The sequence below is a fragment of a genome, unplaced genomic scaffold (assembly GCF_019419815.1).
Source record: "Pyrus x bretschneideri cultivar Hongxiangsu unplaced genomic scaffold, Pyrus_bretschneideri_v1 Contig4, whole genome shotgun sequence".
Classification (NCBI taxonomy): Eukaryota; Viridiplantae; Streptophyta; class Magnoliopsida; order Rosales; family Rosaceae; genus Pyrus; species Pyrus x bretschneideri.
In genome coordinates, this window is record NW_025999723.1 from 11091879 (window position 1) to 11155840 (window position 63962).

The 63962-nt window shown below is 36.4% G+C and overlaps 4 protein-coding genes, 1 long non-coding RNA gene and 1 pseudogene across 5 annotated transcripts; 2 read left to right on the top strand and 4 right to left on the bottom strand.

The window, feature by feature from the left end:
* The window catches only part of LOC125468858, a 14543-nt pseudogene extending 14440 nt beyond the window's left edge, over positions 1 to 103 (bottom strand).
* Positions 104 to 8963: 8860 nt separating this feature from the next.
* Positions 8964 to 11545, top strand: LOC125468812. The gene is made up of 5 exons (XM_048565267.1): positions 8964 to 9037; positions 9500 to 9651; positions 10105 to 10436; positions 10581 to 10730; positions 11075 to 11545. Exons 1-5 carry the CDS (start codon positions 8964 to 8966, stop codon positions 11543 to 11545), a joined length of 1179 nt encoding a protein of 392 aa, XP_048421224.1.
* Positions 11546 to 14754: 3209 nt separating this feature from the next.
* LOC103941996 (hydroquinone glucosyltransferase-like) lies at positions 14755 to 16421 on the bottom strand. The gene has a single exon (XM_009352192.3). The coding sequence runs from the start codon at positions 16333 to 16335 to the stop codon at positions 14914 to 14916; it is 1422 nt and encodes a 473-aa protein (XP_009350467.2). The 5' UTR covers positions 16336 to 16421; the 3' UTR covers positions 14755 to 14913.
* A 26023-nt stretch (positions 16422 to 42444) lies between these two features.
* Positions 42445 to 43551, top strand: LOC125468675. Its single transcript, XR_007251063.1, has 2 exons — positions 42445 to 42725; positions 43240 to 43551. It is a non-coding gene; the product is annotated as an uncharacterized LOC125468675 (long non-coding RNA).
* Positions 43552 to 43881: 330 nt separating this feature from the next.
* Positions 43882 to 47306, bottom strand: LOC125468674 (protein trichome birefringence-like 25). The gene is given in 5 exon segments (XM_048564867.1): positions 43882 to 44145; positions 44148 to 44865; positions 45942 to 46219; positions 46852 to 46948; positions 46951 to 47306. Coding segments are annotated over 5 exon segments (1371 nt in total). The 5' UTR covers positions 47164 to 47306; the 3' UTR covers positions 43882 to 44080.
* Positions 47307 to 53867: 6561 nt separating this feature from the next.
* LOC103965907 (protein ENHANCED DISEASE RESISTANCE 4-like) lies at positions 53868 to 58974 on the bottom strand. The gene is made up of 5 exons (XM_048565268.1): positions 58295 to 58974; positions 55416 to 57711; positions 55100 to 55160; positions 54790 to 55013; positions 53868 to 54319 (listed from the first exon to the last, which is right to left on the bottom strand). The coding sequence occupies exons 1-5, from the start codon at positions 58410 to 58412 to the stop codon at positions 54265 to 54267; spliced, it is 2754 nt and encodes a 917-aa protein (XP_048421225.1). The 5' UTR covers positions 58413 to 58974; the 3' UTR covers positions 53868 to 54264.
* Positions 58975 to 63962: the final 4988 nt, after the last annotated feature.

Here is a 63962-nt window from a genome sequence, read left to right on the forward strand (position 1 = left end):
AAGATTGGCTTTTAAATTGGTGAATCTGGCACTCATAATATAATGCCAAAAGAGTCCTGCTGGATGCACGATTTTTGGAATAAGACTTTAGGCCAATCAGTGAACTGAACTGATGAATATTGTCTTAAGAAAATAGAGCGATATTTTAAATCTCGCGTAAGAATGCAGTAGAGGATTAGGTGAGAAATTGAGCGCCTTTTGTATCAGTTTTACATAAACTAATCACAATGAAGCCACAATGCATCTAGCAAGCGAAAATTTCTGATTGCGGCTGATCTATGCGGAAGCAGAGTCACAAAGAGGCCGGTCCAAACGCTCTAGAGTGTGTTGTCGGATTGAGTATCCGCACACAGGACGAAGTCATGCCATCAAGAAGTTGATGTACCAAGTGGAAATCATGCATTGAATACAAGAGGGATAACATGTTTTTATGTTGCGCAGAAATTAGAGTCTGGTCTCACTGAGTAATGTGTAAGATACTATCTCTATGTGTGTCATTACCTTCTTTTTCTGACTTCTAGTCTCATTGATTTGTAAATTTTTTGATCCAAGTGGACTAATGCTAGCTGGTTTTAAGAAATAACATTGCAGTCTTGATGAAATTTGACTAAATAAGAGTTTTGAACTGCCACAATCGACTGATCATAGGAAAATAATTTATTTGGCATGTTCATTATTTGGGTACAATAATTTCTTGGCTGAAAGAAAATGAGTAATTCTTTGAATTTGTCATATGAATTAAAAAATTTAAAGTGATTTGTCACATCAATTTTTTTAAATCATTAATTTGGCATCTCACTATAACCCCATTAATTTTTCCGTTGAAAGTAAGTCACATATCTTACATATGATTTGTAAGCAAACGTGTTTCCATATCTCTCTTTCAGTTGTGCTCCAATTTTTTTTTTTTTTTTTTCAATAGATGAACTCTAAATGGTGACTTTATGTTCGAGATTATGCAATTAGTAAGAGTAAAATGCTAATTTCAATTAAGTTTAAATATTGATTGTTGAGCTTTAATGTAAGTATATATTGTCCAATTTTGTTTTTTTTTTTTTTAATGAGGGCCTTTTTATTAAATTTGCACAGGGCCTCCAAAATATCAGAGACGACTTTTTAAATAAAAAAATTTACAATGATTTATGACTTCACGATATACAATGAACATATGTGATTTGAGGATCTCCGGGATCCTCACAAAGAGAATCCGGTGAGGATCCTCACTCCTAGTGAAGAACTGATGAGAAAAGGAATGAATGAATGAGCAATTTAGTACTGAAAGAACTTTAGGGGGGTGTTTGTTTGGCCTCCTTAAGTTTCACTGGATTGGCTAGGATTAATAGTAAGTGAAATACCATGTTTGTTAGCAGTCGGGATTATCTTTAATGAGATTAAAGGGGACTCGCCTAGACTAAATGCCTCACTAGGCGGTCTTAGCGAGACCCCCCGAAATTGGACGGATTGCTAAGACCAGCTTTCCTTCGCCCCTTTCCGCTTCACTCTTCGTCAGTTCTCTACCTTTCCCCTCCCGACTGCTATTTTTTTCCCGTAAGACTCCTCTTCCAGCGAAGCCACCATGGATCTATGGTCAGAAACTCTTCTTTGAGAAACCCATTTCATGGAGTTTTTGTAAATTCATTTCGTGGATCTGCAGCCCTTCCCTTTTCAATACCAAATCCAACTCCCAAAATTTCAACCCAGAAAACCAAAAAATCCAAAAACCCAAAAAACTGAGAAACCGAAAGCAGATTCAACCCCATCTCCCCACCTTCGAGCCACTCACGCATGCATCCCGCCTCCAACTCCCAAATTTTCATTTTCGTTCTTGCTCTTTGGTTTGATTTTAAGATTTGCAAGGAATTTTGTGAGAGGAATAGAAGAGGCAGACAGAGATTTGCAGTGAAGAGGAAGAGAGAGATTTGTAAAATCTTCGAATAAAAGAGGCAGAGAAAGATTTGAAGTGCCACAGATAAAATGGCAGAGAAATGGGAAAGGGGAGGGATGCAGTGGGCGGACAAAAAAAATGAGAGAGGAATATGAATCAGAGCTTGATCAAAATAAAAAGAAGGAAGATAGTTCTAGAAAGGAAAATGATAATTTAATAATAAAATATTAGTATATATAGATTAAATTAATAATAAAATATTGTAAATATAAATTTAATAATATAATATATGAGTCCTGTTTTTAGTCCGATACAACATCAAACGCTTTACTAAATTAGTCCACCTTAGTCTATTCTAAGCTAATCCAGCTTAGTCCCTAAAGCTAGTCCAGTCCGAGATAGTCCGGTGCAACAAACGCACCCTAGGGGTTCAAAGCACTTTTTCTTCAAATTTAGGAACATTTGCTATGTATAACCAATTTTTCTGTAGAAGAATATTTGTGATTTTATTGCGACGTCGTAGCCCATGATTGGGGACTCGAAGGGCTTTTGCTTGCCGGCAAAGGTGAGGACTTTGGGGAAAAATGGAAGCAACTCTCAGATGAAGTGATCGAAGAAACAAAAGTGGAATTTTCGGTTTTTATTCCCAGCTGTGTACACTGCTATGTATAAACAATTGGTTCAAAGTTGATTCATACTGATGCGAGGATGATATGTTTGTAACGAGTTCACACAAAGTTGTGATATTATTGCTTGTTATAATAGAATTAATTAATCCAGAGAATCCTCTCCATAATTAACAGAATGTAATATAAATTGTAACTTAAACTACGGTCTAGTGGTATTTCTCTTGATTTGTAAGTAAGAGGTCTTAGGTTCGATTCTCGCCAAAGGCGAATTGGAACCATATTATTGCTAGTCCATTATGAGGCTAAGCCCACCCCTTTCCCCTAGTGTAAAAAATATTGTTTGTTAAAAAAAAAAAAATGTACTATAAATTGTAAACAATTTAGGATTTCTACAACATATGGTTAATTTTCTCAAATCTTATTGTCAATGTTCTAAAAGATGCTAGGCACTAATTGGGCGGTTGGCTGAGGCCTAGTGCCTAGACGGATTTAAGTCAATCTCTGTTATATTTTGTGTAAATAAATGTTTGTTTATACTTAAATATATATATATAATTACATCATAAATTACAAAATAGAATGACATATATATTATGGAGTATTGAAACATAATGAAAACATAGAGAACAAGCATATGATGTGTGTTCATTTAAGTATTCAACAAGTCTCTTGTAATTTATTAAAAAATAATAATAATGTAAAATGAAAGTTATCTATTTTGACACATCCCGGCCCGGGCCCCCATCACATCCCAGGTTCAACTCCACCGTAGCACGATATTATCCCTTTTGGGCCCCTACCACACCCTCACGGTTTTGTTTCTAAGAACTCACACGAGAACTTCCCAGTGGGTCACCCATCATGGGATTGCTCTTGTCCGAACTCGCTTAACTTCGGAGTTCTGATGAACTCCGAAGCCAATGAGCTTCCAAAAAGCCTCGTGCTAGGTAGAGATGGGAATATACATATAAGGCTTACAGGATCCACTCCCCTAAGCGATGTGGGATGTTACATATTATTTATCTAAGTGAGTCTCAACCTAGGCAGATGTCTAGGTAGGTATGGGCGGGCTAGGCGGGTGCCTAGTCGGTCTAGGCCAACGCCTTAGCAAGTATAGGCGTCATGTTCTAAATTTTCAAAAGCCCAGGCATTAATTGGGATGGCGTCAAACCACCTCGCGCTTAGGTGGGGATTTTTAGAACAATGCTTATTATAAACATTGTACATGATTAATTCAAGGAGTTTAAATTGTATATGGTATCATTTGTCGAGGTTCTAAATTCGACATTGTTTATTATAGGTGAGTTTAACAACCAATTGTAAAAGTATTTTTATAAATATTTTATCACTTTTCAAAGAAATAAAAGAGAGTGACGAAAAATTATTTTTATAATATTTATTACAATATTTATAATATTTTTTATTATAAGCGATAAAACTATTCTAATCTATACTAATAAAAATAATTTAAACCTGAAACCCATTAAGTTGAAGGTTAATGTCCTATCCACTATGGCAATCTGCCACTTGCAATACATTTACGACTTTAATTTTAAGTACAAGTAGATTTCATAACAAAATAGAGTTTTAAATTTCAAAAAAGAACAAAATAGATAGGAAACAATAGTTTTAAACTATATAATCAATTCGCTTTCTTCAATACAGTATGTTTATGTGCAAGAGTATACTTTGTTTGAAACAACACCATTGAATTTTAATTTCATAATTTCAAGAGAGAGTGTTTTCCGTCACACTCAATATCAAGGTTGGTTGGATCTTCCTTTCCAATCATGGAGACAATATTATCATAGCTAGGTTTATACTTAAATATATTTTGTGTAAATATAAATATATATATATATATATCATTACATCATAAATTATAAAATAAAATGACATATATATTATGGAGTATTGAAACATAATGAAAACATGGGGAACAAACATATAATGTGTGTTCATTTAAGTATTCAACAAGTCTCTTGTAATTTATTAAAAAAATAATGTAAAATGAAAGTTATCTATTTTGACACATCCTGGCCCAGGCCCCCACCACTTCCCGGGTTCGACTCTACCGTAGCACGATATTGTCCGTTTTGGACCCCTACCACACCCTCACGGTTTTGTTTCTAGGAACTCACACGAGAACTTCTCAGTGGGTCACCCATCCTAGGATTGCTCTCGCCGGAACTCGCTTAACTTTGGAGTTCTGATGAACTCCGAAGCCAGTGAGCTTCCAAAAAGCCTCGTGCTAGGTAGAGATGGGAATATACATATAAGGCTTACAGGATCCACTCCCCTGGGCGATGTGGGATGTTATATATTTTTTTATCTAAGTGAGTCGCAACCTAGGCAGATGTCTAGATGGGTCTGGGCAGGCTAAGCGGGTGCCTAGTCGGTCTAGACGGGCGCCTTAGCAGGTCTAGGCGTCATGTTCTAAATTTTCAAAAGCCCAAGTATTAATTGGGATGGCGGCCAACCGCCTAGCGCTTAGGTGTGGATTTTTAGAACAATGCTTACTGTAAACATTGTACATGATTAATTCAAAGAGTTTAAATTGTACATGGTATCATTTGTCTAGGTTCTAAATTTGACATCGTTTATTATAGGTGAGTTTAACAACCAATTGTAAAAGTATTTTTATAAATATTTTATCACTTTTCAAAGAAATAAAAGAGAGTGACGAAAAATTATATTTATAATATTTATTACAATATTTATAATATTTTTTATTATAAGTGATAAAACTATTCTAATCTATACTAATAAAAATAATTTAAACCTGAAACCCATTAAATTGAAGGTTAATGTCCTATCCACTATAGCAATCTGCCACTTGCAATACATTTACGACTTTAATTTTAAGTACAAGTAGATTTCATAACAAAATAGAGTTTTAAATTTCAAAAAAGAACAAAATGGATAGGAAACAATAGTTTTAATAATCAGTTCGCTTTCTTCAATACAGTATGTTTATGTGCAAGAGTATACTTTGTTTGAAACAACACCATTGGATTTTAATTTCATAATTTCAAGAGAGAGTGTTTTCCATCACACTCAATATCATGGTTGGTTGGATCTTCCTTTCCAATCTCTCCCTCAAACCACAAAACCTAACTTTGCAAATATTCCGCCGCCGGTCCCTTACTTAGGCTTGGGCCTACTGCAGTCCCTCCCACCCTCTACTTCCTCCCCACCGTCTTCTCATCCGTGACCCGCACACTTTCTCTTTCTCTCCGCGCCCTTTCACCCCCCGGTCGTTTTCTGTTTTTTCTCTGTTCCTTTGTGTTGCCCCAACACCTTCTCCCCCCCCCCCCCCCGAAAACTCTTTTGTGGGCAACCAGTTTTCCCAGCTCTGTTGTGGCCACTGGCCTATTTCCCGAATTTTGTTGCCATACAGGGCTTCCTCCCTTATTTGGGGTTTAGATCTATGAGTTTGGATTGGTCTTTAGGTTGTTTTGTGTGTCGGATCCTCCTTGTTTGGCTTGCTTTTTCTGGGTCTTTTTTTTTTTTTTTTTTTTTGGATCTTTTGCCTATTTGGTGTGGCCTACCAAAGGTTTCGTTTTTTCATATTCGTGTAGCTTCTGTTTCCTGGGTGGGGTTGCACATGGAGTGTTCCCAGCGGTGGAGTCCTGGGTGCCTACAATGATTGGTGTGCAAATTTGCCGTCAAAATTTTCTCTCCGTTGTTTAGACTTTCCGGGGGCTCTGCCCTTGGAACTATTGTTCTGTCCCCTCTGGGTTCGTGGTGGTGGTGGGGATGGCAGTGCAACGACGTGTGTGGTCTTGGATTGGCCTCTCTACCATCCATGTTGTTGCCGCTATTTCTTACCATAATTGCGACCCACATCCGTCTGGCATCCTTGTAAGTGGTTGTTTATGGTAATAAAATTCTATCATTTTTGTAAAAATAAAAAATAAAAAAAATTTTAACTACTCTTAACTTCAGGAAAAAAAAAGAAAGAAAAAAGATGGAACTCGGATCGAAGTTTGGCTAATTGGCCAGAATGGAATGTAAGTTAGCCAGCATATACCATCAAATGAATTGAATATTGCAGTCGACTTGGAGGTCTGGAGAAGAAAGATGATATATTACCCAATTAAAGAACTGCACGGGCAGAAGAGCATTTTAAAGTTCAGAAAAGGCATACTCCAATCAAAATAGCCAAAGGGCAAACATTATTTTCAACTTTTAAACCTAAAAAATTCTTCATCATGATGCCTATCTTTAATTCAATCTAAAGTGATGCGTAGATATCTTCTAGATAAAAACATGATATGAGTCTTGGCTTGAATCATGATTTCTCTCTTTTGCGGCTTCTCAACTCAATCTATTTGCTAGACTCTACTTTGATGGGCATCTTTAAAGATTAAGAAACCTATAAGTCTTTATCCTAACTTTGCTACTTTACATGTTTTCAATTATTCCCATCTTTCACAAACAAACAACAAATTATCATAAGTTCCTCTTATAACAACCAATCATCTACATGTGTTTACAATTATGTGATCGACAATCACTCATGGAATAGGCTTCATATTTTAGAACGTACTAGATCAATGTATCGATTACGATCACGTACGTGAACGATTGGATTTAATAAAGCTATTACTAAAAGCGAATGCAAATAGGTACTAGCCTCTTATTCACTTTAGAATTTGAGTGTAAATCTACTAAGCATTTACCACTTTGAGCCCGTGTTTTATCGCTCTCCGTATCGCTTTCACCAAAGATAAATTAATAATGTTATATTAGGCTGAAGAAAGTGAGTATGATATTAATATATTGAGCTCATATAAGAATCACATTTTGATGGTAAGCTGAAAAATTTGAGTGTGGTACTAATATATTGAACTCATGAGTATATATTAAACTCATGAGTGTGATGCTTATAAACTAGTAGGTTTTAAATTATGACTCTCATAGTTATTCTATTCACACTAGTGTAGCAGTATTGTTATAAGTATCAAACTCGGATTACCTGATTCCTATATAATATGACACTCACTCAAACTACTGTGCAACACACAAAATTGATAACACTGTTGACAGTTTCTAATAGAAATAAGTCATTTTATTGTATGCAAGATCACCTTATATTAAGGTGTGTATATTAACCATATGAACAATATTAAAATTGTGTTAGAAAATTTAAATTATTATTATAATATTAAATTTATTAATTGAATGGAAATTAGAAGTGGAGCTTTGATAGAAAGATGTGTCTATTCAAATGAAGAGTTGCAACTTTTAACTCTTCATGAATATTCACATGTTTTCCAAAGAGGTATTTCAACTTCTATAAATAGGGAAGCCCCCCCTATAATCACTTAACAACTTTTCATTTTTTACATAATCATACATAGAGCGTACTAAGTATTAGAGAGTCTCATTGAGTCCATATCATGAGAGAGTTTTCAACAAAATCGTGGTTCATGGAGCCTTGTGATTTGGAGAACTACTATTACAAGGACTTGGTTGTTGTATCTTGGGAGATAAGCGTTGATCAACCATGAGCACCATAGTTGGGTGTAAACTTGTCTTAAGGACAAAGTATCCAACATTTTCCTTGACCGTATTTCCAGATTTTTTTAATCAACATATCATGTTCATTTAATATTGGTTACTCATGTGCATGTATTATTTCCATTGTCTTAAATATGTGTTTTGATTAGAAATTGTGTTTATAATGTTCATTTGTATTGCATGACAGAAGATAGAAACTCCAAAAACTTTTAGTCCATCCATATTTACGCAACGGTCGAAGTTTGAAGCATACCCTTCCGGAAACTGTACTGAAGATAGAAACTCCAAAAACTTTTTCCTCTTATCCAACTTCACCAAAAATGATGCAAGCTTCTTTCTGGCTATATCTTCATCCCTTGTCATCCATAAACCTAGCCTAATGCCTATTTTTTCCAAATCGATCCTAGCTTTTATTGTGTCCTTTATTTTTCCCCCGATGTCTAGTATAGTTCCTACAAATGTATCACATTTTACTCAACATGCATTACATCGATGTTGTGTCTTAATTTTAATTTGGACTAGTACAGAAGCTTGAACAACGTCATCTTGTCTATCTAGTTCAGATGTGCCTCTGGACCATTCTCTGGGTCTTGGTCGAAGCTCTATGCGTTGAAGAATGTTGTCTCATTCTGACGCCACTTGTGGTCCCACGGCAACCATCTACGATGCCTTAGGTAACAAACTTTTACTAAGTGTTCTCTTTGCAAACTGGGCATTCGTAATAACCCTTAGTGCTCTACCTAGACATCATAACGTATGCAAGAAAATCATTTATGATCCACATCACTGCTGCTCTCAAAGTGAACATCTTCTTGGTAGATTTATTGTACGTGGGAACACGATTTGCCATAATTCTTTTAGTTCATCGACCAACAATTGTAAATAAATATCAATAGACGTGCCCGGAACTTCCGTTATCAACAATGTCATCATCATATATTCTTTTTTCATGCATTTCCAAGGTGACAAATTATACAGAATTGCAAAGATTGGCCAGGTGCTATGATTTTGGTTTAGAACCCCGAACAGATTAAACGCGTCTGTTGCAAGTCCTAATCTAACATTCCGGGGCTTACGTGCAAAATTAGGGTATAGTCAATCAAACTCTTTCCAGGCATCTCCATCTACAGGATATCTCATAACATCATCATCCACTCGTATGTCCTTATGCCACCTCATGTCACTTGCAATGTGCATCGACATATACAATCACTGCAACCTGAGCTTTAATGGGAGATAACACATTACTTTTTGTGGAATCTTCGTTGTTTTATTTTGAGATGTCATTTTAAACCGCGACTCATTACATACAGGGTATTTATCCAACACTTTATTTTCTTTGTAGAATAAAATGCAATTATTTTTACACTGCAACCTGGGCTTTAATGGGAAATAACACATTACTTTTTGTGGAATCTTCGTTGTTTTATTCTGAGAGGTCATTTTAAACTACATACAGGGTATTTGTTGAGATCTTCTATGTGGGTCATGATGCAAGCAAGGAGTTTGGCAGTCAATTCTTTTTGGAGTGGCCTACTTTGGATGATGATGAGTTTAACTTGGATGGTTTTGGCGAGATTGGTATTAATCAAGCAACTGACACTGACAAAGGTGAGCAAAATGAAGAAAATGATGACAACTTTGTTGTTAGTGAGTACGAGTAGAGTGAAGATGATGATAAATTGTATGAGATAAATGTTGAAGAAGGGCTAGAGAATTTTGAGGCAGAGCCACCTTTTGAACATACTAGAAATATATCATCGGATGAAGCAAACTTTGAGGATTTTGATAGCCTTGATAAGGGTAAAGAGAATATTGAAGACATTGAGTCAAATAAGAAGAGGAAGAAATGAAAGCTGAAGTTTAAAACATGGAAGAGGCAAACGGACCTTAAAAATCCTCAATTTAGAATTGGCATAATGTTTCGAACAAGAAAGAAGCTAAGGAGGCTATGAAGCATCATTCTATAAGGACTAGTAGAGCTATTAGATTAAAAAAAAAATTACAAGACGAGATTGAGGGCTGTATGTGAAGGGTTAGAAACTTGCCCATTTGTGATTTTAGCCGCGAAGAAGAATCCAAGGTCGGATACCTTTGTTATAAAAACCCTGCAATTAGAGCACCAATGTGGGAGGGTTGACAAACTTTTATGTGCAAATTCAAGATGGCTTTCAGAGCACTATATAGACATACTTAGAACAAATCCAAATTGGGATGTCGATGACATCATGGCCGAGGTTAGAAGAGAGTTCAACTTAGTGGTTACTAGAAACCAAGTTTTCAGAGCTAAAAGGCTTACCAGAGAAGTGATTGAAGGTAGTTATGTGAAGCAATATGCACGATTATGGGACTATGTGGAAAAGCTTAAGAAGGCCAACGTAGGTGGCAAAATCAAGGTGAAGACTCAAATGGACGGTGATGATATTCTTTTTCAAAGGATTTATGTGTGTTTGGCAAGGTGTAAACAAGGATTTTTGGAAAGCTATAGGCCTGTCATAGGAGTTGACGGTTATTTTATTAAAGGCCCTTATTCTGGACAGATTTTGACAGCTATTGGGATTAACTTAAATAATGGTTTATTCCCAATAGCTTATGCAATTGTTGAAATAGAAAACAAAAGCACTTGGGTTTGGTTTTTGGAGCTTTTGATTGCTAATTTGAAAATTAAGACTGACCTAGCATGGGCTTTTGTAAGTAACAAGCAAAAGGGTTTGGAATCAGCAATAAAAAATTACTCCCAACTGCTGAGCATGAGATGTGTGTTAGGCACTTACATCAAAACTTCAAAGCTTCTGGCTTTCAAGGATTGGAAATGAAAAATATTTTATGGGTAGCAGCAAAGGCAACAACAGTACTATGGTGGAAGGAAAACATGGCAAAAGATGAAAAATCTATATGAAAAAGCATGGGAATGGCTTAATGATAGGCTTGCTAATAATTGGAGTAGATCTCACTTTAATACTCACTATAAGTGTGATGTTCTACTTAACAACTTATGTGAGAGTTTTAATTCTGTTATTCTTGTGGCAAGAAGAGGCCTATCTTGGGACTTCTAGATAACATCAACAAGTATATCATGCTTAGGATGGCCAATAGAAGAGCTGCTAGGAGGAATTGGAAGCATCCAGATGGTCCAAGGATTTTCAAGATAATTGAGAAAAGTAAAGTGGAAAGTACTTATTGTATTCGTAAGATGGTTGGTGAGAATGAGCACCTAGTACAGCACTTAAGTGGTAGACAGTTTGTAGTGAACTTGAAGGAGTCTACTTGCTCATGCAAGAGATGGGATTTATGTGGGATCCCATGCTCACATGCAATTGCTTGTATATTCGCCAAAGATGAGAGTGTTTACGCCTATGTCTATGACTGCTACAAGAAGGAAGCTTACTTGAACTCTTATGATCCTATAATCTACCCCATTCCTGGAATGGATTTGTGGGATAGGACGGATTTAACTCCATTGAAACCTCCAATATGCAAGAAGCAACTTGGCAGGCCAAACTGAAAGAGAATTGCATTTGTAGGTGAAGTTGAGCCACAAGCACACTATCCCCCACCACTAACTAATCTATTAGGTGAGCATAATGACACACCACAACCGTAGAGACTTAGAAAATGGTTTGTAGAGATAGCCTGTGATAAATGCGGAAAGTTAGGGCACAATAAAGTAGGATGTGGAAAATCACAACATACGAATGCAACAAATAAAAGTCAGGTACATATTTCTGCTTTCGTAAATCCTAAAAAACCAAACTAGCAAGTGTTGTAAGTTGAATTGTAGTTTAATTCATTCTTGGGTTAATGCAGGAGACTCAACAAGTAAACACTCAAGCAACAACTCAAAATGCCAAGCAAACTCTCAAACTTCAGGGACACAAATTTCTCAAGTGAACACTGAAACACGAGTTCCAATTAACTCCTAAGGAAAGAAAAAGCAACATGTCTGTTCTCAAGCAAGGCAACAAGGAAAGGGAAAACAACCTGTAAGTTTATCTTTGATTATTTTCTCATACATTATATGCCAATTTGATTTGATTCACTGAATCAATTCTTTGATTTAGGTGAGAAGGGGTAGATACAATGGGATGGGGAACCAAGCAAGATCAGATTTACATTGATTTGTGGGTCAAAGTTCTGGGGCACAAGCTTCAGGAAAGATGGGAAGACCATGGAGGCTTTGAAATATATAATATTGCTGCTTGTTTTTTTTATGTTCATGGACCAAAGAGACCTTGATTGGTTGATGTAACCAGTTGTTTTCTGATGGAAGATGTGAAGACCATGGTGGTTTTGAAATAGATGATGTTGATGCTTGTTTTTTGATGTGGATAGACCATGGAGAACTGGATTAGATGATGTAATCTTTTTTTGAGCAGTACATAGTCGTAGACCATTGAGGCCTTATGAATTGTATTTTGATGACTTAAATTCATGACTGGAATGGTTTGTTTAATGTATTTGATGACAAGACGTGTTTGATTAGAATGTTATTTTCATGATCATGATTAAGAATTTGAATGGATGGTGAATGTACATGGTGGGAATTTGAGAATTGGGCGTGGAGGAAAGCTTGGGTATCGACTTCAACCTGGGAAATAATATGTTTCCTTAATTGCCCCTACAGTCAGTGTCATGTGCTAGGCACATGATTGAATTTAACGGAGTTATTGACGGTGTTAAGGAAAATGACCATAGCTGCATATTTTGAAAAGTTGAGAGAGCAATGGTAATTGCTACAATTTCCTCTACTTAATAAGCATGAAAAAAAAGTAATTTGCTTCTTAAAGGAGATAATAAAAATATAGTTGATTAGTTCAACTTGACGATTTTAAATAATTTTTGTAAAGAGTAAATTTAAGGTATTGAAAGGTTAGAGACATTCCTACAAATACATTAATTTTGGGGGAAGGTAGGGGGGGGAATGTACTTCACTAGAGAGTTAGTTGTATCATCGAGGGGAATGGATTAAAAGCCCGCAATTAGAGAAGTCATAGTGGAAACCTAACCTAGTTGACAGAAGATCCCAAGATCTAGGTTCAAAAGGGACAAGTAAATTACGACAACTCCAAGATGCACTATAGAGATATATTCTCCTTCTATCCATGTTCGATGATGATAACAGTGCTGGTTGCCACTGAGACTAGGTTAAGCTTTACGCTTTCAATGATTCCTATAGCTTGGAAGACTTGGAAATCCAAGTGGGGTTCACTGATTATCTAAGTAAATCTAATAGTAAGCCAAAAGTTACCTATCCCAATGCGGTACTTTTCCAACTGAGTTCTCTCTAGTGTCTGCATAGTCATTTGCTTAGTGTTGAGTTAATTTCCATTCATGCGGGGGATTGTTAGAAAAGTTTTATTATTATTATTATTATTATTATTATTATTATTATTATTATTATTATTATACTATTAAATTTATTAATTAAATGGAAATTAGAAGTGGAGCTTTGGTAGAAAGATGTGTCTATTCAAATGAAGAGTTGCAACTTTTGACTCTTCATGAATAATCACAAGTTTTCCAAAGAGTTATTATTATTATTATTATTATTATACTATTAAATTTATTAATTAAATGGAAATTAGAAGTGGAGCTTTGGTAGAAAGATGTGTCTATTCAAATGAAGAGTTGCAACTTTTGACTCTTCATGAATAGTCACAAGTTTTCCAAAGAGGTATCTCAACTTCTATAATTAGGGAAGCCCTTTATAATCACTTAACAACTTTTCATTATTTACACTATCATAAATAGAGTGCACTAAATATTAGAGAGACTCATTGAGTCCATATGAGAGAGTTTTCAACACAATCATGGTTCATGGAGCCTTGTGATTTGGAGTGCTATACTATTACAAGGACATGGTCATTGTATCTTGGGAGATAAGTGCCAATTAACTATAAGCACCGTAGTGAGGCGTAGCTAACGCAATGACTTGCTAATAATAATGTGTCGTTTATTGTAAAAAAAAATGTGTGCAATCTCTTTGCAAGAATCTTCCACAGATGTACATGTATATCGTTTGTAATTTTGTGTTCGTGATACCTAGAATATTAAATAAAAAATTAATTCAAATTATGCAATACAATAGGCATCTTTGTGCAGATTAGACAACGAAACCTTATTTGACTCGATAAAATTATTTCTTTTGGAAAGGGTTTTTTTTTTTTTTTTTTTGGTAGTGAATGTTCGGACGTGTTCTATGTATTTACACGACGTCAAGTGAAAGAGTTAAAACTTGACGTATGAGAGCTAAGTTTGAGACATCGATATCTTGATGCCTTCGTTTCATGTATGTCGTCCTTTTTTTCTTGTTGCATTTGCCGTTTTGTGTGATATTTAAGAGAATAGCATTATAGATATAATCCTACTTCAAATAACAATATTAGAATGAATTAAGTACTAATCACACGTATTTGATCTGCTTTTCTGGCCAATCAAAGTGTTGAGCCTAAAAGGCGGTTTCATGCTCAAGTCATACACCATGACAGCCAGATGTGATGTGGGGGTACATACTTTTCCTCTTAAATGTCACTTTCTCTAGTATTAATTGCCATACTTGCCCCGGGTCCAATGGCAGCCACCTCCAATCCTCCATCCATCTCTCATCTCAACTGAGTGCCCACGACTCTGTCGTGATGTAAGAAATTTCTTCCCAGTTGGGTCCCCACCCATTACATATGGTGCCTCTGCCTATGAGGCCTACCAATGCAAGAATAAACACCTAAAAAAGTGGCTGTTATACATGCACCATAATATCTTACAGTCAACCAAGAACAATTATATTATCATTTCACCCCTTTGGACAACATAACTGGGAGGGTAAAAATACGAAAGTGAAGTGGGTGAGACGCATGAAGATACTAAAACAACATTTTAATTTGAAATTTGGGTTTTCAACTTTGTGACCACATCAGATAGTGCCTTTGTAGAAGCCCCATCATCACTAAGAGCTGTAGCACCAGCATCCTTCAGGTCCTTCATTCGGCTTCTGAGTCGCTTACCTTCCTCGCCTTCCATGAGAGCTTGAACCACCATCGCAGTCTCCTCCCTTCCTACCAAACCATATTCATCCGGCTTGGGTCTCAGTGCCACCCTTACGTCTTTTGTAAACAAATAAGCATTCATTTTTTGTTCAGCATATAGTGGCCAAGCAACAAGAGGTACACCATTTACAATACTCTCCAAGGAGGAATTCCAACCGCAATGGGTTAAGAACCCTCCTGTTGACTCGTGACTTAGAATCTGAGCCTGCGGTGCCCAATTGGGCACAACCAGACCCCGCCCCTGGGTCCTATCCGTAAACCCTTCGGGAAGAAACTTCAAAGGGTCATTTTGGCTGTGAGCAGTAAAATAAGTGGCATTGGCAGCTTTGTCACTGGGACTCCTCACCACCCATAGAAACCTTTGCTTGCTCATTTCCAACCCTAGAGCCAGCTCATTGATCTGATCAAAAGAGAGGGTCCCACCACTTCCAAAAGAAACATATAACACAGAGCTACGTGGCTGCTCATCCAGCCACTTCAGACACTTGGATGACTGGTCATCCAAAACGCCACTGAACTCCATTTTTACTAGCGGTCCAACCGGGTAAACCGGCGGCTTACCCGGTTCTTTCTCCTGTAACGCTTTCAAAGCACCTCGCTCCAACTCCGTGAAGCTATTTACCATAATCCCATCGGCCAAACGGTACCGTTTCGCATGATGAATAAACCATTTGTAGGCCTCATCTCCACGGTCCTGAACCGGCTCGAGCAACTCGCTGCCGGGAATTGGGATGCACCCGGGAATCGTGACGGGATCGGAGAGGTCTCGATACTCGCACGACACCGTTTCGTGGAGCTCCGGCGCATAGAGGACGAGAGAGAGGAGCATGGCCGTGGACGGGAAGAAAATGTAGTTGAAGAGGTTGAATTCTTTGGCGACGTCGAAGGCGTCTGTGCCGAAGAGATCGACGACAAGCCCGACGAGCTTGGTGCGGGAGGCCAAGGAGCTGAGAGCGTCGCGGAGGGAGGCAAGGGATCGGGCGACGGTGAGGGAAATTATTGTTTCAATTTTGGAGCCTTGCGGGATGTCGTCAAAGCAGACTGGCGGGAGGAAGACATGGTCAATGGCGGTTGGCAGGGCGTCTAGGACGGACTTTTGGGCTTTTGTTGGAGGGCCGTCGCAGGGGACTACGAATGTTACGGTGAAGTTGTGGCGGTGGACGAGTCGTTTGGCGAACTCGGCAAGTGGGATGAGGTGGCCCATGCCTGGACTCGGGAGAATTGCTATGTGAGGTGTTTGTGATTTTTCCATGGTGGTTAGCTTGTGCTTTTTGGGTAAGTGCTTTTAATTTGGTGAAGAGAGAGAAGAGGAGTTAGCTGGGAATGTTATGAGAAACAATCGGGTGAGCTGCTGCTTTTTATAGATGTGAGGTGTTTTGGGAAGAGAGAGAGAGGGAGAGAGAGAAAGAGAGAGATTAATTAATAGTTAAATGGGATTAGAGAGGTACTTAATGTAGGGTTTGTGTTGTTTTGTTGTGGTTGTGGGAATATTATATGAGGATGTAATATGAGAGAGAGAGAGAGAGAGAGAGAGAGGTGGAGGGGGACGGCACCTTGTAGAGAGTTTTTTGGGGAATGGCCAGCCATGCAATGAACACATGTATGAGTGATGTCAACTCAAACGTAAGGCTTACGTTATCAAATCAAACTTTACATTGTACTGCTAGGAAAGTAAATTTATAGACTAAATTTACAAACTAAATAATGTGTCACAAATAAGAACTATGCATGGTAATCAACACTTAAATAATAATTCAATCTTTAGTTTTCATGGCATTTAATGTTTACAAAATTTAATCATTCTAATATTATTCGTGTATATGCTTATGACATACATACAGACCTTGTCTAACCTATTTGACGAACATAATTTTATCGGTCTGATAAATCAGACAATATCAATCATAAATCTTCACAATACGGACTATAATATTGTGAACATGAAGTCAGTCTATACATACTACTTTGTATACATATTGTTAAGCAAAATATGGACAATTTATGTACTCGAAGAACACAAGTACCAGTAATACTCCATTTCCCACAAAGGTGTGTCAATCACTCACCTCACAATTTATTTACATGTAAATGATCAATGATTGACAACCGTTTATATACAAAGTAAATTATTTTTATTTATTTCTGAAATAGTTAAATTAGAGATATAGTAAGATGAAGAGAAATATTTTATCTACTAAGACAATCCACTCATTACATTTAAAAGAAACATACACATAAATACAATGGAATTATCATATATTAATTATCAAAGGACCCAACCAAGATGGTCGAAAATGTGCTCTTAGGGAAACTGATAATTGAGCCATCATTTAAGGACCACATGCATGCATCCCAATTACTGGTCATGTTTGTCCTGCCAAATCAATATCTTCTTTTCTTTTCTGTCAACATAACCCAGTTTATGGTATTTTTATGGAAAAAAAAAATCATCTTGTACCCATCATGTTACGTTACCACTCTTCCCCTAAGAAATTTACAATTCTTCCATTCTCTCTAATCAATGGAAACGGGTACTTAAGGCGCGCCGTTGACACAAAGCAGTTACATGTGTCAACTTACATCAAAGAGCCAAATTAATGAACTTGTGCCTAAACCTAAGTATTCTAGTGGTGTTTTATCACTAAATTGTTATAGCACTCTATTATTAAAGAGCCAAATATCGATTTCCGTACACAAGTTTTAATTTGGATCATACGTTGTTACAACACTCTCTTTTCTCCTCTACATACTTATTTAAGAGAAATGCTGAGGAGATTTTTTAAAAGTTAGACTCTTCACGGACTTTCTGCCACCTTATATTTTTTGCACAATATTTTTTAATGTTGATACAGGAATTGATGTTAAATTATGAGGTGGCAGAGAATACAACCCGGTATACCAAGTGTCATAATACAAATGGTTGAATAGTTAAAAAAAAAATTCCCAACAACTTGTGTAGCATTTCTCTTAAATAAGCTTGGATATTTATGAGAAAAAGTTGGACCCGGATGATATGTGTCATTTTTTTTATCAAGCACATGATTAAGATGTCAATTTTGAATGGAGTGCGTCTTCACTTTCGAATCAAACTTGAATTACTTTGGAATTAATATGGAGTTTGTTCTTGGGATGATGGTATGGAAACGCATTTCTTAATATATGTCAACATTCTTTGGAACTAATTGGCGAAATTAATCTAATGAATTATATATAACATATATTTCATGTTGTATACATGACTTGATCCAGTAACTTGCTTTTAAATAGAGAGGTAATTTATCTTGGGACATTGGCATTATGATGATTTTACAACTTTCAAGTGCCAATCTAACTAATCCTAGAAAAAAAAAATATTATAGGAATAATAAACTCCCACGCGTAATGATTATCTACCATTCTAAATTTCTTGTACAAAGTTCATTTATGTTTTTCTTACGTCCCCCTCAACTGTTCTTACTTCAAAATTCAAGCCTTTGTATAAGAAGGCTTTGTTAACTCATTCAACGTGAAAATTTGTTTCAAAATCCCCTCCCTGTAGTTTCAATGAATTTCGTATAAGTTATTCCTTCGTTTAGCAAAATAAATAAAATAGAAAAAAAAAAAAGAAGGAAGATATTGATATTGGCGTGTGGAAAATGTGAACACTCCAAATAGTGGATGTTTGGGTCTACAACTCATCCCAATTTTTCCAACCATCCAAAGTCTACTACGCTCCTTTGTTTTTCCACAGACCCATTTTTGACAATCAAGCCTCTATACCCTTCGTTGGTTCCATGCTATGAAGCATAAAATGTGAAAAACGTGTGTTAGGTAAACTTCTGTTTTACCTAAAAGCCTAAAAGGGTGGGGAAGAAAAACGAAAAAAGAAATGGTCAATTTTTTAAAAAGAATTGAAATTTGAAGTCGATAAAGGATACTGTTAGTTGAGAAATACTGGACTAGCTGGCAAACAATTATTTTCCAATGTGTGTGTGTGTGTGTGTGTATTGGTATGTATTCATATCCATATATAATCCATGCATGCACTCAATTACGATGATGAAAACATGACGCTGGAAGAAGTTCCAAATTTGATGTTTGAGTCTTTCGCACCAGCCAGCGGCCCTTGGATCCATTATTGAGTCGGAGATAATGAGGTTGATTACTCGCCAATAAATCATTAATAATTAAGATTGTCGTATTAGAATCTTTTGTTATACGTGGGGTCATTATCTATGTGTCAATTAAATTTTAAATTGGCTCTGTAATCTTAAAAGTTTGCAGGTACACAACTTTCTTAGATTTTCAGTATTATATGTTCAACGGAATATTTAGAGAATATATGTATGTATGTATATGTATATATATATATATATATGAGATTGGTGGCATCATATTTTTTACACAAATTTTAAATCATTAGATTATTTCACTATCAATGATTAAGATTTAATCTAATAACTAATTAATTATACGGTAAAAAAAAGAAAGCTAGTTAATTATTATTAATTTCCCTCATAAGAAATTATTATTTCTTATAACATATTGATTTGACCCTTTAAGCGGGACACCACCCCATAGCATGTTGCTGCCAGTAGCCCGTATTTCTTCTAGAGAATCTCTTAATTGTTCCCGAGGAACTAGAAAGAGATTCTTTAACTAGAAAGAATTCAGTTCAAATGTAAGATATCTATCCAGAAGTTTTCGCAACTCAATCATGTACGATGGAATTCAGTTCAGATGTTGGCAAGGCGTCTAGGACGGACTTTTGGGCTTTTGTTGGAGGGCCGTCGCAGGGGACTACGAATGTTACGGTGAAGTTGTGGCGGTGGACGAGTCATTTGGCAAACTCGGCAAGTGGGATGAGGTGGCCCATGCCTGGACTCGGGAGAATTGCTATGTGAGGTGTTTGTGCTTTTTCCAAGGTGGTTAGCGTGTGCTTTTTGGGTAAGTGCTTTTAATTTGGTGAAGAGAGAGGAAAGGAGTTAGCTGGGAATGTTATGAGAAAGAATCAGGTGAGCTGCTGCTTTTTATAGATGTGGGGTGTTTTGGGAAGAGAGAGAGGGAGAGGGAGAGAGAAAGAGAGAGATTAATAGTTAAATGGGATTATAGAGGTACTTAATGTAGGGTTTGTGTTGTTTGGTTGTGGTTGTGGGAATATTATATGAGGATGTAATATGAGAGAGAGAGAGAGAGAGAGAGAGGAGGGGGGGCGGACGGCACCTTTGAGAGAATTTTTGTTGGGAATGGCCAGCCATGCAATGAACGCATGTATGAGTGATGTCAACTCAAACGCAAGGCTTACGTTATCAAATCAAACTTTACATGGTACTGCTAAGAAACTAAATTTGTAGACTAAATTTACAAACTAAAAAATGTGTCATAAATAAGAACTATATATGGTAATCAACACTTAAATAATAATTCAATCTTCAGTTTCTATGGCATTTAATGTTTACAAAATTTAGTCTCCCCAGCATTATTCGGGTATATGCTTATGACATACATACTGACCTTGTCTAACCTATTTGACGAACGTAATTTTACTGGTTTGATGAGTCAGACAGTATCAGTAATAAGTCTTCACAATACAAACTATAATATTGTGAAAATGAAGTCAGTCTATACGTACTACTTTGTATACATATTGTTAAGCAAAATAAGAACAATTTAACTCGAAGAGCACAAGTACCAGTAATACTCCATTTCCCATGAAGGTGTTGTGGACGCAAATTTCTTACTCTTTGTTCTTGGACAAAATTGCACCTACAAAACAAATAACACCTTAGGTCAAGCCAAGAGCCTTGCTTTGAGCGTCGTTGGAAAGTTGATCATCTTGTCATCGCTTTAAGCGTCGTGGATCGTCGTGGTGGGGCTACGTCTCGTCCTCCATTTGATCGGATCTTTGGAATGTAGGAAGTTTCGTTCATCGTGGTTTTCGAATTTCCCGTCATTGTATTTTTTTTTTCCTCACCTCTATTCAAAGAGTTAAAAAATTCTGGGAATAAGAAAGCATGAAAAATTTACAAACAAACGAGAAACGAGAAACTTTGAATGCGAGAATCTTCTTTGAGCATGTGAATCAAACTCTCGATGAAAGCATCAATTTGTGGATGCAAATTTCTTCCTCCTTGTTCTTGGACAAAATTGCACCTACAAAGAAAAATAACACCTTAGGTCAAGGCCAAGAGCCTACGCGTCCACGATGAATTTGGTGGGGCGGGGGAGGGGGGGTTAGAATTTTGAGGGAAAAGTATTTGGAGAATTTAGAGAGTTTAGCAAGAGAATTGGAATTAAGTTTTGGAGAAAACAAGGTGATATTTATAGGGGTGTGGCCGACCATGTTGGGAGGAGATGGACCAGCCACTTGGATGCTTTTGTGGGTGAAGTTCATGATATGTGTTTAATTAGCAAATTAATTGAATAATTAATCAAGTAATTAGCTTATTAATATAATAAAAAAGGAATGATTTAGAGGGGTTACCTTCTGGAGAAGATATGATGAGGAATAGATGAAATAGGTTATAAATAAATACCTATTTGGGCACTTTTGACTTGATTGAGGGATGATTGTCCACTGCTTGCGGTAGGAATTCCGGTGTGCCTCAAGGGTAATTTTGTCCTTTTTACCCAAAAATCCACGTGTCGCATCTTGATTCTTCTTGATTATTTTTTGCTCCATAAATGGCCTCATACCTGTTGGGCTACTCGCAGGAAAGGGCAGCAGGTGTAAAGATCTCCAGATTTAATGCAAATTCTCAGGTGGACTTGGAATTAGATTCTTCTAGGAAAGGGAAATAAAGCGCCTCCAAAGCCTATTTAAGCCTACCTTAAGTAGGGGATTAAATCAACTTTGGAGGGCAATTATTTATCCCTAGCATTCTTCTTTGCTTGCCCGTGCAAAGAACCGTCTTCCATTGATTTCTTTGTCTTCTCCGCGCCGCACCGATGTAAGAAAAATTTTATTCTCCTCGTCTTCTTCTTGGGTGGTGCTGCCATGAGGCAACTGTCGGGGTGGTGCGGCACGTTGGTTGGCAAAGGCCAAGAGTTGGCTTGGCATGGGCCAAGGAAGTGGTGTGGCAGGGGCCATTGCTTGTGCTGCTTGGCTTGAATAAAGCCAAGGATTAGCTTGGCATGGGCCGAGGAAGTGGCGTGGCATGGGCCATGGTTTAGGCTTCCTCATTTGGGCTGCTTGCCAAAAATGAGGAAATTTCTTAAGTTTGATTTCTCAGCTACCGTAAATAGAGCAGTCAAGGATAGAGCTACCAAGATCAAAGCTGTTGAAGATGAAGTGTCGGATAAGCGAACTATTGAGTGCAAAATGGTTGTTGCCCCCTAACCATTCGTTGCTTAGTTAGTCTTCAATCATTCGATCTTTTGAGCTATATGGCCTTCTTGCATTGGAGAGCTTACCCATATAAGTGTCAGGGAATTAGTTTACCCTCTCGCACTGGAAAGCAATTAGTTTACCCTCTCGCACTGAAGAGCTATTAGTTTACCCTCTCACCCTGAAGAGTTATTAATTTACCCTTTCGCACTAGAGAGCTATTAGTTTACCTTCTCGCACTGGATGGAAATTAGTTTACCCTCTCGCACTGGAGAACTATTAGTTCACCCTCTTGCATTAGAAAACAATAGTTTACGTTCTCGCACTGGAGAGCAATTAGTTTAACCTCGCACTGGAGAGCAATTAGTTTACCCTTTCACAATGGAGAGCTTGGAAGTCATTGTCATGAGTACAGTTGAGGAAAGTTAGACTACTGGATAATTGAAATAATCATCAGCCTGCGAGGTCTTGTTTGGCGATCTGCTTAAGACTTCAAACTACTTGTGGAACCCACTTAAGGGTGTAAGCGCAGTGAGCTGCTCCCAGAATTATAATGTCATCATTAGGTGTTTCGTCATGTGCCCTTTTGAGACTTGGTTGGCGTGAGCCACAGGGTAAGATCAGCACGGTTGAGAGCCATGGTACAAGATTGGCATGGTTATGAGCCAAGATGATAGATCAATGGTTACCGAGAGCCGTGAAGCAAGTAGGCAAGGCTGTGAAAGCAAAGTTGGGGCTAGCTTGGGCCAGGTTGTGTACAGTATGAGGAATTGGACCACTAGGTTCGTAATTCTCGGCTATTGGTGATGTGATGCTTCAGTATTGAATCGTCTGGAGTGTTGAGAACAAAGCCTGCCCCTGACTCTTGGTAGTTGGGCTGGTATGTCATCCTAGTACTCGTTTACCCCCAGCATGCCATTAGGTTGAGCTGTTACCTTTGTCCGAACAGAAATAATCTTTGTATTCGACAATCTATATAGGATAGTCCCGTCTGCTCGATCTTGTCATTGAAAGATGGCTCGCTTATGTTGGTCATGTCTTGTCAGAGCGTCTCGTTAGTAGCTTCATTACGCTAGAAATTGCGCATTCGTTCGGACAAGAGCCTCTCAACTTATTCTTGAATTTATCTTTGTTGGGTAGCAGAGCTCTCGGCTGCCTCCAGTCATAACTTGCTGGTCTAGGCCACTTTTCCATGTGTTCAACTCGTCTATGTCGCGGCTGCGGTGCATGTGGTATTTTCCTAGCAAGCGAGTAGGTAATTCGCAAGCTGCTGGTTGAACTTGAGCCGAATTAAGTGACTACTTGTCTCCGTCTACTGTGCTACCTACTCCAATGTGAGGCAGAGGATACTCCTTACGGGCATTGCCTCGAATGAACACTTCACCTAGATGATTGCTCATGTTGATTATCAGAATATGACCCCAACCGTGAATGTATGCTCGTCGTGGGCCTAATCGAGAGAGTATACTCCTCCACGCGAGACAAGAGTATACGCTTTCTCAGAGGCCAAGTCGAGAGTGTACACTTCCGGAACGCTCGGTTCGTGGTTGGTCGAGTGGCTGCTTGCCAAGACACTGCTAGAGAGGTTCTTCATCTGCCCTTGTTATACTTCAGGACACCTCGTCAGGGGCACGTTGCATCTCGATGCGATGCAAGAGCTAATTCACCAAGGTCGTCTGTTGTGCGAAGGCACTCGTCAACTCTATAACTTGTTGGGACAAGTGTTGTTCTCTATATGGGTTGGAAAAGTTTAGACGAAATGCATCTCATTGAGTAGCGGAAATGTAGTTGACTCTAGGTGCGACATTTGAGTTGGAAAATGTCAAATCTGCTAAAAAATAGGGTGAAAATACCTTCGGTTCAACCGTTGGAACAGAAATTTAGAGCTGAGTTGGTTAAACCGGTCTTAGACCAACTTAGGCTGCTTGAGACACCACGGTAGTGGACTGCAGCGCGTGGGCATGTTGGGCCTGGGCTCGACTAAAAAGCGTTATGGGCTCGTGTTGGGCTGCTTCTCTTACCGTAGCTACTTGGGCTTGCACTGCAGAGGTAGTGGTTCGGGCCAGCTTGCGTTGAGCCTGGCTCGGCTGCCTTGCAGCATAGGCTACAGATTAGGTCATGCGCCAAGTGGATGAGGGTTAGGCCAATGTTGCTGGGGCGGCAACTTGGGCTGCTTCTAGCTCATGAGCTTGCTGCTACAAAATGGCCTGGGCCTAAGCTTTTGGCTACCTCACTGCTTGCTGCTCATCGTGGGCTTGCTGCCATGAAGCTGGCCTACTCCCTACTACCACGATGGTCCACATGGCTACCATGGTGGTGGTGCTCCATGGTGGCAAAGTTGATCAACTTGGCATCGCTTTGAGCGTTATGGATCGTCGTGGTGGAGCTACATCTTGTCCTCCATTTGATCCAAATCCTTGGAATGTAGGAAGTTTCATTCGTCATCGTTTCCAAATTTCCTGTCATTGTATTTTTTCCTTACCTCTATTCAAAGAATTAAAAAAAAATCTAGGTATAAGGAAGTATGAAAAATTTACGAACGAACGAGAAACGAGAAACTTTGAATGCGAGAATCTTCTTCGAGCGTGTGAATCAAACTCTCAATAAAAGCACCAATTTGAGGCTACAAATTTCTTCCTCCTTGTTCTCGGACAAAATTGCACCTACAAAATAAATAACACCTTAGGTCAAGGCCAAGAGCCTCACACACCCACGATGAATTTTGGGGGGGGGGTGCTTTGGCCAAAAAACCTCTGATGCCAAAGTTAGAATTTTGAGGGAAAATTGTTTGGAGAATTTAGAGAGTTTAGCAAGAGAATTGGAATTGAGTTTTGGACAAAACAAGGTGGTATTTATAAGGGTGTGGCCAGCCACGTTGGGAGGAGATGGACAGGCCACTTGGATGGTTTTGTGGGTGAAGTTCATGATTTGTGTTTAATTATCAAATTAATTGAATAATTAATCAATTAATTAGTTAATTAATATAATAAAAAAAAGAATGACTTAGGGGTTACCTTGTGGAGAAGATATGATGAGGAATGGATGAAATAGGTTATAAATAAATACATATTTGGGCACTTTTAACTTGATTGAAGGATGATTGTCCACTGCTCGCGTGTAGGAATTCCAATGTGCCTCGACGGTAATTTTGTCCTTTTAACCCAAAAATCCACGTGTTACCTCTTAATTCTCCTTGATTATTTTTGGCTCCACAGGTGTGTCAATCACTCGCCCCACAATTTATCTATATGTAAATGATCAATGATTGACAACTGTTTATGTACAAAGTAAATTATTTTTATTTATTTCTAAAATAGTTAAATTAGAGATATAGTGAGATGAAGAGAAATATTTTATCTACTAAGACAATCCACCCGTTACATTTAAAAGAAACAGTCACATAAATACAATGAAATTATCATATATCAATTATCAAAGGACCCAACCAAGATGGTCGAAAATGAGCTCTTATGGAAACTGATGATTGACACATCATTTAAGGACCACATGCAGGCATGCTAATTACTGGTCATGTTTGTCCTGCCAAATCAGTATCTTCTTTTCTTTTCTGTCAACATAACCCAGTTTATGGTGTTTTTATGGAAAATAAATCATATTCCTTTTATGTTACCACTCTTCCCCTAAGAAATTTACAATTCTTCCATTCTCTCTAATCAATGGAAACGGCTACTTAAGGCGCGCCGTTGACAGCAGTTATATGTGCCAACTTACATCAAAGAGCCAAATTAATGAACTCTATTATTAAAGAGCCAAATATGGATTTCGCACATAATTTTTAATTTGGATCATATGTAGTTACAACACTCTCCTTCCTTCTCTACATACTTGTTCAAAAGAAATGCTAAGGAGGTTTTTTTTAAAATGAGACTCTTCACAAATTTTACGTCATCTCATATTTTTTGCACAATATTTTTTAATGTTGATACATGAATTGATGTTAAATTATGAAATGATAGAAAATACAGCTCGATACATCAAGTATCAAGGATACTTTAAAAAAAATCCCAACCACTTGTGTAGCTTTTCTCTTAAATAAGCTTAGATATTTATGAGAAAAGTAGGACGCGGATGATATGTGTCCTTTTTTTATCAACCACATGATTAAGATGTCAATTTTGAATGGAGTGCGTCTTTACTTTGGAATCAAACTTGAATTACTTTGGAATTAATGTGGAGTTTGTTTTTGTGATGATGGTATGGACACGTATTTCTTAATATATGTCAACATTCTTTGGAACTGATTGGCGAAATTAATCTAATGAATTATACATAACATATATTTTGTTGTAAAATCGACGGTGTGTGCAGTGGAATAAATAAAATAAGACACAATTTACGAGGTTCCTCTACAGTCAATGTGACTGGAGTACGTCCTCGAGGCAGCAATGGTGCTTTCATTAATTTAGAATAATAGGAGTACAAAAATAACTCTCTATTACCTCCTCTCCTCTTCTTCTCTTTTCTCTCTTTTCTCAAGGATGGTGGACACTTGATCTTGAATCGGTTGTGATTTCTTCAAGGACCTTGGGACTTGTTCTTGAATGAAATGGGACCACAAGCAGCTCCACGTGATAAGTGATCTTTGGTTCCATCAGGGATGAATCGACATGTGTTTTGTTGTGCTTGTCTCCACATGCTTCAATGTATCATTTTCACTTGCCTTATCTGTTCCCCTTGTAGAAGTAGTATTTTCCCTAGTTTTCCCCCATGCAGATGTGACATCTTCTCTTGCACAGTATAAGTGGTGTGCAACCTTTGCATTTGGATGGTCCATCACTTCTTGGTGATAAAATACCGTAAAAGAATATGGCTACTTAAGAGCAATGCTTGGTAAGCAATCAGGAAAGTTTCTAGGTAGTCGGTTCCTAACTGGAAGTTTCATTTCAGGTTCTGACTGATTGCTTTCTTTCTCCTTGTCTTGCAAGTAAGAGCAAGGGCAAAAGAAAAGACAGGAAGATTGCATGATATGAGATACTTTTTCTCTTAAAGGAAGGAGTATAAGATTTTGATGTTGGTGTAAAGCTTTGCGATCGAAAGGGGGTTTCTTGCTGAGGAAATGAGTTTGGCATTTTTAGGGACTTGGTTGAAAAGGTATTCTCAAAGAGGAAGAAAACTGAATATGTTGAGAAGTTTGGTTGCAGATGCATTCTTGGTGAGGAATGAGAGTTAGGCATTGTAGATGTGCCTTGCCATGGAGAACGAATGTAGACATATAAAGGGATTTCACAATAGTAAGTAGTGGTGATGTGCCTTTACTCTTGTCAGCAATTATGGTGTAATTAGAACAGTAAGATTCACGCGTTTTCAATTTTGTTAGCTATCTTTGACAAAGTTGCACGTGATATCCGAAAAGCTGAGATTGCGTCTGAAAAATGCCAACGAACTTTATTCAGGAACATCTGGCATTTGAAATTCGGAGGAGCAGTGTCTCTTCGATTTTTGAACAAGTGGCCATGTTACCTCTTCTTTTATAGAAACATCAATTGTGTTCAAGAGTATGATCAGAAAGGTACTGCCTGTAGAAAATTTTCCCCTTCTTGTACTTCTGAGATTTTATTTGACCTCCTTTTTCCTTCATCATTTCTGAAAATGACTTACCCATCTAACATTTTCTTAGATTTAAGTCTCAGGAGTGATACAAATGAGCAGCGTCAGGATAATATATGACGCTCGTCCTTCTTATCTTCTAATGGTCCTCTTACGGTTAAGGACTTTATGATGAAGAATAACATAACCACTACAGTGGTAGTTAGGAATCTTCTCACTGCAAAGGATAACAGAATCCTTTTAAAACGGTCTAATGAGCTGGCCACTCAAGAATCCTTGGCTTTCAGTGTTCAATGTGCTGGCTCTGTTTTCGATATGGGTCAACACCTTCTTACTCAAACTCGCCAAGTTGAATCATTGATGGCCGAGGTGGCAAATCTTAAACAAGAGATCAGATGGCTCAAGCATGAGAATAGAATGTTATATGTGCTTGCAAATAATTACTCAACGAGCATGAAAAGAAAGCTCGACCAGCTGTAGGAATCCGAAAGTCGAATTCAAAGTGATTGACAAATATTAGCTTCCCCCTATGTGACCCCATAGAATTTCATTCAAGAAAACAAATCAATAAGAACCTTAGCTAACACCAAACAAGCTAATCTAAGCTCATCTTCCTTATTCAAATGTTAACAGCGACCTTTTAATCATCCTTGAAGTGCAGTATGTGTAATAGCCATGCTAATGCAATTTCAATTTTTTTTTTTTTTTGAAAACACCACATGCAAAATAGTGACCTTCTCACGGGACATACACTCAATCACACATATGTTGAGTTTAACGTGTTTCACTCAAAGAATCAAATGTGAAAGATATACCATAAGCTTGCATAAAGATCTCATCTCCACAATCATAATTGCAAAACTTAAATCAAGAGGACTTTTATTGGTTGTAATGAGGCTTAGGGAAAGGGTTATAGAAATGAAAGGATAGGTAAACACAAGTTCCAAGCTACATTGCAAGCAATTCTCTTGTTGAGATTTTAAGAACTCAAGCTCTCCAACCACTCTACTAATACCTCCAACCACACCCCTAAAGTTTTTATTTGCTTTGTATACAATTTTTCTTTTTCTTGTTCAATTTTTTTTTTTTTTTTTTTTTTTTTTTTTGTGAACCAATTTTCACATAACTAAATACAAACATGAAATACCCCCACACTTATTCTTTTGCCAAACTCCTTCAAAGTACTTCACAAACATTTCTCATAAGACAATCTCACATAGCTCACTAGTTAGCTTGGAAATTGTAAGGGAAAATGTTTTAGGTATAAGGATAGACATATCTGGTGATAAGAAATAAAGGGCTCAACATATACAGCAAAAATTGGCAATCTAATGATATCATTTTTCTTTAGGAAGCATGCTTATTTGGACCATGGTGATAAACCTAATGCCTCTATCCTTTTCAAGTTCATGAAATCAATGACAAACATTTCGAAAGATCGTTACGCAAGATCTAGAGATGTAATTCACATAAGTTCATCCCACATGAAAGAATATGACTGTATGAAAAATGCACACACTTTCAATAGGCTCAAAAACTCACATAGGATGTATATGGTCACTATGTTCACATACGAAGCTTTAAGTCATGTTTTAGTTTCACATCGACAAGGCTATGTGCATTTGGTTTTTCAAAGATGATTAAACATGTACAAGGCTAACAAGAGAATAAGGAATTTCACACAACACATGCTTACTAAGTTCTTGATCACTGTGGTTCAAATTCAATCCAATTATATCATTGGGTCGGGAGACTAACAAAAATTTAATTCAAAACAATAAAGAAAATAAGACTATATTTTTGGATTTTCATATTTTTAGAATTTTCTCTTTTTTTTAGGTTTTTTTTAGAGTTAACAAAACTAATTAAGAAAACAAAAAACAACAACATGGAAACAAATGAAACCAATTCTTAGCCAAAGGGATGAAAATTTTCACTTTGGTCATTTTTTCAATCCTTATCCCCAAACTTAAGGTGGACATTGTCCCCAATGTCAGAAAATACAATAATACATAAAATTAAAATAAAATAAAATAATAAGAAACAAAATAAAGCATTTGGACTGAAAACTTCCCTAATTTGCAGTAAAAGCAAACGGTGACCCCCAAACTTCAATTCTGCAATAAACTCCAAGGGTGGACATAACCAAATGTTCCTCCACATCATACTCCGCAAAAGACTAGTAATATGGCTTCAGTATATGCCCATTCACTTTTAATACGTTTCCGGTATTCGTAGGAAGTTAGGTTGATGCTCTTGGACCTTTGAGTATGCATATACTACAAAGAGTACCTAAAATAAAATAAAAAACAAAAACACTAATTAGACAAGAAAAGAAAACAAAAGAAAAATAAGTAATTAGAAAAAAACAATCCCCAGAGACACGGTGCCAAAAATTTGATAGGATTAAAAGCACACCACAAAGTAGCACACAAATGTCCTATTGATTTTTCTTATTAACAATACGATTTGTCAATTGTAGCATATGAAAATAAAGGTCTTTCCCGTAGAAGATTGTTTTATTTAACTACTTAAAATGTCACAAAAACTGGGCTGCTGTTCCTACTGGCCAGCCACCAAAAAATAATTATTAGACCGACTTACACTTATCTAAAGTCTACGAAATTTTATATGCAAATACTAGACACATAGAGCTACACTCACACAAATATTTGAGATTTTTGGAGTTGATTTGCTATTTAAATTAAATCGAACAAAAACAGGACAAAAATAGATTCTAAGTAGTTCGCAAATTAAGAAAAAGAGTTAGGGGAACTGTTATCCACCACCAAATAATGATGCAAACATGTTATGTTTCATTCAAATTCCTTTTATTTCCAGATGAAGATGCTCAAGTTGGCTCAATGTTAGAACTCAACCTATTACTCTTTCTTATGTAGTATGTTAAGAGAAAGGTGTTTTCAACTTAACTTAGTCCCTAGCATGCAATCTAGAATGGCATGTTCATAGATTTAACAAGTAGAAATCATTAAGAACAAAAAGAGTTTGAGTCATCACAAGGCATCGTAAGTACTGGCGTTGTCTTACTTATCCTAGAAATTGATTCACATGTTAATCGCAATTAACAATTACTACTCTAGAACATATGTAGGTCCTCATTCGACAAGGGCAGACACACACATATTCATAGCATTAAAATTCTAGATATGCTTACTAAGTATGCATTCGTAGAAAACACATAAAGAATTCATCAATGAGACAAATAGTGAACCAATTTTCATCCATTCATAAAAGTAATTCAAACGAAATGTCATAACAAACTTGCAATCATATTAGGGGCTTCAAACAGCCCCTAGCTACTAAAAATTTAGTTACACAATCCTTAAGTTAAAACAAAAGATAGACATGAGTTTGAGAAAATAGAACCGAAAGAAATCAACTGAGGCTTCTTCATTCCTTCCTTCCCCAACACTACTTTTAAACCAATTCTTACTGCATCATTTTCTTCTCCTTAACTCTCCCACTAATAGCCATTTAGTGATGACAATAAGTGAGAGGAAATGGTAAAACAATTGTAACTCCTTGGGTAGCCTTTATGCCAATTACTCCCTATTAATCCTCATCTTTAATTCCATTTCCTCCGATATTTGAATAGGTGTCAGCTGGCTTGTTATTGGCTGCATCAGTTTTGGCTGCTAGATTTATTGGATTTATTGCTTTCAATGCTTTCTTGTCAGTTACAAACTGCTCAGCCTATTTGGAACCTTTCAGTGTTAAAACGGCCATAACTTCTTCTAGAAAAATGATATTAACAATCCGCGAAATGTTCCAGAAAATAGACATCTGTAGTTGCCAAGCATATAAGGCTCATTCTCTAATTCATTCTGAGCTATCTGCAACTTGCTTTCAAAGTCAGCCGACCTGCATAGGCAGTTTTAACGCATTTGTTACTTAAAATCCCACTTGTGCTATTTTTCTTTTCTTTGCTTCATAAATCCTACAAAACACAAAAACAAAGTAAATAACTCAAAAATATAAGGAACTAACTAAGAAAAGACAAGTGAATTAGATATAAATTATATATAAATATGAGTTTATCAGTGATCACCAGAGGTTCTTTCCTAGATTCCGAAGGCAACTGATGCCTTCCCCTTCTGGTGGTTTGCCAAGTACTAGGGTGCGGAATGATCAATCTCCAGTGCCTCCCTCTTCTGGAGTACTGCCTAGTATTGAGGCTTCACATGAGCAACCTTTGTGAAGGCTCCATCTTGTTTGTTTGTTTTAACTTATGTGTATGCACATATCTGTAATTTCTCGGAGATATTAATAGATAAGCATTATTTCATTCAGTGTATTGTGCTAAATACAATAAAGCATATACTTTACTAAGATGTGGTACTTATAGACTAAATATCAATTTATCTTTACCCTCACAAAGATAAATGATCATTCTTAGTGTCTACATCATTTGAGTATTCAACTCATAATCTTCAATCCATATGATTCTTTAATATCATAAACATCACAGATAAGATTCATGTTGCTAAATTGTTCGATCTGCAGTTCGAGGCAATTTTTCTCTTAACACTTTATAATTTTTCTAGACTTTTCAGGAGTTTCAATTTAATGTCATCGACTCTTGCAAGAGATTTTAGTATGTTGCAACAATATCATAATGATAGTACTTACTAAGGCAATTTATACCATTCATTGGTATTAAGTACATATTTTATGATTTACCCTTTGAGGGCTTACTTCCAGCACTTTAAATCCTTCAGGGATTTTCCTTTGGAATTTATATAGAGCAATTTGTTGCCATGTATACGTGAGGGATTTACTTATGGAGATATGATGTGGGCGACTCACAACCCTTTGTATATAATTCTCCATTCATATGAACTCGTTTACAACCTTGTATCATATCATGTGAGTGTATTTCACTATATTACAAATGCCTATATGTAACCTCTTTGGTTCAACATCTTTTGGCTATTTGTATTATATTCAAATATATAAGTCAATTTTTCCACGTTCTTACAAAATTGTAATGGAATTGCCTTTCTCCATTTTTAGCCAATAATTTTTGTTAACGGAAAAGAACGGGACTCAATATCAACACAGCTCATTGATGAATTTAGTAGCTACTTATAAAACCCAAAATTATCATTGGTTATCATCAATTCAAGATTCTATATTCTCATGTGCATACGCATGCATAAAAGCTTTTCATTTCTTTTAGATATTTATTGCCTCTTTAAGGGCATTACACGATCTCTTCCAGGATAATCATAATTTAGAGAATGTGGATCATAACCTCTTCTTGAGTGTTACAGAGCTTGGATTTTAATTTCCACTTCTGGGAGTTGAGTCATTGGAACCTATACGTCTATCATGCTTCATGCATGAGAATCAACATTCTCATGTCTGCGGATTGTCTTTTTTGGGAAATACATCCATGAGGCGACTGTCATGCTTCTGGCATGCAACAGTTATGCTTCAGGAATGCAATAGTTCAGTAGTGCCATATTCTTCTTCTTTTAGATGACTAAACCTTTTGAGTCTGAAGGTCTGCCACGCTTCAGGCGTGCAACAGATAAATCATTTGCTGCCTCACTATATTGTCCAATGAGGACATCAATTCTTATAGGCACATTTGCAACAAATATATATGATTTCATCACTTTCGTTGCATCATTAAATGCATCTGGCTTTTGATTGATACATCGTTGCATCATTCAATTATTCTTACTTCATTTTCATGTTGATTGCTTCGTGAATCAAAATAAGACAAATTATCTTCGTTCTTCTAGAACGGTATTTTCTCATCATTCTTCTGGAATGATATTTTCTCATCGTTCTTCTGGAACGATGTTATTTTCTCCCTCTAATGGCAGGAAAATTGTCTTATCAAAATAACAATCCGCAAACCATGCGGTAAACATATCCCCAGTCAAGGGTTCTAAAAATTGAATGATAGATGGTATTCAACATCAATGCCCAATCGACGATGATGCCTCATTTCAGTTCATTGTGCCAGTGCAATAGGCACATAGATAATACAACCAAAAACTCATAAATGTATAATGTTTGGCTGGTTTCCAAACACGAGTTGTACTGAGAAGTATTGATGGTTGGTAACATGTCTAAACCAAATTAATAATGCATCATGTAAAATAACATGTCCCCATGTAGAAAACTGGCAATTTCATTTTCATGAGCAGAACGTGTGTAATCAATTTCATACGCTTAATAAATGCTTCTGATGGACATGAGGAACTTCTAGTCCTTATTTAATAGTATATAGACTGAGACTCTTATGACCTTTATTACAATTAAGTTGAGAAACTATGACATTTCAAACTTACGATACTCATCAAGGAGCTTTATGTCCTGATCTTGAGGATCAAGGGACTTCGTGCCCGATCTTTTTGTATGATGGAACTTTGAGTCCAATCATTTTTATATGATAAGGATCAAGAAACTACAGGTTTTGATCTAATCAAAGAACTTCAGGTCCTATATATACTCATCATAACAAAAGATAAATTGAAGCAATAAACGGTAATTCCAATCATAATAAATAAATTGCATTTATGCAAATAAAGCTTGTGACAAGGGCTTTACATGTTGTAACATCATCCAAAAACCTTTACTTTTTCTCTTTTCTTTTTTTTTTTTTTTTCCTTTTTCACATGTTCTGTTGACACAACAAGATTCCACCTTTTTCCATTTTTTAATTATTATTTTTCATTCAAATGGTGCAAATGCATCATTATGCCTTTTCCATTTTTTATTTATTTATTTATTCATGTTTTTTTTTTCTATATGGTGTGGATGCATCATCAAAAACCTTTGTCCTTTTCTCCTTTTGTGTCAACATCATACACCAAAATTCCACATTTCCAATCCTTTTTCACATGGTGCCTGAAACACCATTCTATAATCCCTCCTTCCTTTTTCTTCTTTGTCTGTCTCTACCAGTCTCAAACCCAGGGCCAGCTGGGTTGTTGTGGAGGTCACACAAAACCAATTCAATCCAAAAAGGCTACCATAGTTTGGTGTTGTTCTTGCATGGCCCAGAGAACATGGTATCACGAAGCAAGAACCTCCCTACAGAGACATAATTGACAGTGGGGTTGATGGAGGTACAAGAGAGGGTGGCCTATATGGAGTCAGTCCTACAATCACCATCTCAGACAACCAAGTATTCATGGGAGTTCTCAAGATCTATCGAAAACAACACGATCTGGATTTCCAAGTTTGATGAGATTCTTCTAGATCTCTGGAAATCAGTTGTCAAGTACGAGTTTTGTCATCTTGTGATAACTACAAGTCGTTGTAAATTTCAATTCTCACCAGAATTCGGTGGGACACTTCTGGTGTGGTGGGAGAGACAGAAAATGGACATACCTTTTATTCCGTGAGATTTTGGCTAGCAGATGTGAGAGGTATGAAATGCTTCACCGGATTTATGGCGTTGTACTTTCTACTGACATAAGAGCTTCTCGTGCTGATAACGTGTTGTAAAATCAACGGTGTATGCAATGGAATAAATAAAACAAGACACAATTTACGAGTTACCTCTACAGTTAATGTGACTGAAGTACATCATCGGGGCAGTAGTGGTGTTTTCATTAATTTAGAGTAATAGGAGTACAAAAATAACTCTCTCTATTATCTTCTATCCTCTTCCTCTCTTTTCTCTCTTCCTCTTCCGTGAGCCTTGTGTCTTATGTCTATATCTTTTGTGTTCTGTGAGGTGTTGTATTTATATAGAAAATAGGATTAGTGTGCAACAAGCTTTAGCAGACAATGGAATGGCCCATTATTTAATTCTTTGAGTGGACATCCACTGTTCTACAACATATTTCATTTTGTATACATGATTTGGTCTAGTAACTTGCTTTTAAATAGAGAGGTGATTTATCTTGGGAAATTGGCATTCTGATGGCTTTACAACTTTCAAGTGCCAATCTAACTAATCCCAGAAAAAAAAATTATTGAAATAAATAAACTCCCATGCGAAATGACTATGTACCGTTCTAAATTTCTTATACAAAGTTTGTTTATGTTTTTCTTAGCTCCCCCTCAGCTATTGTTACTTCAAAATCCAAGCCTTCGTATAAGAAGGCTTAGTTAACTCATTCAGTGTGAAAATTTGTTTCAAAATCCCCTCCCTGTAGTTTCAATGAGTTTCGTATAAATTATTCCTTAGTTTAGCGTAAAAAAAAAAAAAAAAAAAGAGAGGGGGTAGGGTGGGGAAGATATTGATATTGGTGTGTGGAAAATGTGAACACTGTATGGGTCTACAACTCATCCCAATTTTTCAAACCATCTATGCTCCTCTGTTTTTCCACAAGCCCACTTTCGATAAATATTTTTTATACAAATTTTAGAGAATATATATGAGATTCGTGGCATCATATTTTTTATACAAATGTTAAATCATTAGATTATTTCACTATCACTGATTAAGATTTAATCTAATAGCTAATTAATTATACGGTAAAAAAAAAAAAAAAACTAGCTAATTATTATTAATTTCCCTCATAAGAAATTATTATTTCTTACAACGTATTGATTTGACCCCACAAACGGGACCACCACCCCATAGCATGTTGCTGCCAGAAGCCCATATTTTTTCTAGAGAATCTCCTAATTGTTTCCGAGCAACTAGAAAGAGATTCTTTAGCCATAAAGAATTTAGTTCAGATGTAAGATATCTATCCAGAAGTTTCGCAAGTCAATCATGTATGATGGAATCATCAAAAATTGAACTATGTATGTAACTCACTATAGGCTCAAGAAATAAAGAGAAGGTGTGTACGAACGAGATATCTAGCAACAACAAGAAGGAAAATTATTGAACAGAGGAGCTCCCGAACATTTTGTTCTATGTCTTCGAGCTATATACCATTGTTGAATTCTGGTCATTGAATAAATAAAACTTTGATGGATAATAGGGTTCATTGATATTCCTAGTATAATGGATACAGTCATAATCAATTTGATGAAATTGGTTGATCTTAAGACAACACATGGGTCATCTGACAGCTTTTTCCCGAAAATGAATTTTCAACCCTAGATCTTTCTAGATTGATTTTGCACTTGACACGTGGCTTTCCTAGTCCCCTTTCTATATGAACATTAAACCCTCTATAAAAGCTAAACCTAGGGTTCTTATGATTTTTGGGGTTTAAGATTGGAAATGTTTGAAAGCTTTATTTTTCATCTCCATCTCAGATCTCTTATGAGCATCAAGCATATTCTATGGGTAAAGTTCTTCATCGATTATTTATAAATCTATCTTTGAAATTGCTTGCTTAAATTTGTTTTATATGCTCATTTCATTTGGTTAGGAGTTTTACATTTTCATAAAAGAGTTTATTTTAGCTTTGAGCTGCCTCTTGTGTTCTTCATTAACCCTAGCCATAAAACCATGTCCATGCATCAAACACCCAATCATTGCATATTAGGGTAGCATTTTCTTCATGGTTTTGTTTTGATTTTGTGGTCAAGTTTCAAATCTTTAAATTGATCTCTTTTTGGATTCGTGTCAGTTTCATCTTTCAAGTGTTTAATTGGTGAAACTAACTAGACATTGAATCCAGATTTGCATCAACTTCATCATAACATCATTTGCATAAGTTGATTTGATTTCGGTGCCAAGTGAAGAGCTCACGAGGAGCTGCCACTACGTGAAGACCGAAGGAGTTCATCTCGTGTAAGGCAAAGTTGCACAAAGGTAAAGTTGCTTCATAGATAGGGATCTATGAATTGAGCTTTGCGTGGTACTTTGTAAGAATTTTGTTTACACTAGTGGATTGGACTCAGTGGAGAGTCTCCGATTTTTTAACCCAGAGGTGGGGTTTTCCAACCCAAAACTTCTTGTTTTCTTTGCCTCTTAAACTTGCCCACATATCTTATTTACTTGCATATGCTTCACGCATCCTAGGAATTACTATTTGATATAAGTTCGAAACTAAGTTTACACTGCATATTATGAGCAATAAACTGAATTGTTGTTAACTAGAATAACTTATAGTGAACTAAGTTTGATTCGTAGACTTGTGTTTGATTAACTGACGAATCTGTACTTAGTTGACTGGTAAGCTTGACTAGTCAATCCAGCATAATTTAATTCATAATTGCTTTGTAATTGCTGTTTGCGTAATAAACTTATATGTACATGTGTTCAAGTTTAGGAATCATTGTTGTGAAACTAATCTGGGCAGACTTTGATTAGTTGAACATATTGGTCAGTTAGGTTTTGTTTTTGCAGCTGTACTTTTGATCACTGACTAACTTGTAACTAGTTGACTAGCTCATTTGACTAGTCTACTATGCAAAGTTTTTTTTTTCCATGATATTTCACCTAGTACCCAATTTCACAACCAAAATTCTATACATTTTAAGGGCCTCCCTTGGGGTCTCACATAAGACCTCCAAAATCTCAAGATTGATCCTGAATGTCGACTTGAGTATCGTAAATATTGGTGAGAATCCATTGCCATGAAAACCTAAGGGTTCCTTGCAAGCCTCGTATGGTGCAAATTTCAAAGGTTAATCAAGTAAGAAAACTCTCAATGGCTCTCTCCAGTTTTTGTTCACCATTGCTAGCCAAGGAAGAGAATGCTCCCTCCACACTGCACTCTTTCATATTGGATTTTCAAAGTTGTTCTATATCTTGGTGAGTGGAAGAAAGGAACAACTATGGGATTTCTTTTGCAGTAGATGATTTTGGAAGATCTTTTCCACTAAGGTTATTAGGTTCAAATAGTTGTGGTGTGTTTCGGTTCCACTAAGGTTGCTAGATAAGTCCAGAACCATAAAGAACAAACACTATAATATCTAGATGAGTCTAGTAAGGTTATTTGAGTGATGCCATTTTAATTACACGATTAAGCATCAATGCACCAATCTTGATGCCTTCTTAAAAAGAAGGTTGATGTATAAAATTCACCTTAATACGGAAAAGGTCGTAACCGAGGTAGTCAACCAATATCTATTAACTGGCATTCCTATCAAATGTTGAATTCACTACCCTAGAAACACCTCAAAGGAATACAAATTCCATACGATTTTCCTTGGTGAAGAAATTGGATTACTAGATAGAAGTGCTAGATTGAAGAAATTTTGGAGACATTAAAAGAAGACACAAACAAACAAAATAGGAAGCTAAAAAACACAAACAAGAACATATTTTCAAGGAGGCGGCCTAATATGACTAATTGGTTAGGCAATCAAATTTCAATTGACCAAAATTGCTGGATTCTCATGGGAAAGCAAAACAAAAGGAAAGTTAATGGGATTAGGAGAGAGAAACAAAGTCATAATTAAAAAATGTTTCATAATTTTATTTTAAATGTATGTTTTTATTTAAAAAAATTAAATTAATTGTCATATTAGGTTAAATTTCAACTATTGATAGTTTGATAATCTAATGGTGTAAATTTGTGTCAAATCTTGTGTAAAAATTATAGTGCCATGGATCTACTCCTTTCCCCTTTTGTTTAAGATATCTCCATGTTTTGGTAAAAATGAGGACTAGTTGTGGGGCCAACTCCACTTCAAACTTTAACGATTCAAACCGCATATTTTTCAAGTTGCACTTTATAAATCACCCTTGGAAAATATTAGCCAATTCATAAATGTTTGACAAATTTAGTCAAGTTCAAAGAAATTGACAACCACTATGTTCTAAGATTTTTTTTTTTTTTTTTTTTGTCAAACAATAGATTTGTTAAATTAGATGTTAGATTAGAGAACTGATAGAGTTCGAACGCACATTGTGGTGCAAGGGCAACAATCATCTTCATGATGAAATTTTACTTTTTAAGAAAAATGGAAATTGCAACTTTTCCATTTCGGCTAGAAGACATGATCATCTGTTAGAACCTCACTTCAACATTTACTCAAATGCAAGATATACTAACCAGAATACTAATACAAACAAATATTCATTCACCCTTTACATCTGCACATATCTTAGCTTATATCGTTGGTTGCAGGCTAAAGGTCTTCAACAACAATTGAGACAGCAAGGCTAGCTAAGTGATGCCACTTGGCATCCTAGCATCAATTGTAACATCCCACATCGTCCAAGAGAGTGGATCCTGTAAGCCTTATATGTATATTCCCATCTCTACCTAGCACGAGGCCATTTGGGAGCTCACTGGCTTCAGGTTTCATGGGAACTCCAAAGTTAAGCGAGTAGCACGTCCAAAGTTAAGCGAGTAGCACGCGAAAGCACTCCCATGATGGGTGACCTAGTAGGAAGTTCTCGTGTGAGTTCCCAGAAACAAAACCGTGAGGGCGTAGTCGGGGCCCAAAGCGGACAATATTGTGCTACGGTGGAGTTGAGCCCGGGATTTGATGGGGGCCCGGACCGAGGTGTGACAATTTGGTTCCCTAGCAGCCAATGCTTCCAATTGAAGGGGAGAGAACACAAAACCAAACCGTTTGGCACGAGCAGCCACAAACGAACCCAATTCATCCCGGACAATAATACCTACGCACCCCAGTATACTAACTTCACACAATGCGCCATCGACATTGATCTTCAGACAACCCGAGGGAGGTTTGATCCACCTCACCTCTGGCGAAACTAATATCAGTTGAAAATACTGGTGCACAATATATTTGAACATACATGACTATTTCAAACCAATATCAGTTGAATAGTCATGTACTTCTAATTAATTTGAAAAGGTGCAACTCTCTCTATACATACTCAACGTTGGCAAAGAAGAATTTATTCAGGAAATATGTTTTCAACACAATTTCCTTTTTCCTTGTTTTTTCTTCTCTCCTCACATTCATACAATTTCCTTCTAGTTACTTTTAAGGGAAGAATTTGGTTTTACTTATCGAATATTTCATACTTAGTTGTATTATAAAAGTGATTTGCCAAGAACCTTTTAGCAAACTCATTCGAGTGAGACAAATAACACTTTAAAAAAACGACTCAAGTCGTATCTCAAAGTCATCTTTTATATTCTTCGTTTTTCTATATTTACATGTTCTCAAGTTAAATAATAGGAAATGCTAGTAAGACCATGTTGTTAGACTATATAATGTGACAATTGATAGTTGAATTTTTTTAGATTACTTATTTAGTTTTTGAGACGCTACGTTGTTTAATTTGTTTTTGACATATTAAATAACAATTTGCCCATGTAAGACCAACTCCAAAGGGCAGACCCAAATCCAAATATTTGGTTTAAATCCGAAAAATGCATCCAATGGGGAGACATAAACACAAAAAATTCGGCTTTGGACCCAAACTAAATTTAAATTTGGTTTTCTACTTGGCTGATCCAAATTTTTTTTTCAAATTCAACAACTAAAATTTAAATTGAACTGTCAAGATAATAAAATAAATATTTTAAAACATATTCACTTTACAAAATTATCACAAACTTTGTAAATACTCATTCATTTGATCAATCATTTATATTATGATTTGTTCGGTTTTGAAAATTTTGTTGAAATTTCTTTTTTTTTTTTTTTTTTTTTTTGGGTTAAGACATTCATAAAATTAAATTAAGATTACATAACTCAAAGTTACAAAAAAAATCTTTACCACAAAAAATTAGGGTTAAAACCATTCCACCAAAAATTAATACATTTTAGGTCCTGAAATTTAGATCTTAAGGGTTGAGTTATAGACCCAAATTCTATCTTTTAGTGGACCTAAGTATTTGGGTTTTGGTGAAGTTGGTCTAACATAGTTTATTTTATTTTATTTTATAAAAATAGCAAAAGTCAGAAATCTCCCTCACTTGCACCCATCGAGGATGCCGCTCCTCCCTCGAAAATTGATCATGTGTCCAAAAATATTTTAGAATTTTTCATAGGGTAATGTTAGGGAGACCAAATTTGTAGATCAAATTTTGTAAATCATATGATATGGAAGTTGATGAATGAATATTACTTAGTGTTGATTAAAGTGTTTATTCCTTATTAGTGACACATCATTTGGTTTGCAAATTTGGTCTACAAACTTAATCTACGTAGCATTACCCTTTTGCATATGTTCCACTTGTAAATTCTCTCTCTCAAACACTTACACATAAAGTGGTACAATAAACGGATAGACACCCTAATTATATCAGACATCCGAAAAAAATTAGGATCAAAATGAGAATGTATGTTAAAATTTTGAATTACGATAAATATTGAGTTTTCAAAAAATGATCCAAAATTTTTATTTGGTGTTGTAGGCCTAATTTAACTGAACAATATAGAGAGGGGTGCGGCACGACAAAAAGTAAAGGAAAGAGATGTGTGATTCTGAGGAGTTGTGCTATGTCACTGATTATGCCTTTATTTATAGTAGTAAGGAAGGTAAATTCCTTACCTCATAAGATTACAATTCTAATATGATAATATCTAATCTAAGAGATATGATAAAATCTTATAAAAATATACCAAGATATTATAAGATACATGATCACATTCCTAATCTAATAAGACTACAACATTCGAAACATTTTTGAATTGCAATTAGAAACTCTTTATGATTCAATCCATTCCAAAATAAAGCTTTTGTGCACATAAAGCCCAAGAATATGGTCCCTTTTAGACTTTGGGTAGTCCAAGCTGAGCCCAAATAAACTGGGTTCTCTTTGCGTTACAATTCCAAATTAATAAAAAACCTAAACGAACCAGACACAGCAAGAGAAGAGAAGAAGAGGAAGAAGAAGATGATATACAGGAAATGGAGTCTGTTAACGGGACCCGTCACGATCTTGGGGGGCATAGTAGGCACTGTCGTCGTCGCCAACTTCGTCTTCAATGATAACGTAATTTCCATTTTTATTCATTTATCTCTTCATATTTTTATTTTATAGAATTTCGGATTCATCAACTGGAATATTTCTTTCTTTCAAATCCACGAATTGTGTTAAACTATCGATTCATCAAATGAGCCTATTGGGTTATGATTTATGTATCTAGATCCTGCTTCTTCGAGTGGGAAAAAAATCTAGGGTTTCAGTGCTTCATTTTCTTAATTCAAGTTTTAGGAATTTTAGGTTTCTGCTAATTTACATCGATTTGAGCATCTGGGTGTGTTTAATATGCCTAAATTCCTGCCAAATGAGACTTAAATCAGTATTTTAGCTTTCCCAATTGGAGCTTGCTGTGGTTCAATGTGCCCGGTTGCTGTCTGATCAAAAATCATCATCATATACGTGTGTGTGTGTGTGTGTGTGTGTATCATGAAAACATTTAAATAATTGCTGGGTTATGTTGTATATTTGCTTAACTTGTTTGCAGACACGAGCATTGTAATTTACATTTTGCTGAATTATGCAGGATCGATTTCTGAAGCCGGAGGCAAGGAAGGCGGATGCATCCACTTCAAGCAAATAAGAGGAGGAAGGTGAAACAGCTGCATTTTCAAAGTAATTCAAGCTTTTAGCTTTCTGTCTTTATTTGTTGTTCTGCAAAATTGTGGTGATGCTGCACCTTCAGACATGACTTGTCGGTTTAATAATCCAGAATTCAAATGTGAGTTCTGATTTAAGGTTGTGTAGTTAAATTTCGTGGGATATGTTCTCTCTGTTGTCTTGACATTTCTTGCTTTTCAAGCTGAGAAGAATTAATCAAATTCCATTGCTTCTGTTATCACGATCATGTTGATTATTGTTTAGTAGTTTTATTTTATTTCAGTAGTACGTATATGACGCATATAGACATTTAGGCCCTGCAAATACCCGTGAGGTTTTAGCTCGGGTGGTGTTTGTATGATTGAATGGCAGATTCTAGGTTCGGTTCTTGTATAAAGAAGAAACGCTTTGGCGAACTGCAAATCTGCACTGTCCTACGGCCGCGTGATGCTGGCCAAGAACTCGGAGAACTTCAGAGGGGTAAGGTGCAACAGTATTGCTTTATATGATGCTAGTAGTTGTGAAGCAGGGAGACCTGTAAGTCATAAATTGCTTCTTAACGATGAACTTGTGTGGAATTTTGGCACTCTTCTTTTCAGCAATGGTAATGGTAGATACATAAGTTTACAGAAATGGGATTTTTTTGTGAGATTTGTAGTTTCATTTATAAGCTCTGATGTATTTCGGGTCAGCGTCGCGCCTGTTTTAGGCACAGATTTGCTTACAGGATTGCAAATGCTTGTGAGCTTGATAAGCCAAGAGTTCGATCATTGATATTTTTCGCCGTTGACCAACAATTCCATAGCCAAATCATTCCAAGAGTCTATTGGCCAGGCAAGCACCAATGTAGGCAATCATTCTGGACTTTGGCATTCTTATCCTTTGCAAATGGCTGGAACTGCCTGTACGGACCTGGGTGCCCATCGGGTCTCAATAGCGAAAGGTGGGTTGTGTCCAGTAGTTTAAAGTTCACCCCCTTCTCCGATCCTTCGGCCGCAGCCTTCTCGAATTCTTCCAGCTCGATGTTTTGCATTGCAGCATCTACATCTTTTATATCAACCTCACCCTCTTTGAATGGCGCTGATCTATTGCAATACCCCCCACTGAACCACTCTCCATTCTCAAAATGGTCAGGCGTGGTGGTTCTAAATAATACAAGCGCTTTATGATCCGAACGAGTGATGAAATTGAAAACCAGACGGAGGGCACTGCGATAGGCGTAGTCAAACCTAAACTCCGTTAAGTTCTTTCCAGGGCAGTAATGGCAGCCTCTGACCGTGTTGTTCTCATGGTAAATTGCGGTTTTCAGGAACCATTTTCCTCCGGCAATCACCACGTAATCCAAGCTGTTATACTGATCGGTCCATGTCTTGTCGAGTTCGTCAAGATAAAGCTGAATTTCGGAAGTAGAAACTCCGTTCATGTCTTCAAAAATGGCCGCTTTGACGAGAAACGGAGTCCAAATTACGGAAACAGTGAAATTGTAAGATGGGAAAAGCCATCTTTTAGACCTGTATTCTTTGTCATGGTATACCTCAACAGCTTGCTCCACCTGCGGGACATAGACACTGAATTGTGACCGATATTATCATTTGGCACCAGAAAATGGAGAGCCAGCAAAGAATATATGCACAACGCTACACAACAGATAACTAGTGCAGACAGTAAGTATAATCTATAAGAATGTCAGGTCATGGTAGGTCCTGTATCTACACCGGAATTATAGGGTCCGAATTTATACATATACAGGTCATATCGACCACTATGCGGTCGGTACATACGAGAGAGACTTCCTTGACCCGGTTTCCCTATCCCCCTCGTCCAATTTCTTTTTTACGAGCTCACGTGAGAAGCGAGAGGATGAGTGAGATAGGGAAACCGGGGTAGGTAAGAACTTTTCCACGCTGATAATTGCATATAAAAACTTGTAGGAGGCAAGTCATACATCAGTAATTATTAACGTTCCCAAAACGACGTTGGAATTGAAACAATTATGATCCCAGATAGATAGTAGGCAAACCAGCTATGAAAAAGATTCTACAACCAGTTAAAAAGCAGTGGTCACCATAGAAGTTCAGCTGTAATCCACAATTTTGTATAAAAATTTATGGCTTGAAGTAGGATTGCTAACCACAGATCGAAAATTATGACAAAGACGTGCAGGTGAAGCCAAGAAAAAGTTTGAATGCTTTTTATGGAGTAATCAAAGAAAGTAGGACCAATGCCCCCATGATTAATACACATTAACCGCTTGTCCCACAACATAATTTGATCTAAACTAGATCTAGACTTCCATACAATTTCCAAGGAGAAAAGGTTGCTAAGGTTTCAACTTTTGAAAGTAAATAATACTTTGTTTTCGCCGGTTTTTATTTTTTAAAACGTCGTTTTAATGCAACAATTGTCGTCCATGAGATTTGAAATCAGGGCGTCCTCCAACAAAGTGAAAACTCAGTGCGACTAAGACCAAATTGTCATAGACTCATAGAAACTATTGTGGTTAACTGGAAATGCAAAATTAACAGAGTTTAGTAGTTCTAAAGCGTACAGATTCAGTAAACATAAGCTAGATTTCAACGGTGATTCAAAGTCCTGAAAAGTTAGCAGTAAATTGCTTTCGATGTGTACCTGAGAGAGAATGCAAAGCAATGACTGCACATGGTTACGCGAAATCGAATCACCAATGAAGGCCCATGATTTGTTCCTCATTATACCAAGAAAACTCTGCGGATTGAACTTGGGTAGCTCACAGTCTCTTGGGTTCCACCTCCAGTAAAAGTAGTCGGAATCGGGGCGACCGTTCTTCATACAATTCTGATGAGGTTCCACCACATGGCAGCTTTCATTAGTGTATCTTGGACCTGACGGATCTGGTACCCAATCTCCAGTAAAAAGGTCACACTTCACTGCAAGTACGTTATTTAGTAAAAGTAAGTAAATCAGTTGCATACTTGCATTAAAAGAAGAGCAGAATGTTGTGCCGGATTGGTCGCTCATAACCTTTGGACTCTACGACCCGATGAAAAAAAAAAAATCTACATACTGCAAACTTTTCAGTGCCAAAATTTGCAAAAGAAATTAGAATTATAAATGCAGTTCTTTCTAATGATTTGGGATTTCACAGCTAGAAATTTACCAAATAAATATATCTAAGAACTGATTATCCTAGAAAATAAAATTAATGAAAAACAACTCCACATTGATTAAATTAACAGTGTGGGTTAAAACTACAAAAGCAAGTGGAGAAAGTTGATCCTAAAAAAATGAAGAATTTTAATATTCATGCATGAATGCAAAAGGAAGGGACAAATCACTCCAAATGGAAAGAAAAAAAAAAAAATCAAGTCTATAACTGAAAAATGCATCCCCTCTGTCCCCAGAAAAATTAAAAAAAAAAAAAAAAAGGTAAGCATGAATTTCCATTTGTAAATTAGTACTAAAACTGTATAAAGTTTCAAAAAATGAAAATAAACACGTTCATTTAAAAGAGAGCAGAGCAAAAGCACAAAACAGAGCAGAAATAAAATATAATTACTACCATTGTCATGTGTATGGGAGGTATTTCCAGGAAAATCAACAATTGTAGAGTTTTGAATTTGACCAGGAAATAAAGAAGAATCGGAAACAGCGGAGGAGAGGAGGAGGAGGAGTCTGTTTGTTGTTGGTCTGCAAATGCAAGAGGAGGTGGCCCTACTGGTAAATTTAATCCGATAGGAAGCACAGAATCGGAAAACAAGAGTCGAAAGGCGAGACCAACTAAGAGAAAAGAGACTGCAAGCTTCACAAACACATGGTTGTTTTTGTGGAATGACAATATTGGGTTCGATTCAACCTTCAGTTCCTTCACCATCTCAAGGGTCCGAGAGAGAGAAGAATTTTAAGAATATTTAAAAGAAAAACAGAGGTGATGAAATGAGCTGGTTTTTGTTTTTGCAACAAAACAACCCAAACGAGGTTTTAGTTTTGATTTTGTTTCAGGAAGAAAATATGTTGTTTTGTTTTGATAATTGTGATTTAGGTGCATTAGAGTATCTTAAAATTAAATAAAATGAAAACTAATAAAAATGGTTTGAAAATTTTGAGTTTTAATGATAAGAATAAAATAAAAAGTAAAGTAAATAGTACCAAGATTGACTTTTTAGTGTAAAAATATGATTTTTCGTTAAAATGAACAATTACATGAGCTTTTCGTTAAAACTTCCCTAAATAAAATGCTAAAATATATAAATTAGTACTAACATTAAATAAAAAAAACAGCAATAATGTTTTTCAACTAAAATACAAATGTACCTTTTAGGTACTAATTCAACTTCTATATCTCTAGTATTTTCTCGTTGTCAAATTTAAACTTTATGTTTAAGAATTAGGGTTAATTACATTTTATCCTTTTAGACTTGGATTGATTTCAATTTCTTACAATATCTTTAAAACATTTCAATTTCATATATTAACTTATCATTTTATTTCAATTTCATACATTAAATAAACCGTTAAGTGATGATGTAGCTGACATATTTGTACCACGTGGAAAAAAAAAATATTTTTTTATGCATTTAAAATATTATAATAATTTATCCTGTTAAAATAAATAAATAACTAACTGAAAAGCCCACCTGCAACCGACTCCTTCCCCGCAACCCAAACCCTCCCATCTCATCCCACCCCACCCCACGTCCCCTTTCCCCTTCTCTGTCCAATGCTCAGTCGCCATTGTGCCCACCGCGGCCGCCAAGGCCTCCAAGGAGTACAAGGTCAAGTCGAGGAGGAAGATTCGGATCGAGAGAGAAGTGTTGGGGTCGATGTGGATGTCCTTGGTGGCAATGCCGTCGTCGAATATCGGATTGGGGGGCAGCGATTGTTTCTTCGGGTATGGGAGGTGACGCCAAATGGGTTGAACTCGTTGGGTTGGGTTTGGATCCGGCTCTGCAAACGGTGCTTCAAGAGGAACGCTTGGCATTTCTATCTCTCTCTCTCTCTCTCTCCTCTCTTTCTCTCTCTACAAATTGGGAGATTTACAGAGACTGGAAAAATGAGAAATGGGGAGTGGGGGAGGTGGGGTGGGATGGGGTGGGGCGGAGATGAGGGCGTAGGTCCCCGGGGGGGGGGGTATGGTTTCTGGGTTCGGGTGGGATATTTGGACGTGGCGGCGGTCTCCGGGAAAGTGGGGGTGGGGTGTTTGGTTGCGGGGAAAGGGGGATGGCTCGGGGAAGAAGATGGCTTTTATTATTTATTTATTTTTAAATAGTATAAATTATTATAATATTTTAAATGCATAAAAATAATAAATAATAAAAAATTTGTCACATGGCATAATTGTGATAGCCACGTCAGCACCACTTCATCACTTAACAGATTTTTTAACGTATATATGAAATGAAAATAAAATTATAAGTCAATTTATGAAATTAAAATGTTTTAAAGATGTTGTAAGAAATTAAAATCGACTCTAACCTTTGTAAAATAGCCTAAGATTTAACATCTTTTTATCTCTTTGTGAAGATGATCATATGTCTTCTTAATAGAGAGAGACGTGTTGTTTGTAGGCTGCTACTGGCGCCGCGTGCCTAAGTAGAAATGAGTGTTCTATTCTGAGCTTTTTTTTTTTTTGGACAAAATTCTGAGCTTTTTTGAAATACAATAAAAGGCTATGTTTGGTTCAGATGCATTCAACTTTTTAATCATTTTTTTTTTATTTTATAGTGTTAAGATGTGAGCATCAAGCAAAAATTGTGAGTCGTGTAGTAGAACACATGTGAGAGTTAAAACTCAACATATAAATTGTATGTTTTGTTACCATGTTAGAATGTGGGAATTCAATTCAAAATTAAGTAGAAAACAAATTATTTAAACTTATTATGCAAGGGTTTAATTCAATAATGTAATATATTTCGACACTTTTAAGTTTTCAACACTTTGTATAACAATATTTTTTGAGTTGACAAAACAATGCAATTATATAAATCATCCTATGTGTTACTGACACACCCCGATCAAAATCAAGGCGTAATGGTGGCCGGATTATCGTGGATTTTTCCGGCGAGATCCCGTTGGATTTAAGTCCTAAAAGTGGTAAGGTTTTGTTCTACTTGTTGTAAGCTTCATTTTGGTACAAATTTCATGGATTTTGGTTAGAGAAATGAGAAAGATATGAAGTTTTAAAGTTCTTCAGAAACCGGCGAAAATTCGAGTTTCAGACGACAGCTTTGACAGATTATCATCATTGTAGGATTAACTTTGATGTTGTATAATTAATATTCGTTCTACTGGACTGCACTTAGGCTACTTATGTTCTGATACCAAATTGACACACCTCGACCGAAATCAAGGTGTGACGGCCAGCACGCCTTGATTTCGGTCGAGGTGTGTCAGTTACATTTATTATTTTGGAGTGTGATTGTGTAAATTTAGAAGTAGAATTTCAATTGAATTCATGATATATAATCTCTTTATGACTTGTGCTACCTGTAAGGCAAGTAAATTCTATCTAAATAGTATAAATAAAGGCATAAGGCCACAACAGAAGGCACGCAATTCACATACATATTTTTCCTTCAACACTACGATGTATTTTTGCTTCGCTTACCATATACTTAGGAATCAAATTGATTAACTATTTAAATTCACAGAGAGGGAAATAATTATTTATCAGGACAAATCATTCTATTTTGTATTTATATCTGTTAATGTGAGGTTTGGACTCTGGGGAGTAATTTGCTTGACAAAAAATGTCTTGACAAATAGGACCAATTATGCTGTAGACTAACGGTGATTAATAAAAATAACTTCTTCTTTTTTTTATGTGGTTTTAATTTCTTTTCCTTTATCTAGAGGTGGCAGGAATCAATTTAAATGTGCTTAGCCAATAGAAAAAGAAGAAAATAAAAAGAAGGTTGGTAGTAACATGAGCAAAGAATGTATGTCATAAGAATATTTTTTTTTTTTACTTATAAGTGAAAGATTTTAGGTTTGATTTTCGTCAAAGACGAAGTTAAACCATATTATTATGGTAAACTTATTGTAAGACTTAATTCATTCCTTCATTCTTTTAATGTAGATATAATCGTTTATTAAAAAAAAAATTATTGAGTTAAATATGTTTTTTGTCTTATTTTTTGTTTGCAAATCGCAATGCTCATGACATGACATGCACTGCCCACCTCACATCTTGATCCGAATTTTGATCAGTAAAACAGTAGTGGGTAGATTATTAAATTAGAGCACTGCTATTTATACATCTCGTTTTATCTCCGCACATCTTAATTAATTTTTATCTATTTATTTTTTTCAATTCATTGATTCAATAGCTGGAAATTAAGGGGAATGTATAAGAGGTAAAAATTAGTGTGTGAATAATATCATCTAAAAATCATCCCTTTATAGCTAGCTGAAACTTGTGCAGCAGCTTTAAATCCTGAATTGTTTTACGAAGAAGGATTCTTTCTGGATTCTCTTTGTGAAAATCTCAGATATTCTCAAATCGTGTTCTTTTATCGTGTATTTTACAGACAGTTTTCTTCAGGTACTGTTCATGTTTAATTTTAAATAAAAATATTTTAAATAATTTTTAACCGTACGATGTACGATGAACGAACACGTTTTAAGAATCCTCATTATTGTTTTACATCAAGAGTGGAGCAGTTTTCTGAATCATATTGGAATTTTTTTTTTTTCTCTTCTTTCCATGTTGCCGACATTGATTATACCCCATTTGGTGATTTGCTACCATGCAATCATTCCGTCCGGCTCCTTTTATTTTCTTTGCTGGATGATTACTTGTAAATTAATCCACCTATTTTTCTTTTTAATCATTTTTTTAAAGTAATATATGCATGAATGAATTATATTATTTGGCTGCCTACGACTATCACACTGAAAATTTTTATATTATAAAGTAATGTTACGCAATGAGTTGTTTAAATCCATACATTCTTCTACTTTTTTCCATACGAATACAAATACAACCTTTTTGTGCATTATGGTAAACCTGGTAATTTCTTACATAATCTATTAACACGACACGAAAATAACGAATTTTAGATCAATACAATAACTTTACAATCTTTTTGACTTTACAATCTTTTTGTGCAGTATGGTAAACCTGACAATTTTTCATACTTCTACTTTATAGTATATTATAGGCTAAGAGTGAGATTAAAGAATTATAAAGCACATTAAAAATAAAAATATTAAGTAATTTAAAAATACCAAACACATTAAAAAATTATAATAATTAATTTACAAGTGTGAAAAAATGTGAAAATATAAGAAAATGCTCATAATTGCATCCTCTACGCTTTGAAGATGGGTACATTATCGTTTGAATTTTTAAAACCATACAACCCCTCATGAATAGTATTTTTAAGAGAGTTCAAAATAAATAAAATTCATAATCATTAATATATAAGTCTGAAAAATATGAAAACATATATAAACAATCGTAATTACATCTTCTACGCTTAGATGATGGTTACATGGTTGTTTAGATTTTCAAAACCCTTCAAATATCATGAATAGTATTTTTATTTGAGTGCAAAATTAATAATTGTAGAAGTGTGAAACGTGTCAAAAAATATATACAATCACTCGTAATGACAAGTTTTACAACTTTCGTGAACAGGTCAACTCAAAAATTTAGTATGTATATACTAATTTAGTATTATGTTTTACATCTTTTCAGTCACATTATGTTTTTCATTTGCACAATTTATTGATCTAAAATATTTTTTTTCTTAACAGGTAACGGATCGGGTCATATTACCTGATAATATTAACGGGTCAATCTCAGGTCGGGTCATATTACCTATTTACTTTAACGGATGTTACACGACACGACCCTTTAAGCTATCGGGTATGACACGAACATGAGAAACACGACATGAATGTTAGGTCTATAGTATGGAAAGCATGTATTTTCAAATCCAAACATTCTTCTACTTTTTTCCATACAAATACAACCTTTTTGTGTAGAATGGGAAGCATGAATTTAAAATAATTAGAAACAAGATTTGTGTATTTCACTGCTTCTATTTTCAGAAAGACAATTTGTGTGGTTTTCTTTTTTAGTATGTTACAATTCATGAACTTATCTAATTTATCACTGATATGTTAGAGGGTATTATATAAGTTGTTGGGGGTGGTGTGGACCGTGGGGGGTGGGGGGAGGGGGGTGAAATGGGGATTGGCACTAAACGTTAGTAATAGGGAAAGCGAAAGCTTTTAAGAGCCTTTCTTATCAATCGCATCGGTCAATTTCCATGAACTGGCTTTATTACCAACTACGAGTGCATTGCATTCAACCCCCCTTCCTACCTTCCTTCCAGTATCCTCCTTTTACAAGCCTGAAGGAGAGACACTATACGATCCATTTTATATAAGATTTTCTTAGTGGTATTACCGGTGTCATAAATGACCATCATGTATTCAAACCCTAAATTCAATAGATAATTGTCTTAGTGATATCACCGGTGCCATATATTCAATCACTATACAATTCACTCGATAGATAATTGTGTAGTAATATCACCGGTGCCATAGATGATCTTCATGTGTTTAAACGATTTCATTCGATAGATAATTCTCTAGTGATATTACCAGTGCCATAGATGATCGTCATGTATTCGTACACTATACGATTCATTTGATAGATAATTGTCTTTGTAATACCACCGGTGTCATTGATGATCGTCATGTGTTCAAACGATTTCATTCGATAGATAATTGCCATAGCGATATCACTAGAGCCATAAATGATCGTCGTGTATTTAAACACTGTACGATTCATTCGATAGATAATTGTCACCAATATAAGAGAGTTTCATTTTGTCTGAAGAAGACTACCAATATTTATCTCATTATTATGCCAAAGCGTGCTCGTATTAGGTGGCACAAACTGATTCACAATGTTCATGCACGTGAACGTAACAGACGACTGATTTTAGCATTTTTCTATAGTGAAACGATTTACTCACTTTCATTTTCTCTTTCTACCACTTCCCATTGTGTTTTGATTTACTCAATCTAACAGCTAAACAGTGATAAACACGTTAAAATAAAAAATAAAGTGCGAAATTATTTCTCATTCCGATATATGAGTTCCGAATAGCCATTCTGATTTTTCCCTATTTTGGTATGGCCCTTGCTATGGGGGTAAAACCCACTTAATGGCCAACCAAAGCGGCATATGGGATTTGCAAAGTGTCCCGAGGCTGCCGTAGAAATTGCATGTCTTTGTACATTTGCACAGGACAGACCAATGATTGGCTTGGCCTGTTTCAGCTTTCTCCTGGATTCCCAAAGATTGCCTCCAGCCCTTCATTTCCCAGATTGAGAAGCTAACAAATGATGTAGGATGGTAGTTGCTTGAATCATAGACTTTATTTTCCTTTACAAAACTAGGTGAACAGCGACTCGAGCTCAGAATCTAGAGTGCATGGGTAAACGCTCTTATCCATTTAAGCTGCAAGCTCCTTGCTTAGAATCTTTGAGACGGGCCACAATTAAAAAAGGAAACAAAAAACGTCACACAAAATACTGAGACTTAAAAGCACTAATATGTAGTTTAGAAATGCTAACTGCAAAATTTATATTTGATCAAGATAAACCGTAATCTAATAATATATAACAGGACAGCAGAAAACCAAACCATATACACAAATTAACACATGGAAAGTCGCAGATCAAAGAAAACTAGCATGATCTACATACACTTAACAAATCAAACCAGAAAATAGTTATGCTAGATTTTGGATACAACCACCCTGCTGACCATCCTAACAGCTTATCGTTCATTTTCAGTTATCTGCAATATTGTGCGGATGCAGAACATTTCAAAGAATTTTTCCTAGACCGGGTTTCTTTTCGTTTTTCCCCTAATAATTTTACTTTCCAATTCGGGGCGGATGGCTTGAGAATCTCCATGCGAGAGATGAAGTTATTAATTTCTAAATGTTGATTATGCAGCTGCCCTTGGAAGCTTCATGCCAAATCCACGTTTTACCTTCTCAACCCTGTTCAAAGGGTCAAAGTAAGAAACATTAGAACATCCCAAAGACCCTCAAACCGTGTTTATATTAGACAGGTAATACTGTACGAATGAAATCTACAATGACAAAACTGAAGTACAAAGTCAAAATATCGCTACATTGGTCGCCAAAGGTGACAGGAAATAATAGTATAGCTAAAAAACATACAGTAGCATTAGTTAAACTGTAAAGAGATGTAAACTCCCGCACAACAAACCATGCTTATATGTAGATCATGCCAAGGGTATCCTATATTATGTAAAACATGCAGCGTAGGAGATAAACACATGAACAGATGTTCAAAACATTTTCTGCTAAAGGTATCTCCTAGATTATCTATGTCTAATATATACATATTCAACATGTTTTTCATTTCAAGTTCCATGACATAAGAATTAAAGATCCAACAAGTAGAAAGAACTAAAAGAGACAACCATTGGATAATTAGTGCTTACGTTGGGGCAAGCTTGCCAAGGCTATCAAGCTCTTCACCGGTGTCTTCATCCAGGACTCTCCCTGAGATCTCGATGATGTAAGATCTATCTCTGGTTGTGGGAAGTCCTCTACTGGACAGCAAATCCAAATCATTACGGTGAAGCTCCCTTCCATTCACAAAAATACCGGTATCTCCAGCTGCACAGTTCTGAGGCATGGGATAGTTGAATTCTTCAATAAATGGCTGCACAAGAAAAGAATTCTCCATTAACATTAGCAAATAACTATATTCTTATAGATTTGATATTAGCGTTGAATTAATTGACTTACAGGAATGATGCCAAGACCAGGGCCACCCATGACACCCCAGAATCCAGCTCGGAAATCATACCTACACTTCCAATTGACGAATGCAAAGACATGAGTACAATGGAGGAGGCGAGAGAGATTACAGTTGCAACATAAAGCCATTTGTGATGATTAGTCTCATTGGTTTTATCACTTCTTCCAAAAGCTATTATAATGTAGGCCAGCTATTTATATATGACTCTAACAAAGCACGGATATATGAGCAATAACAAATTGTAAGCACAATTCAAGGTAATCAAGCATAGAAACCCACTGTGTGTTTAGTGAGTACACTTACCAAAATTGTCCAGGATGGACTGTTCCAGCCATCTTTTCGGCCTTCTTGAGCTCACGATCTGGTATTAAATGCCCATTAACTGAAACATTACTTCTCCCATTGTTTGTCTGATTTGATTTGGAAAAATCCCTGAAGCTCTTCTTAATAAAGTTTGTAATAAATGATTCACTCCCCTTGTTGGTTCTTGGCTGATCCTCCTCTTTGTTTGCATCCCAGGAATCTTGGGAAGCCCCAGTATTGGAGTACTCATTAAATGATACATCCATCTCAGTTGCTAGTGTTGTCTCCTTTAAAGAGTTTTGTCGCGAGGTCACCTTATTTGGCTTTACCTTCTCTTGATCTGAGCGACTACTGCAGTTGCCTTTCCCAAGTCGGTTTATCACGTTATTGTTCGAGGAGAATTCAAAGTGTTCCTGTAGAGGTGAACCAGGAGAAGGGGGAGAAAAAGAGCCTTTGATTGGCTGCTGAATAGAATCTATGAATTCTTTTGGAGCAACTGGAGCTTCTGGGATGCCGTCATCCTCAGAGGTACTGGGAGATGAAGAATGAAAGCTTTGCATCTCGTGAGGCTTGCTACCCGTTGAACTTGGGCCTGTGGACGGTAAAGCAGGTTCTCTATCTATTGACTGAAAATCATAACCAGAATTATCATAATCATCAGAGGAGAAATGAGCATAGATCCGGGTGACAGGACCATGGGAATGTAAAATACTGTCTTTGACCTCCTCATTCAAGTTATTAACTTCTGACGGATTGTTCTTTGCTTCTGCATGAGAAAGAAGTAGTTTCTTATTTGAAACCGCAAAATCGATCACAGTAGAGCATGCCCCACATCGCACTTTCTGTTTATTCTTTTCCGCAAGCAGTACTTTTTTGGGCAGCTGCAGAATTTCAAAGCAGTTACTACATGTCACCAATGGAGCACCACCAGAAAATGGAAGACATCGCCGGCCACCACTGGTTAGTACCACCCTATCTGGACGGAAATGAACAAAGCTTCCCATTTGGGGGTTAAGGTCACTTGGCCATCTGGTATGGGTTTGTGAAACATGAATGGGTGGAGGAATCGAAGTCCGAGGTTTGTTGTGATCATATGGGCCAACCATCCCAGGGTTTTCAGGATGGAGCATGGGATTGCTAGGGAAATCAGGGAACCTTTTATTGTGGAAAGCAGCAGGTGGAACTGGCACTGAGCCTCGCCGGTGGTTGTCATAGCAATAGAAGCAAGGGCAAGTAGGACGGTGAAACGACGCATTATGTGGGTAAAGCTCATACGGATCAGGATTGTTTTCAGCATACTGTCCAGAAAAGTATGGAAGCGACGGTTGCTGGTATTGCCTGGGAAAGGGATGAGGAGCTCCACTGTGCATGTGGGATCCAAAAGGATCGCCATATCTGGGTAAATGGCTTGAATTATGCATGGAAGAAGAAAAGCTAGGCATAGGTATTTCATGGCCATTGGTGTAGGGAAATGGCTCCGGAAAGTGATTGAAATGAGCCCGTGCTGCAACAGGTTTACCAGGTCCAAAGTACTCCATCGACGCCCTATTTGCCCCAGAAGAAGCACCTGCATATGAAGTGTTAGAACTACCATAAGGATCTGGAGGAACCACACCCCCATTGAGAGGAGCTTTCTCTTTCGGCTTATCAACTAAATCACCAGACCGGCTAAGTTGATCCCGCAGCTCATCCAGCTTCTTCAGAAGCTCAGCTCGATCTTGTTCAAGGTACAGAACTCTGTTTGCCTCATCTGGGTCCATAGTTTTTCTCAATGGTTCCCCACCCCTATGAGAAGAACCCAGGGAATAATTTGAAGGACCCTCGTCTGGATAATTTGAAGTTGAGGACCTCATACCTCCAACATCAGTTCTTTGATGTCTTCGAACCCCCTCTTTTTCACCATTCTTCCGAGCTCGCCAATCTTCCATCCATTCCGATCTTCGGCTTGCATTTGTGGGACCAAATTGGGCATTCAAATCCCCATGTTCTCTTCCCACAGCATTCTCCAATTCATCTTTTTTCATGCTCATATCAACGCCATCCTTGACAACACAGTTCTCAGTTGCATCTTTCACTTGCTTCCTAACAATCTCAGGATTTTTAACATTTTCCTTCTCTAAATTCCTTTGATCACACCTCAAAGAACCATCACTTGACCTAACATCCATATCAGAAGCATCACTTAACACAACTATTCCTTTATTGTCTGAATCATCTGATTTGGCACAAACTCCTCCAACCCTTTCCTCCTCCGACTTCTCGAACAAAGTATCCCCCTCTTGCCTTTTCTTGTTTGCTATAAAACGATATAAACAATCCGATCCCCAATATTAGTGAGAGGAAAATAACCTCAAAACTAAAAAGATTTCCTGTATCTTGAATGCAGAAAAAACTCGGGAAACATAATGCTATTCAGATTGGGATCCTAGATTATGAATTTTGTTTCTAGTAATGCAGCTACTGAGTTCCATATCTGGTTTTTCGGGTTTAATAATCTCAATCCACAAATCCAAATGATTGACAGACTGAATATTATTAACCTCGGTGTGGAATTTTTTTTTTTTTTTCTTTTTTGGGTCCAATTCCATACCAATTTCCAAAAATTGTAAACACCTGGTCTCATTCCCTTTCCTAAATTTCCAATAACATAAACCAAAACACAAAATTCTATAAAATAAAATAAAATACAACCATCATATAAAACAAGGAACAAGGTAGCCGTTTGGTCAGAAACCCAACACGAATCATGTGACACAAACGTAAAGTTTCTATCTTTTTCCCAGTTTTCTCAACAACCCCACCAAATAATTTCATTAACCAATAAGCTCCAAAAATAAAAGATAAAAAATAAAAAAGGAATCAAAGAAGAAGAAGCAAACCTCGAAGAACAGCACCACAACCACCACACTGGTAAACAGAGTAATCATCAAGCTCCGGAAGAAGATTCTCACACTTTGGGCACCGAACCAGCCTCACTGTTGCACCCGAGTCCCCCATTTGCTCATAACCCACCTCACCAAACAAACCCAGAAACAAAAAACCAAACAACAAACGACAAGTCAAACACTGTTTCCAGTCAATGTTTGGCAGCCGACAAAACCAGAGAGAAAAAGCAGCTCAGAGAAATGAGAAAGCTTCGGGTTGTTCTGCTGCAATGGTGAAATGGGTTTTCGCTTTAAGGAGAAAGACAGGAAGCCTCTTTTTCTTTTGTGGGTTTTCTTTTTTCTTTTGCAGATTTTCTCAGGAACCAAACAGGGGAGAAGGAATGGTGGAGCTGGAGAAGTGGACGGGAGAGAGGTTTTTGGTGGTGGGGCCAGATAATTTCCCGGAAAACTATGAGCTGGAAAGGAAAATACAAACGCTCAGAATTTATGGAAGTGGTTTGAGAAATTCGATTCCAGTGACTGTTTGTGTTCTGAGAAAATCTCTGCATTTATGCTTCACGTTTTTTTTTGTGTTTTTTTCTCCAAAATTGCTTTCGGACGCAGGACGCGGAGTTGGAGACGTCAGGACCGCTTTCCAACGTTTAAGCAAAACGCGACTTCCAATGAGGGCGCCTCCGGAACGACGCCGTTTCAGGAGGGTGGAGTTAACTTCGTTCGAACCGCCGTTTGTCTGGTGCCCGTTCAACATTTGACGCTTCCCGGTTTTTAACTTTATGCACCCTAACTTTACTTCCGTGAAACCAAAAAAAAAAAAAAAAAAAAAAAAAAAAACATTATAATTACCTTATAAGACTTAATTGGATTAATAATCTCCCTTATGAATTAAGTCTGAGTGGTGGAGTTAGCCTCACATGTAAATTTTACGTACTAACAACTAACATAAAGTTATGTTTTAGCCTCATAGGTATGGTTTATGTGCTAATAATTAATTGAGATTGATGAAATTTTTAATTTTTGACCTAAATCTTAAAAGATTTCACCACAGGGGCTTGAATCCTAATTTTTTGACTACAAATGCTATCTTACAACTACCCCAACACTACAGGACTAATAGTCCAATTAGCCTACCTTATAATTGGTCTTTTGAAAGAAAAAAAAATGTTAATTGAGATCTTGGATTTAACAAAAAATAAATAAGCACACTCTCATTTAATTATATTCTTTATTCATAGTTGATTTATTTAATTTGATGGTAAAAAATAAATAAAAATAAATGAAAGGTTAAAAATGGTATGAAAATCAGTTCCCTTTAACAAAAGGTGCACCATTGAATAATGTGGGTATCACATATTCAATTCTAATAAATTAATAGATAGTAAATGGATTTTTACTACAGTAGTGAAAATATGTAGAGTCTTTACATGATGACGTGAGTTCAAATTCTATCATTGATTAATCTAACAAAATTATAGTTTAACAAAAAAAATTAATTAATTAATAGATCAAACTCAAAATGAGATGAAAGTTCATATACACATTGCATACCTGCCATGTAATCAAATTGAAAAATCTCATGTTAAGACCATCGTTCCTTTTTGTTAAAATAAAAATTTCAGATAACGAATCTTTAGTTTAAAAGCAAACTATAAACTAGTGTTAATGTTGAGAGACCAACTTATAATTTTATCCCGTTGCAGAAAAGAAACAAATTAAAGAGGACTGGCAGTAGCAAATCCACTTTTTTTTCATCTGCTTTAGCTTTTTTCGGTTCTCCTCTCTTTAATTTTCTTGACTAGAGTATTTTATCCTCCTTTTGTTTCCAATAAGTGCTTTTGCAGTTTTTGGCTTTTTCTTGGCTGCGAATGGAGTGAGAAAAACATTGTTTTGCCCGATGCGAAAGTGAAAAGAAAAGAAGAAGATTAAAAAAAAAAAAAGAGATATAATAAGGGGAGGTAGATTGTCTGTCCTCGTGTTTGAGTAATTTTTCTATCCCCTCTTATTTTATGCGATCAAAGTTAAGCTACGTCAACATTTTATATTAATTTTTTTTTTATAAAGATAATAAGATAAAAAACAATAGAAATATAAAATATTAACGTGGCTTAACCATGATCGTACAAATAAGAGGGAATAGGAAGTACACCCAAACAGGAGGGCAGACAATCTACCTCCATAAAAAGGCGGCTTTTTCTAACAAGTCTAGTGAGAGACTGCTAGTCTCTCCCTCTCTTTATACAATTTCAGTGTGTGAAAAATAGTGATCGATCAAGGAAAAATGATCTGGCGATGATCTTTTTTTTGGGATATGAAGAATTCTATGATTGTGTTCGTTTATTATACATTATACGATCAAGAATTATTTTATCTTTTAAATTTAAAATTAAATATAAATAACATCTAACAAAAATTAATCGCACGATATATGATAAATGAACACAATCATAGAATTCTCTAGATTCCCAAAGAAAAAAAAAAAAAGAATTTAACGAGAATCATTTTCCACCGATCAAATATCATAATATTTTTTTAAATATTTAATTATTTATATTTTAACATTTGATAAATCAAGGTGTATTTTCAGCACAGTTGAAAATCTCTCCAATCACGCATCTCTTTTACTGCCAGATTTGACTTTTGAGCCAATTGAGTCGTCAGATGACAATCATGAATTATGAACAAGATGAAAACAGAAAGATTGGTGTTGTTTTAATTGTTTTAATGAATCCAAATATTTCATGTTACAAGCTGGAATTTTAATGGCACAACCAAAGTTAGGGTCCCAATTCCATGTTACGTGTCCGTGCAAATGAAAATATTCCAATATTATCTATGGTAAGTAGCCTAGTGCTAAGGGCAGAGATTGCAGCTTCCCAATAAACATAAAAATGTGAAAGGTTTTGGATTCAATGTTCCGAACTGGTGAGTCTACTTGACTATGAGCACCGATATAGTGAAATTTCTCATAACTTTTCCGGACCCCGAAAATGATAAATATGAGTGACTTATCACCTGTTGTTTCCTTTTAAAAGAAAAGGAAAATATTCCAAACTAAGATAACATTCTCTAGTGACAAATTCTAAATCGCTTTCAAGACAAATTTGAACACAAAGCTCATAGGATATTGAGAGAATTATGCATGATGAATAAAAAATGTAATCCTCGAGTTGCCACTAATTCATATTGGACACAAATCGGATGCCGCGACCGAAAAGCACATTCAAGACAACAAATTTCTACCGAAGCTATATTGAGATGAGTCAAGTGAATGAGTGATATATTGTCACCTTAGATCAAATTAAGTACCATTAAATTAATTAAATTGAATTTGAGTTGCTAGAGTTAAGGAGGGATGTAGTTGGGCGAGCCAGGCCCACTTATTTCATTGTCCATCCCCTAGGAGAGCAGATCCAACTTCCCCTACCTCCAAACCCAAAATCCTAAAACTCCCACCCCCAAAATACTTCCTTGACGAGGTACATGCCCCAAATTTTGGGCTTTTTGGTTCACCCTTTGGTGACGTCCTAAGGGTAATAGAGCATGTCCCACCTCTAACGGGTCCATAAAAAACCACCTCGTGAAATCATAAAATAACATTGCACATAAATATATGAATGTATACAAATTTAATGTATTGTGTGTATTATATTCACTTTTGCAGATTTTTTGTTTTTTGTTTTTTTTGTATGTGAATGGAACTCCAAAATAACATTTTTAAAAACTGTATAACCAAATAGTATCAGTACAACATAAATAGAATATTTTAAAGAGTGATTTCTTTAAAAATCAATAAAATTTATAATATTTCTTATTTTTTTTGTATTTAGGAATAAGTCAACCAATATTGGACATTGCGTTGTAGGGGTGGTTCGGTATGGGATACCATACCAAAACTAGTATCCCAAATCCCAAACCGAAATTTTTCGGGACGGGAATTTGAAGACCAATCCCAAACCAAATTTTCGAGAATCCCAAATTTCGGGAATCCCGAAATATTTTCGGGATTTTGGGACAAATCGGGAATCCCAAATTGAAATATGAAATTATGAATTGTTCTTCAAATATATAATTCAAGAACACATTTATGAACTAGGAATTTCATTTCATTCACACTACTATTTAATTGAACACTGGCATGCTTGACTCTTTTTATCATAGTCAAAATTCAAATTAATTAAATTCTTTTTGCAATCTGTTGAAAGACAAAAGAATCAAGCCTTCTGAAATCATCAGCCATGGCAGCAGCAATAATAAAATCCACATGAATATCAAACAGAACATGAAAAATATGCAAGGTGTAGGGCATTCTAGGTTACTGAGCATGAATTAGAAACTACTAGCATCAATTATAAAAGAATAATATATATATATATGTATAAATATATATAATAATTAATATTATATATTTTCGGTTTGGTATGGGATTCCCGAAATATCGAGAAGCCAATCCCGAATCCCATACCGAAATTTTGGGATTGGTTCGGGATAGCATCCCGAAAATTTCAGGAATTTCGGTTTGGGAAATTTTTGGTTTGGGATCGGGATTTTTTCGGTTCGGTTCGGGATTTTCGGGAATTTTTTCCACCCCTATTGCGTTGTAGTTTTGTGGATTTAGACCCTGCATTGCAATTTCTATTTTATTGTAGGCGAATTAGTGATTTCAAGTATTGAACTTTAGTATGAGTGGTTTTGGCTCATTAGTTGTTGGTGGGTCGGATCCTCCCTTTATGGCTTGTTCTATAAGGGTTTTGTGGCTCCTCCTGACCGATCCGTGGCGGCACCACCTTCCCTGACCATACCTATGACGGCCTTGCCTTGCTTGGCTCACTGTTGTGGCGGATCTCTCTTGAAGCGGTAATGTTGCAGCTGGTTAGATGGCCTAATCGTTGGTGACAAGCCAACCGGAGGATTACGTTCTCGGATTAGTGTAAATCAGTGTAGGTTTGTTTGTCCCGCATTTAGCGGCTAATGTCTTGCCTTAGCGAGTGCCCCGCATGTGTGTGGTGGTTTTGATGTGACCTTGCTTATTAGCTATAGTTTAATGTGGTCTTGCTTGTGTGGAGGTGACATTATGTGTCCTCCGATATAAGTCTCTTCCTTCTGTCGTCTTTGTAACCGATTTTGTATTGGGGTGTTTGTGCTAATGCGCGCGTTTCTGGTAGTTAATTAGGGAATTATCATCATTGCTTGTTTGTGCGAATTAACTCCAAATCAAATATTTAGTCATTAAAAATTGTACCCATACGGCAGCCGTCGTAATTGTTAATGTTATCGTTATTAATGAAAAATCATAATCGTTTCTTGTTAAAAAAAAAATGACTAAAATCTAATATCAGATGTGACTAATTTAATAGACCATCGTACAATCCAAGAACCCAAGTAGGTCTAAGTAGCTGTAAAACATGGAGAATAATATAATATGATAATTAATAGAGTGCCCAAGAACCCAAACAGGTCCTATCCCCAAGCCTATTTCTCTTTCTCTTGTTCTACTTCCCCATTTACAATCTGTGCTGTTTTATTGCTGCCTTGCCAAATTTAAATTATATCATCAGTCCAAAAAATTGATCACTGACATATGGATAATTAGTAAAGTTTTCATTAATTTATGACTGAAAAAAAAACCTTATTTAAGGCACCATAAAAATTGATGCCGAACGCATTA

Excerpts from the sequence above, each read along its gene's own strand:
- LOC103965907 (XM_048565268.1), bottom strand. The coding sequence starts at position 58,412 with ATGGGGGACTCGGGTGCAACAGTGAGGCTGGTTCGGTGCCCAAAGTGT. Across the intron at positions 55,161-55,415 it reads GTCCATCCTGGACAATTTTG|GTATGATTTCCGAGCTGGAT; the intron begins GTAAGTGTACTC and ends TTGGAAGTGTAG. Across the intron at positions 54,320-54,789 it reads CTTGGCAAGCTTGCCCCAAC|GGTTGAGAAGGTAAAACGTG; the intron begins GTAAGCACTAAT and ends CCCTTTGAACAG.
- LOC125468812 (XM_048565267.1), top strand. The coding sequence starts at position 8,964 with ATGTCATCATCATATATTCTTTTTTCATGCATTTCCAAGGTGACAAAT. Across the intron at positions 9,038-9,499 it reads GAATTGCAAAGATTGGCCAG|GGTATTTGTTGAGATCTTCT; the intron begins GTGCTATGATTT and ends AACTACATACAG. Across the intron at positions 9,652-10,104 it reads AGCAACTGACACTGACAAAG|CCGCGAAGAAGAATCCAAGG; the intron begins GTGAGCAAAATG and ends TTGTGATTTTAG.
- LOC103941996 (XM_009352192.3), bottom strand. The coding sequence starts at position 16,335 with ATGGAAAAATCACAAACACCTCACATAGCAATTCTCCCGAGTCCAGGC.